The sequence below is a fragment of the Saccostrea cucullata genome, unplaced genomic scaffold (assembly GCF_032062105.1).
Source record: "Saccostrea cucullata isolate Sc308-1 unplaced genomic scaffold, CSIRO_AGI_Scuc_v1 ctg1344, whole genome shotgun sequence".
In the NCBI taxonomy this organism is placed as follows: domain Eukaryota; kingdom Metazoa; phylum Mollusca; class Bivalvia; order Ostreida; family Ostreidae; genus Saccostrea; species Saccostrea cuccullata.
In genome coordinates, this window is record NW_026940185.1 from 25,010 (window position 1) to 97,098 (window position 72,089).

Consider the following 72,089-nt stretch of genomic DNA (forward strand, 5'->3'; position numbering starts at 1 on the left):
AAATCAACTTACTTTTGATAATGGAATGAAAACCATTCAACCATTCAAAATTCAAAATATGGCAAAGTAAAAGATGCCCTAACTTGTTTGGTACATAGTTATATCCCGTATATAATTTTTCACCCTAAAATTAGAGTGTTGCGTTTTCATTGACGGTGAGTATATTAAAAATACGAGATCTCTATTTTTTATCTTGCTATTTATTTTGTATAGCACAACTACATAATTTACAAAGGTTTAAAACCCATTTCTGTAAGTAAAGAATATTTCAAACTGATGACTGCTTATTTAACGTGTTTGATTACCATGTCCTAGTTCTCACATAACATGTAACATGCTATCAATAAGTCACGTGACGGAATTTAGTATTCACTAAATTACCCGAGGAAAGTTATCACGTGGTGAATAATCGACGTGTCACAGCCCTTGGTTACAACAGAGAAATCGAGTGTAAGAAGAATTGAGTTTTTCTCTTTCTAAGCATGTTTGTCTATTAGTCTCCTTTTAACACAAAATTACTAATGCAAATATACAATTACTGTTAAAGGGAGAACAATACTAGACAAAAATGCGCTGACTATGTATAAAATCAGTATAAAAGTGGGTGTCCTCATTATCCTACGGAGATTGAAGAAATAGTGATGACCCCCGCCCTATAAAACAGATTCGTACATCGTAGAAACATACTTTTATTTAATGTAATTAAGTAAAGTTGTAGATTAGACGTTGATCGTTTCTGCAGTTGAAAAAAAAGTGTCTGTTTTCAAAGTTTTTTTTGAAATAAATTTTGCAAACAGTCATTCTTTTTAAAATTCAGAAACAGCAGCGTTTTCTAATTGCTATATCTAAATTATACTAAATGGACCTCCAACAAATAGACTGTTGACATTAACTAAGGACTGCAATGACAAAAAAAACTTTTGCCGTTACTTGATAAGCTTCGACTTGATATTTAATTATTTTCACGGTGTTTTATGAATTAATCATTTCAGTTTTAGCGAAGTTCCAGTGACTTTATTGAATACGAAAATAAAATAAAAATAATATTTTTTCTGGACGTTATTACAACTTCGAGTACCAAGTTCCAGTGACTTTATTCTATTTGTTATATAAGTAATTTTTAACATCTGTTAAACGAATTGGTTAAAGTATAAACAGTGAATTTTTAATATAATATTAGATTTTGGACTTCAAAGTTTATATAAAAACATAACAGACTTTCACCTTGGGATTCAAGAGTTTTCAGAGCAATGAAGGTATATAATAATACTTAGTCTTACACAATTTATGGCAGTTTATTAATCTTTAATTTATATCTTTGAAAATGCATAATAAGAGAGTTATTTTTGTTTGTTTAACTTTAAAAAAGATGGCTGAGAATTTCGCCAAGCATTAAAAAAAATCGCTCTGTCCTTATATGTTCGCTAACTCGGAGTTTAACTGTGCCTTCTTTTATATGTCAAATTGATCCATGTATATCACAGTGATATTGAATAAAAAAAAAAAACTATAAAGTCTGCCACATCTGTTTTATGGATTACAGTTTTAATTTTCTTCATAAATACACAACAAAATAGCTCCATTTTTTAAGAATAAGGATAAAGTTAAAATTTGTGAAATTGTATCTATGTGTCAATCAATCACGTCTAGAAACGTGTAATAACTTCGAGAAAAAATAAGATTTTTATTTTCTTTTCGTATTAAATGCTATCGCAATATGTAAGTCATAACATTATGCAGAAAATCTGAAGAAATATTAACATCAAATCTGTGTCTATGCATCTTGAAGTTAGATAACTTATAAGTTATAAGTGCCTAACCTTGAATCCTTATTTCAACAATAAGAGAAACACTGAGAATGGCAGAGAATTTGTCTGAGGACAGTATAAATTCTATCTCGAAGGGCTTATTCTAGTAAAACTACGATGTTGTCGATTAATGGTATTATGTTAAAGCTGCACATTCTCTAAACTCATTATCTTTTGTTTTAAAAGTCAATGTTCTAAAAGAAAATTTGTTTTTAAATCTTATGATGTCAAATGTGTATGATTCTATCATAAGTTTTTATAAATTCATTAATGGAACTTTCTTTGATACTATTTGGTTGAACTTTTAAATTTACTTCTTAAAGATAAGTATTTTTCGATGTACTTTGCACATTTTACATACTTGTCTTGGACGCTTTTGTCGAAATTCGGCGCAGAAAAATGACAAAACTGCATAAAGAAATCGTGTAAAAGGATAGGATTATGGAGTATTGTTTATCTTTCAACAAAGTAAATTGTATATATCGGAAAGAGAATTCTTTTACACATATGGTCTGAAACTTTGAAATTTTGCGTTGGAAGGTATTTTTCGTGTAGCTAGAATTCAGAGAGTTAACCTGAAAAAAAAATGCCATCTTTTTAACATGAAAAGCAGGAGAACAGATGAGAAATACTTCTTGGTCATAACTTTTGAACGCTAAGGGCTATTGATCTTATACTATACCTATGTAATCCTTGTGAAAAGACCCTTCATTGGATACCAAAATTTCCAAACTGATGAAAATTTTTTCCCTGGCCTAATTTCATATTTCAGAGCTGTATATCCAGTCAGTTTGCATTTAAGAAAAGTTTAATCTTTGCTAATTTGTTGCCATACGGGGGCAACAGTGTTTCACACATCTCATTTTTAAACAAACTAACTTGAAAAATATTTTTATAGATTTTAGGCCTTTATCATCTTTTTAAATTTTATTTTCTTTTTAAGTTTGGAAAGAAATGATTGCCAAATTGACGTCTAAAAATGCGGGAAGACGTTTGCACAGGGCTGTTTTGTAAATTTTTTCTGGTCAATCATAATAAAGTTTGTGTTTTTGCTAACCTTAGATATAATTCTTACTAATTTTAAAGAATAAATGGCATGTAAACAGTTTAGATTTTGAGAATTGTTAAAAATAAAGATATTTTAAGATTTTGTTCTTAAAGACGTGGACAAATTCAACATCAATTTGTTAATGTTTTGTAGGAAAGATTTCAAATATTCTCCTGGCAAATGAATGTTTTTTGTTTGCACAAGTTAAAATATAAATTTGACGTGATTTGGTGCATAGCTAAATATAATATGATAACACACTTCTTTATGTTTAAATTTGGCTGTTGAATTTTTAAAGGTATGTACTCGAAGACATGTTGTATGAAAATTAACCTGCAAAGATAAGTCTTTTATGGGTGTTTTAGTTAGTTCATGAGTTATTTAATGTATTTAAGTTAAAAAATGATCAGTTTGACAGAAAATTTGGAAAGTTGTGACCTATCTTAAATGGAAATCAGATTATACCTACCGGTACCGGACTAGCATTTACTAATACTCTGAGAATATTTGTTAGAATAAAGTTCAATTCAGCTTGCAACAAAAATCTCCGATACGTATCTCATTTGATTGGGAATGACACGGAACAAATTCAAAAGAGTACCATTACATACTCAGTTTATAACATTTTCGGCGAAAGGTATTTAAAAAACCAAATTATGGAACTTAGAATGATTATAAAAAAGTCATATTTAGAAACATTTAGTTATTAATATTACTATCTTTAATACTGAAATGATTTTATCCAGGCAAAAAATTCTTGCTTTAGTTTTGAATATTCTTGGTGTAACTGAAATCTGTGTGTCAAAGACTTGCGATGGGTATGTTACAAATGCTTGTTTCTTTCTTAAATTTTTGGTGGAAATATTAGAGATGTTTCAACATTACCTTGACAAAACCTATACAATGCAAAGACAAAGCCGAATATAATCAAAATTTTTTTTTAGTGGTTGCTGTGATGGATACAAATTAGATCCAGAAACAGGAAAATGCATCCGTAAGTTGCAAAAAAGTTGTAAAAAGAATACGGATATTGGTTTTTGTCAGATAAAGATGTGAGATATTCCGAATTCATTTCATAATGTCCATCTTTAAACCTAAAACAATATATTCAAACCCTTCTCAAGAAAGAGGAAGACATTTCAACTTAATTTGCCACAAAACATTAATATACAATGCTTTTTAGACAAAATAGGCAAATTTGAAAAAAAATGTTCTTTGTGGCATGTCATCAAAACAGTTGGTGTACGACTTTTACACTAGACTTGACAAGACAAAATTCTTACGCAAGGTCATTATTTATCATGACTCCAGAACAGCAAGGCTTATCTAGTTATATTTAAATTGAACCTTCACTGTGTTTTGCGGATTCAAGTTTGGTTAAATCATCATCTATTAAAAATCGGGGCTATAGGTTGAGAGTTCATTGTGGAATCAGAATTTCTCATGAAAGCAAATAAAGAAAATTTTGTTAAATTAATTATCCTTATTTTTATACTTATCATTAAATGATCATAGATTTTTAAAAATGTATATAGTTGTAATAAATCATTCTTCTTTTGCTACGTGAGGCTAAATAATTACTAGTACTTAAAAACAAGTAACTTCATGCTTATTCTGCATAACGGAGCTCTAGTATTATTTACATATAAAACTTAATAGATTCTAAGGTAAAAACCTTATTTATTTTCTTGATTTTTGATTAATGGGATGCCAGGGCCATCGTATAATGACGCAGTTTATGCTAGTTCAAATTTGGTGTTGTAGGGTAATATTTGTTTTAAAACTCTGAAGATTTATATCGATGTAAAGACAAAATATGACCTGTGGATCAATGACCGGTGGCATTTTCAATGTTGTAAATTGACCTGGCAATTCTCTATCGGGGTCATTTCTCGACTTTTCAACGCGCATTCCTACAGAACATGTATAAAATTTAAAAATGAGCCGTAAATGACCCTACCAGAACATTCTTAAATGTGAAAATATACATTTTTAAATGAGGTTTGAAATTATCGGATATTTTTATTCCTTTTTCAAAATAGTATTTTTTCAATGAAAAAATATTAAAATATTCAAATGTGAATACTTTCTTTACTTAAATATTTATATAATGAACAGTGGTTTCTTAAGGACGTTCGATCCTGAGATTTTGAACGTATTTTGGTCAGGTCCTTTATTTATAAAATTCTGCATCAATTTTTTAGTTCTATCATTAAATTTGAATTCTACAGTGCACATTTAACTATATTCAATGAAAAAAACGCGATTAAATTCCATTCTAGTAGAATTAAGCTAGGGACTATATTTTGTGGCGTAAGGCTTTTTAGACGAAAATGATCAGTTTTTCCATTTTGAACTTTAACAGTACTGTTAATTTTGAATTGCTGTTTTTCCATCCCGGTCGCACAAAAGGCTGTTTTTTGCAGTGAAAAGTGTTATGCTGGTTCTGAAATATCTATTATATTAATTCTGATGAATTCTATTAACATAGTGTGACAAATAGAGTAAATATATTCTGAAAATCTGGGAAAAAATTTAGCCAAATAATTTTCACGTAAAATTGACACTTTTTAGTAATACACTGTATCTGAAAATTTACATCTTATACCCCCACTTTTGATGTTCTTTTCTAAATATTCAAGATAAATTTGGCATATTCAATTTGCTTAAAATCAGAAAAAGATTAAGACTTTAAAATAATTTTCTTGCTTATTAAATTTTCAGTGCCAGAAAAATCACTTTTTATTAGTGCAGAAAGGTCAAATAATTAATTATGCGAAGCATTTTTAAACTTTTTCTTAATCACAATTTTAAGTGTCTTTTTTTGACTAAACTTAGAGTTCATTTTGTTTCATCCTTTTAATGGATAAAAATTTTGGAGGGAAAACGTCAAAAATTTAATTTTTAATTATGACTCAAATTTCAGTGCAAAAAAGGTCATATCAAATGTACTGTAGCGCCTACAGAACCGTATTGACTACCAGTTTTTGATTTGAATTTTAATCAGGCTATGTATGTAGAAACTAAAAATATACTTGGCAAAAAAAGTTTAAGACTTTCGTTAAAGAAATATATTGATAACGTCATTAATTGCAGGCCCCACTATATTGACCATCCATTTACAGATAAAGTTACCACTAGAGCTATAACGGAGTTTTAAAAATCTAAATGCTTTACCTTTGCCTAATATTTTATATACAAGTCACACATTTCGAAAATAATTATATATTAAAAATAAGTTACTAGAAGATCAAAACTTGCAGATTTAAACTTTATCTTTTTCTTGACCTTTCATAGTCATTTAATTCACTTTTTCCCTATAAACGACATTTTTTTAAAATTAACATAACATTTTCTATATCATCGATCAAGTATCGTAATAAATCGACACGTCTTGCTTTGACGGTACCTTACTCATCACTTTAAAAATTCTTCCTTAATAACGTTTATGTTTTTCGTCGAAAGGTGTAACATTACTTTCCTCATTAGTACCAATTTTGAGGATGGTAAGAATTAATATAAAATACTATTGATGAGGAAATTGTTCTGAATTATCATCTTGTGGGTTGATTGATTTTGAAAACAAGTATTAACAAGAATAGATATGGGTTACCCCATATCCAAAGATATTCGACTTTTAGATTTAATATGTTTAACAGTGTTTATAATGACGTTAATAAAAAAAACTGCACTGTCTAATTATGGAACTGTTGTAAATTTCGTGAGTCCAGAGCATTACGGTCACCCAGTCTCCTAACAGTACACATAGGCCTACATGTACCTGTGTCCGCAAGAACAACATTAGCCTTGGTCTACACACGTGCGATGGAGCTGTCAAACGCATCCAGCGAGCTCGGAGAAACACGTTTTGTTTTGCCGAGAAGTTACGATGGCAGACAAAACTTTTCTTTTCTTAATTAGATCATATGAATACGAATTCTGATTAATAAAAATTATACAATCCCTGTTGAACTATATATAGTTTGTTCTAACATTTGCATCTGCAACAACTTGTGTTTAAAATGGCCGGGTTAGGAAAATCAGGACCGGGTCGGAAAATTCTAAACCGAAAACCCTTTTTGTTTTGAAAATTACTGAAATATACTAATGTATTCGTCGCAGAAATTACTTACATTATTCAAGTTCTATATAAAATGGTATGCTGAACTTCAACACGAACCCGAATCTCCGACCCAGTTCTCGTTTTGCCACACATACCCTACAGTTTACAAAGTGTACACACGAGTAGAATCCGGCCAGGGATTGAAAATTCCGTCATTTAATAATACACACAAACAGAATGATTAATTTTTTCTTTAAGAAGAAATTGTATGATAATTAACGGACTATAAACATGTACTTAATACAATTGTTGATATAGTATTATCAATTCATCGGTGAAAAGATATGAATCGAAGAATGACCTAAATATTAATGTTGTATCTACTTATCATGATGGAAATATTTTGGTCGGACCAATTTGTGTGAGCCGCCGCTGAATACAGTAATATATCTTGCATTAATAGTATGCATTGATCGAATATATTAAAAAATCATTGAATTTATTTTTAATTTTTTTGATATCGTAAAGCTGATAAATGTATGTTGCCGAATTTGGCATTCTGAACTCAAAGTAAATTGCAACTACAATGTATAAACGTATTGAAATTAAAGGCGAGGCTACATAATTAATACCATACATATATGTAAAAAAAAAAAAAAAAGAAAGAAAGAAATTTGCGAACCATCTATTATTCTCTATTCATTACATTTGAGGTGATAAAAGAATGACTACACGTTTCCAGCAGAGAATGCGTATAAAAAAGTATTCTTTGTCTTTGTTTTAAATGGTTCATTAATACAGCTTTAAATTAGAAGACCTTGGTTATAATTCTACGTCTGAAAATCCATCAAGTACTTATTTTCACAGTTCACTTTCTAAGGATAAAATAAATAAATTAGTATCAGCAATTTATACCTTTTACATACCATAAAATAAAGAAGTTTAATTTATTCCCTACTTACACACGATTCCTTGAATATATATTTTAAAAAATCCTGAAAAACAAAGATTCATTGCAAGGTCCAAAAAGGCTCATAAGCCTATATTTTTACTTATTACATAGATATCAACTGCTTAAATTGAGAAATTTCAGGAGATTTGTGCTAAACCATACTCTAAACGTTGAGTTAATTAACGTTTTACTTTTTAACGAAGCCGAGTCTAATTATTTCTGCCCTAGGGATTTTGATAATTTTTTGATAATTAATTTTTACTGTTATATTTATTGTTTTAGGATTAAAAAATCGAATATTTACGACCCCGATTTCTTAGGGGGCCATCTCAAATGTTGTCAAACTTTACTATTGGACCCTATGGGAATTTGTTGGAAAATCGCAAAATTATGACATTTTTCCCATATTTTTTGTACTTCTGCCCAAGGGATTTCTATTTCATTCAAGTAAATGAAAGTTAATGTAAAAAGTTACCAAAGAAGATGGGCGTATAAGGCGGGCAAAATGCCTATAGCGCGACAGATTAAAAGTGAAAATTTTTTATCTCAATTATATCCAAATTTTATGTCATATTTCATCTAATATTAAAATATACCTGATGCACAATCTCTATAATTTACAAAAATCTAACAAAGACTGAAAATATCTGCCAGTGAAAAAGCATGCACAGACTAAAAAGAACAAAAACGATCATTTTTATACTTTAACAACATTTTTCAATATGAGTGGGCCTTCGCTCCATTTTTTTTAAAGATAATCCTAAAATTTTTGATAAAATTAACATTTTTGGTTTACAGAAAAAGGAGAGAAGACCCACTATACCTTAAAAGTACACTTTTATGACAAAACATTCGTATATTTCCGAGAAATACTTCAAGTCCATTAAATCAAGGGTCATATCACAAACATGATTTAAATGCCCATACACTTAACGAGCCGTGTAGCGTAGTGGTTAGCGTGTTAGTCTCAAAGCAGTCCGATACATCGATATTTTATTGACTGGGGTTCGAATCCCCTGAATGCCATGAATATTTTCATAAATGATTTTTTTAAAGAGATTTATTTTCTCTCAGAAAATGTTTTTTCCCCTCATAATTTCATAAATTTCAATAATGAGATGTAAATTCAAATACTCAATTTACATATCAAATGTGATTTCTTAATATCTAACGCTATAAGCATTCTGCCCGCCTTATCCACCCATCTCCTTGTGAAATTTCAAAAAAGTTCACCATCTCGATTGGTCTAGGTAGTAGTTACTAAGTTTATTTTTTCGAAGCCAAATACCACTAAAATTGACATTTTACGGTACAAACTCATATCTTTGCAGATGAATTATCGGTGCATACAATTTCATTCGGCAAAAATAGCAATTTTTAGATTGCTAGTATGTTTCTTTGGAAGTTATGTCAGCAGTTTCTAGCATAATGTTCATGGACGTCTTGAACATACAAACGAGTCATGCGTCATTCTTTAGCGTCATGCATTGCTAACAAAATCTGAATATGGTGACGATGTTAGAGCCATTTCAACGTTCTTTTTCCAATTATTGTCATAAAATCACATTTCCAGATCAGCAGGAGTTACAAATAATGTTAATTTTATATAAGAATTAAAATAATTTTTCAAAGGTGTACTGTCACACAAATGACTGCATCAAATTAATAAGCTGCGCAATGTGATGCGCCCTCGAATTAAACGCGGCCTCGTTAAATATTAAAAAAACGTTTATTTTCTTAAACTCATAAAATCATGTTTCAATGAAATATAGATAAACTAAACAGAATTCAAGCTCAAAAAAATATTCGAATAATGAAAATGGGAAGCAGGGTGAAAACATCACAGTTGGGATCAGGTGACATTGAGAACTAAGCAAACCCTATCGAGCGGTCACGCGCCTGAGGTCCTTGTCATGATCATATTTCAGTGTGTGAATTAGGACATATTCATATTTTTGTAAAAAAAGAATTTAATCAAAATTGGACTAATGATAAAGTATTTTTGCTGAAAAGGTCATTGTATCGACCATAGGATTTGCGAAATGCTTATTTCAAGCAAGTCTGTTGATATCCTCGTTTAATAAACTTTTCAACTCTTTTGTCAGTAGTTTTTTTTAATTGTTTGTATGTAGAGCATGCTCTTGCGATTCAACTCAGTTTGGATACTACATGTATGTTTCTTATTAAGTTTGATACTGACTTTCTTAAAAAATATATTGGGTATTCAATCTTATGAAGAACAAGTTGTTTAAAAAATTGACCAACGTGATATATGTTTCTGTAGACATGTATAATTAAGGAATGCTTTAAAGTTTTGTGTGAATTATTGGTGTGTGAATCACACAGACTTGTCACGTAGGCATATTTCATGAAGCGCGGTAGCGCTTCATGAAAAATATGCCTACGTGCAAGTCTGTGTGATTCACACACCAATAATTCACACTAAACTTAAAAACATTCCTTATACACCCCTACTAATGTGTTCGGAACCTTTTATTTTTCGGTGTTCTGCAAATTATAAAGCCCGATGAGTTCTGAGTAGCTCTGGCAGTGGCTCTGGCGAGAGTTAGCGAGACTACAGCGAGATAGGGTAAATTATTCACGGAAATGTGGCTCGGAAGTGACTAGCACGAGGAGATATAGTAAACAGAAAAGTTATGTTGCATTTCAGTTTTCACCACCCTATAATATCTGTAGAAATGTACTTAATCGATCTCTCTTACATTCATTCAAACTCAAATAAGTATTCTCTATAATACACTTTTCTGCAGTAATGAATTAAAATTTCTCTCTGGACAAAATTTTGCATGGGAACCGGGACTATATTTTTGGCGTCAGATCAGCAAATGCGGCACCAACATGACTTTGAATGACCAATCAGCTGAATGAGAATTGCATTATGGGTTACTACGAATACCACAGGAATTTTACACTTGAAAGAAAAGAAAACCATGGAAGTAAATGAAGAGCATTCCTTAAAATTCTATTCCTTTCATGCTCACAATGACAAAAAAGTCATTTGAATAAATTGTGGAAGGTTAGGTTTCTCAAAGTCATATTGCAAAAAAGCGATTTTGTGTTTTAATTCCTTTGTTGTACCATCGGTGAATACAATTGTCAGGTGGATTCCCCGGCCACGTGATCACGAGTATAGTTATGTAAACAAAGTTTTGTCCATTTAAATGCTTACTTGAAGCGCTGGTGTTCTAAAGTAGACACAAACTACATTTTATTAAACATATTTTTCTAGCTAACAACAAATCTGTCATAGTTTCTCATCTTTGTATTTTGTTCATAAGAATATTTTTTTTTTGATTTTGCACTCCATTGACACAATCCTAGATTGACCTAACACACGTGTTCGAAGTAAACATGATTTTGGCGTAAACGTTGCTATTCATTGGTCAGTTGCTCGTGGTAAGATCCTCTGTGTGCATTTATAACAATAGCCATATAAGGCAAACAAAGGTTTGTCAGTGTGGATGAAATTACACATATTTTTTACCAGCGCATCGGTCGCTAGTGAGCTCTAATTTTCGCCATAATGTATGATACATTTTATTTTAACCCCCCCCCCCCTTAGCCACCCTATTTCTGTTGAAAAATCATATAAGTCTTTCAAAAAGGTCTAGAATCACATTTTTACAGGACATGTTTTCAAAAGAAAAAGACTATAGCAATTTCCTGTTTACTGCCAATTCTATTTATAAAACCGGTTCTACCCTATAATCCTTGAATAGGTCAACCTAAACCACGTGTCTTGAATTTAAATCACAATAACATTAGTAGGGGTGTTATATTTACATTTTACATGTTTGGGAGCAACTAAAATATACTCAATATTTGAATTTCTCGCTGCCCTATATCGTTGCATTTTTCTATCGTCGCTGTAGACTCCTTGTGACGTCACGTTAACGCACGTTTCTACGTGTATATTTCTACGCGTGAGTATACACGAAAATGGTTTTCAAATCAGTTTCGCAGTTTGCTTAGTAGAAAAACACAGCAAATGTAAATATTATATTGTAAGCCCCAAGTACATTCACTTGATTTTTTTTTTAATTTCATAGTAATTTGTCACAAAAAAGACATGTATCAGACATGTATATTGTTTTTCTTCTGATTTTTCTAGTTTGAATATTTTTAAAATATCTTATATATCTTAACAATAAAATAATTTCTAAAACTATTTAAGCGTTTCATTGAATAAAAAGAGTGCAAAAAGGCCATTTTCCGTTTTTAGTCTATAGACTTTCTTTTCGCATATTTTTCTTTCATTAACTTTATATGCAAGATTTTATGCCAATTTTTCTAAAAGAAGGTTGCTTATTTCAGTAAAATGTTTCAATGAAACGCAACAAAATAAAGAAAGACATATATTTTGTATTCATGTAAGCTGTGTAATTGAAATAAGTCCCCATTTAATCTTATTATAGGCTGTGCACCTGGATATTTTGGTACCGATTGCAGTTTCGCGTGTCTCTATCCACTTTATGGATACCGATGTCAGTCTGTGTGTCTGTGCAAAGAGGAAAAGTGTAATCCAATACAAGGATGTTCAGACAGTAACTATTTTTCTTGCCTTTTTAGTATTCTAAGTCTTCTTTATGTAAGATTAATTTCCATTTTAATGCGGAACAGATTTTTTGTAAAATTCTAACGTGCTCCAATACTTGTAGTTTTGCTTCATTTTTGAAACCGTGAATCTACAAAATTTTAAATTTAGGCATGACCATCATTTAAAATTGGTATCCTATACTGCAAATTTATGAAAGTCCTTTTAGGACCTATGACCTATGATATTCAATGACAAATATAAATGTATTAATGTATTTTTTTATTGTTAATTTTGTTATATAATATTTTTTTTCACTTTTATTGACATTTTATGCATTTTTTGTTCTATGGATTTAATTTTAAATCTGACTGCAGTCAGGGTTGCAACAAAATTCCTATGTCAATTTCTATGTAGAATACCTCCATTACTTTTGGAAGAATGTTTATATTTAATTTAAATTTGATATTCTTTTTAAAATACTTTTAATCAATTTATAGTGTCAACAAATTTCTCGTCAAAAGCGCCATTATCTTCGTCGTCGGATTTTTTCCCTCGCACACAAGAGCATGAATTCTACGTTGAAGAAAGGGTCTCAATAAATAAGGGGATAACAAGCCTCACGGAAGAAAAAAGAACATCTGCCAAAAGTGTCGAGAAGGATACTTCAGGAAGTTCTATGTTTCCCTATGTCATGTCCATTTTTGTTCTGATCCTACTTTTGACTGTAACTTATACTGGAAACTGTGCGTTTAAACGTTTTTGTATTCGACAAAATGTCAACGTTCCAAGCGCCAACACACAGGCGGCACACACAGAGGAAAATACTAATTCAGTCGAACGTGATGAATCTTACGAAGTAATAGACGAGATTACCCATACTAATAACAGACAAATGAGACAAATAGTGTATAAGAGACCAGTTCTATCAGAAGATACGCAGACTCTGCGTAATGGTGATGGTTCTGAAGAAAGCACTAGTTGCAAAACCAGAAAGCAGTCTTCACAGAAACTAAAGAGATCTGCAGGCGAAGCTAAGAATCCTTATTTGACTGTTTTGAATTGAAAGATTTTACAAATTATAGTTAGTATTTAAGTAGATTACAAATGTTCAGATATCTTTCACAACTGAGCCGCACAACATTACTTGTAAGGGATAAAACCAGTTTAAAGGGAGAATTATTATTAAAAGTTAAACACAAGCAATAAAAGTTACAATTCATAAGATTGTAAAAAGTTTTTCTAGACATTTGTTAAAGGATCCTTTTCATTCAATAATTGTTATTTTTATTATTATAAGGTTAAAAAATCCATTGACCCGATCTACTAATAAAATCTTTCTGATAATATCGTATTTGGTAATATATTACATTCCGTTGTATTTTTCCTAAGCATAAGAACAAATTTGCAGCTCAACACCAGCAATTGATGGCCTCCACGTATGATTGATTGATTGTATAATGTCTAACATCCCTCTCGATTTTTTTTTTCCACTTATATAAGGATGTCACCAGTTACCGGTGAAGAGCTGCAAAATTTGTCCTAAAACCGACACGTTGGGCCAATGAGCTGGGAGGGATCTTTATTGTGTAAGCACCTATAACGACAAGAGACCTCGAATTATACGGTCTCATCCGAAGGAGAGGACTCTTCAATTCGCGACTCTTAGAGCAGACGCTCTACCACTGCGTCACGCGGTTACACTCTCCGTATGAAAAAAACAACAACAAACAAACAAAAACAATTGAATAAATGATATGAAATTTTCGAATAAGTGATGTTAACTTTTTTCATTTCTAACAATATTTTATGAATGTTTTTACATCGGAAAATAATCCCGTTTTAATTTATCTGTATTCGCAATTTATCATTTTCCTGTGAAACAAGCTAGAACCACCGTGAATGCTTTTGTTATTAAACAAATTTTGTTTAAATTTATTCCCCACGTTTTTTAAAGTACTGGATTTTAGAAATCACTATTTATTTTTTAATACATATGGAACTATTGAATTACTTGTCATTGATCATCTACAAAATTATTTTTACACAAAACGATATTGTCTTTAACAGTCTTTAACAGTGATTATCTCCATTCTTATATCGATACGTTACTGAGTATATCAAGGTGAACTTGAAATAACAAACGCTACAGAGTCTGACACATCTGTTTCATATTTGGATATTTTACTAGAAAGGACGCTAATGATTATATCTGATAACAAAGCATTATTATAAATGCTATTACTTCATATTTTCAATCATTAACTTTACTTATGCAGCAATATACTTTCATCACCTGCATACGGAGTGTATATATCTCAGTTGATTCAATACACGAGAGCATACTCTACGTATGAACAATTTCTAAAACGAAAAGCAAGTTGATGAAACAAGAATATCAGCAGTATCGTTTAGAGTCATCATTTCGTAAGTTCTATAGTCAAAACGATGACCTGTCAGCAAATACAATCTATCATTGAGTCAAATGCTGACTGACTTTTTTCATACTGATTGTTAGTCCATTATTTATTCATTGAATTTTTTTGTTATTTCCCGATCATGACAAGTAGCACACAGTGGGTGTGACCGGTCAGCAGGGGATGCTCACTCCTCAATGGCACCTGATCTCACCTCTGATGTTTCGGAGGTCCGTGTTTGCTCTTTTCCTATTTTGTATTGTTTTATGGACTTTGATATTAAATACTGTTCGTTATCTCCATATCCTCCTCAGTTGATTATCTATGCACGACAAAAATTACACTGTATAAGGTCTAAGGTATGTATATTTCTTTCATAAACAAATTTTTGAATGCAAATCAATATTTGCAAATTACTTGTTAGTGAAAAAATGAGACAATCTGATTTTAATCACAAATCACTTTTAAAATCTTAATAGAGTATATGATATGCCTTTCAATTGCTGAGAGGAATCGATGTAAATAATGAGAACAGTCCATGAGCCAGGCCATGAATTTTTCGGTATTGGTACAATCTTGGGTGAATAATTTTCATAGTTTATTTTTGAAGGATATACATCTCTACCTTTAGAAAATGTTAGCATTCAATTAATTGTGGCTTTAATGGTGCACCAATCGTTTATATACATCAACCGAACTTGTTCGTTCTCTCAGCTGTGTCTTTGAATGAAGGTTGGTTTTTCAACACGCAATTACTATCTAATTTCGAATGATATTTTCTTGAAAATTCTTTTGAATGCAGACCATGCTATAATGCTGTTCAATTATGATTCAATATTGGCTCTGTAATGAGCCGTCTAAATAATATAGGAATATAATTCTACCATAAAAGTGGAATATGCGAATTTGAAATTTTAATCAGCTGAAAGAAATTATTACTGTGACAATTTTCACATCAGATGCATATTGCATGGTCATTTTATTTAATGTTTTATTTAATCTCAAGCTGAACCATGGTGATAATTGACACTTGTATGTTCATCTAAGTTGAACGTGTAATTTGTTATATATTTTTGACATCAAAATTAAGTAACATATGTTCACAGTCATTTGTTTCAATATATATGTTCTTTGGGGGCAGTGTCTCACGACCTGCAATGACCTGTCGCCCCTTCCCTCCACTAGTCCGAGTAGAGAGAACCCGTATCCTCTTAAGGGGGATCCGTCTAGGAGAGCACTCTCTACACAAAGTGCTGATGCGTCTCAAACCCCTGTCGATTGATTGAGGGATTGCCTACCTATATAACGCATGTAAAGACTGTGCACTGCGGACTCTGCGGAGGAAACCGTCATGGTTCAAATGAGAAGGCGGACACAGTAAACACCGTGGAATGCTTGGAGCAAGGCGCACGTAGCACAACTTGGTCATCCGCTGTATCTGTCTCCATCTCCAGACGTCCTGTCACTGGATCTAGATGATTGTTGGCGAGAGAGTGAGGTCGGCGACGCGCAACCCTTCTTCATTTTAATCAAACTCATCATACAGGTCATTGATGATCTTCCATCCCTTCTATCATCCACCCAAAGCCCTGTGGCGACAGGCGAGGAAAGAAGGTGACAGGTGAGAGTTCACTGGAAGTCGCTAGTCGCAGACCTGCACACAGGCGGCACAGGGCATAGTGTCGCTCTTCACCGACCGGAGCACTGTTGGAGTTCGACAGCCAACTTTGCGATTGAGCAGCCCTCTTTAGGAACGCACTGCTCACATCCTTGGCAAGAGGAGCGTATAAGAAAATGTATCCCAATCAGTGCCTGCTCTACCCTTCTCCAGCAAGTTAACCGCGGTTGGAGGGGACCCTACACATGCGGGCGAAATAACAAAGAGAACAAGGGGAAAACAAGGATCATCCCACTGTATCTTGGATCGTGGAACATTCGAACGCTTCTCGACAAAGTAATTACTGACATACCCTACAGACGCACAGCACTGATCGCATGCGAACTCACGAGATATAACATTAGCATCACGGCTCTCAGTGAAACCAGGATGGATGGAGAAGGTGAACTGTGTGAACGGCGCTGGCTACACCTTCTTAAGGAGAGGACGAGGAGCTAAGGAGAGACGAGAAGCTGGCGAAGGCTTTGCTAAAAATGCACTTGCTGGCAAGCTAGTCAGCGTACCCAAAGGATTGAACGACTGCCTGATGATGATAAGACCCAATCACTTGAGGAAAGTTCGCCACTATTGTCAGCGCATATGTTCCTACCCTGACTGACCCAGAGGATGCTAAAACAAGTTCACCGTGCTGGATGACAACGACAGGGAGGCAGCATGGAACACACTTCGCAATATAGTGTACAATACAGTCTTCGAGTGTCTTGGACCCTCCACAAAAAACACAAAGACTGTTTTGATGAGAACCGTGCTGAGATCACACAGCTTCCAGAGGACAAACATCGCGCTTACATGTACAAGGCTCATATAGATGATCCCACCTCCACATCCTAAAAAGATGCTCTGAGGAACGCTCGCAGCACAGTACAGGAAAAGCTTCAGGATATGCAAGACTCCTGGCTGAATGCCAAAGCTGACGAGACCCAACGCTACGCCGAGAATCATGACAGGAAGAACTTTTACTATGAACTGGGGGAAGTCTACGAGCCAACTCAATCAGGCTCATCCCCTCTCCTCAGTGATGATGGGCTAACACCGATCACAGAGAAGTAAAAGATACTCGACAGGTGGTCGGAGCATTTCAATGGCGTTCTGAAACGCCCCTCTACTATCAACGACGAAGCCATCAACCGACTGCCCAAGTAGGCCAAGTTCCTATCAACCAGTCACTGGACGCTGTTCCCATGTTAGATGAGATCAAAAAAAGCAATTAGTCTGCTGTCAACTGGCAAACAAGTGGCGGATACTCCATACCAGCTGAAATTTACAAAGAAGATGGCGTGGCTCTAGTCGAAAAACTTTTTCATCTGCTTATGCGAGGATCGGCCTCACCAGTCACCTCCGAACCCACTGTCCAGGTCAACCCCCCCCCCCCCTTCACGAAGATGAAACAGTGGTCATCGTCGTCACCGACGGACGAACTACTAAACTAGTATATGTGCGTACTTATCTTTTTCTTTAAATAAATTTATGAGGTACACGTAAATGTTAAATAAAAGTTATAAAAATATGCAATTTTCGTTAGAATCACGGCTAGTAACTCAGTTAATGATCTATTAATATGTTCATCATATCTCTGAAGAATTCTGGTAGAACTTTCTATCACGGTTGGCATCTGTGTAACAAATACTTAGCAGGTTGCAAATATATTTAGCTCAAAATACCTAATTTGAGCAAAAGCGGGAAAAACTGTGTCTCCAGCATTAAAGCCACAACGGATTTAATGCTATCATACATTTTCTCACTTGTTAGGGGTATTCCTTACCAAATATCACTATAAAGTTTATTCACCCAAAATGGTACCGACCACCCCCAGTGGCTCGTACTTGTTGCCGGATGTTGATGACAGTAGATGTGAGTTAACTGCGCTTTTTAAGCATGTCAATTTCTAGTGTTTTCTAAGCAATCCTCAAATGTCCGCAGTGATCAGTGTTTCAATAATTCAGCAATTATAGTGAAAAATTTAAAGTAGTTACAAAAATACAAAAATGCTCTCTGTGAGGAAAGTATTGAAAAAAAGTTAATTGTACACTATTTTGAATCCCACCAACATTAAATTTTCTTTTAAAAATAAGTACATTTACGATAATTTTTCTTGAATTTCATTGTATAATAATAAATATTTAACATTATTGAACATTAAAAAGATAACATTATGCTTTCTTCTTCGTAAAAATGGTAATTAATGTTGAATAAAAAGGATTTGCAGCTCTTTTGAAGGGATTTCCCATTCATTTTGAATCTGTTACTGTAGGTAGAGTGCAGACCATCTCCTTATTTTGGTAAACCTTTTTTCATAATTTGCTCATGTGCTCAACAATACAAGAGACTCTACAATGCCAAAATGGATGCAACCTATACATGTTTATCAATTTTATGAAAGGAAACTCAGGCATGGTTGTTTGATTTTTTTTTCTGAAACTTGAGTTACCTTTCCTTGGCATAAATATATTCTATTTTACAAACTTCACGTATCTATGCATCTATTTAAAGTTTTTACCATAAATGCAGCCTGGAAATTAGGTCATTTTATAATGCTTAGTGATTCATTCATTGAGAAAGGTTTGTGACGAACCTGATACTCGACTATTTACTGTAAGAAAACTTCTATTGTCAGCGCAAGACTGATATCTTATCTTGTGCAATGGATTTAAAGAATAGTAGTGTTTATCAAGAGGTCAAGATCGATATCCGGTTGAATCATGGCAAGTTGTGTTACACTAAAAACCCATTCTAGGCGAGGAAGAAAAGTTATTGTTTTATTTTAAAAGAAATCTTCTATAAGAATGTGTTACAATCTGTGAACACCTTTGCTTGAAAATACAAGTTGGATTTATGCCAGAATGAGATACGTGTAAGTCTGAATATTCAGAAGACTATATATAGAGTTTGCAACAGTGAATACTACATCTGCTCCAAAATAAAGATATGGATCAGAAATTAAAAGTAAGATAATTTGCATTTTATATTGTCAACTATTTCGAGTTTCCTCTGACTTTAACTCAGGCATAGGGTAAAGGTAAGAGTGAAATGTGAAAATTCAGCGACACCAGCTGAGATATCACGATTCAGGATAGTTTTTAAAACTCTATTCCGTGGAGATTTTACTTCTTAGTCACATGAAAACTTTAAAGAAATACAATTAAACTAAAGTAAAGTCTGCTTGAAGTTTCTTCTTTACGGCAGTTAATATTACTGTAAGGTGTAAAGATTTCATCATGTAAAGGTTTGATCATTTGCTCGGCCAAAATAATACCAGGAGGCATTCGTATATCTTGTAAATCTAAATTTAAGATCCTTAGAAAGAATTTCAAATTAAATTATTCGACTTTATAAAAAATGTAAGAGTCTAATAAACTAAAGGTTCTGAAAATAGCATTTGGATGTTCAGTAAATTTGTTTGAAAAAAAATATCCTTTATTATCTTGAAGAAAATCATAGAGAGGAGTGCAATTTAGTTTAAGTCAGACCAAAGGAAAAATAAAATGAGGTTGCATTCTCTTTTGTTTGATTTGTAAATATCCTATGATTTGGTCCCCTCTGCGTTGGAAAGAAATGTATAAATTTTATTCTTTTTTCTTTTTTGATGAAGATCAATTTTGAAAAGAAAATTTCATAATTTAAATGCATATGTAGAGGATCTTGAATCATAGATAACGGTCATTTCTGTACACTCAAACACCCATTTTATAATTATTATATGATTTAGTATTCCATATTTTCTCACTGCAGTCTTTATGCACCGTTATGTTATCAACTTGTGCTGTTTTGCATAAGAAGATGGGTGGATAAGCGGGCGAAGTGCCTATAGTGCGACAGATAAGAAGTGAAAATTTTAATCTCAATTAAATCCAAATTTTATTTTATATTTCATCTAGTATTAAAGTATTCTTTATGAAAATCTCTACAATTAATAAAAATATCACAAAATCAGAAAATATTTGCCTTTGAAAAAGCTAACACACACTAAAAAGTACAAAAACGATCATTTTCTCGTACTTAAACAAAATTTTCATTGTGAGTGGGTCTTCGCTCCATTTTTTTTAAAGATGTTCCTAAAAGTTTGCAATAAAATACACATTTTTTGGTTTACAAAAAACATGGAGCGAAGACCCACTATACCTTAAAAGAACACTTTTATGACACAACTTTCGCATCTTTTCGAGAAATACTTCAAGTCCATTAAGTCGCCATTCATATCACAGACATAATTTAAATGCCCCAAATCACCATAACTGATGTAGCAAAGTGGTTTACGCGTTAGTCTCAAAGCAGTATGCTATTGATACGTTGGATTTTTATTGCTAGGGTTCGAATCCCACGAATACTATCTATTAATTTTATGAAAGAAAATTTTTCTGTGAGATTTTTTTTCTCACAGAAAAGTTTTTTTTCTCATAATTTCGAAAAATTCAATAATTAGAAGTTGATTGAAATACTTAATTCAAATACAGAATATGATTTCTTAATATCGGACGCTATAGGCATTCTGCCCGCCTTGTTCACCCATGTTCAAAGTTTGGTAATATACCTATTTTATGTACCCTTGGACAAGTGTACTCACCAACAAAGTTCTCTCAATCAATTTTTAAAAAAATGCCCTTCATAATAAATGCTCAAAAATAATGGTTTTGTCATCGACGAAATTTATTTTTTCTTAAGATGAGTGATAAATGATACATTCTAATAGATATCTGGAATGTGAATCTTATAATGTATATTTTGTCGACTATTGTATGTACATATGCTAAATGTCTTGGGGGCGTTATGAATAAATCATATTGTTATGAAAACTTTCATTTCGATATAAACATGTATTAGATAAGGAGTATTGCCTCCTATACATAATTGCTCATGACTTATTAAATAGCAATCGTAAACACTGTTAAGAAGAAAATATATGGAGATAACAAATAGTATTCAAGCTCAGAAGTCCATAACACAATACAGAACAGGAGTAGATCTAACATGAACCCCCAATTCATCAGAGGGGAATCTACAATTTATATACAAGTGAGTCGTCAGATTTTCTGTTTTCCGTTCAGTTTTTTTGCAACACCTTTAATATGTTTTACTGTATCGATTGCTTTTGATTGCAATGTATATCACAAGAATTATACTCACATTCCTTTTTCTGTTTTTCTTAAATTCATTATCATCATCAATGACTTGACAACATCATTTGTGTTGTGTTAAAATTATCGATCATATGACTAGCTGACCCTGACATTGGTTAACTTAAGCGCCCTGAGAAACCAGCGACGAGAACCAGTCTATTATTACCGTCTTCCTTGGAAGACGGTATTGTATAGTTGAAGTTTTTTTTACAGTCTTCGGACAATGCACTTCCTCTCTTTTGTGATTGGTAGAAATTGCATGATGAAATAATTTTCATTGGTTGAAATGCTGTTCAAGGCGAGGGAGATTACTTTCTGGTGTTCTAATTTTCGTACGACTTAACAATTTTACGAGATTTTCAATCTTAAAAAAATGACAAAACGAACAACAAAATCAGCAGTAATTATTTCTTAATAACGTGGTATTTTTTTATGACAATAAATAAAAAGGTCTCTTTCATTTCATTATTATAAACAGAATTTGATTTTTATTGCTTGCAGGCTTAACAATTTGTTATTATTCTTTTCCCCTTTCTTGTTAGAAGAAGGGAATGGAATCAGCTGAGGTTTGCCGAAAGCTCTCGGCCGGTCAAAGTTTACGGAGATGACCGAGCGACACAGGACTAATGAAATACAAAATCAAGAAATTCAAAAGAATTATACGGCCTGATAGGTGTAGATCAGTTTATTGTTTAAGATTGTTGCTAAAGACGGTAAGCTTCTTTTTAAAAAAAAGCTCTACTTGTCTGTACCTAATCGCTGAAGATTAGGAGGACAATAACAAAGTCGTTCTATAAAAAATCGGATCATAACGAAGTCGGACAATAACAAACTCGTACAAATGTGAAGGGTGTTAAGAAAGTTCGTTCTGTTCGTAAATTTAGAAAAAAAAAATGATAAAAGCAATATTTCTATCAAAAATTAATTTTGGTAAACTAGAGGATATGTCTCATCCAATCAACAGTTATCCTTCCCTATGTGCACTCTCTAGTGTTACTATAGAGTCCTGCAAACATTGCATCTATTACGTCATCAAATAAAAATGACGAGTTCTGTGAAAAAGCAGACGTCATGTACAAGTGTAGATACTGTAAACGAACGAGCTCAAGCTTTGGCTTTATTAGATGCAGGATTAAGTGTTAAGGATGTGGCTAAACAACTGTGTAAAAGTGAGCGATGGGTAACAAAGTGGAGACGAAGACGAGAGCAAAACAAACAGCTAACCGATCAACCGAGATCTGGCCGACCATCGAAGATAGCAGGCGTAGTAAAGAGAAAAGTGGAGAACGTTAAATACAAAAGAGGGAAATCAACAAGAAAATGTAGCAAGGAACTCCAGAACTCAGGCTTTAATGTGAGTCATGTTACAGTATTTAATTATTTGCGAAAGGTAAAAAAAAATGGAAGGCATTTAAGCGGTCACAAAATCAACTACTAACAAAAGTACAACGACAGAAAAGATTGAAATTTGCTCGTGATCACAAGCATTTGACGGTTAAAGACTGGGAGAATTACATCTTTAGTGACGAGTCTACAAAATATTTGTTTCATGTTCCGAATCGACAGGACGACATTGTGTGGGGGTCCCAGCCAGATGAGGTACCCGACGTAAGCTGCGTCAAGTCAAGCGCCAAAATCATGATATGGGGTGCAATGGGAGTTCATGGTTTGTCCAAGTTACATAACGTTCCAGTCGGCGAAACTATAAATGCAAATTATTATGTGAATAAAATTCTTCAAAAAGAACTTAAACCTGCACTGAATCGACAGAAAAACAATGGCAGGATTGATGAACAAAAGTTGGTTCAATATCCAGAACACGCTACGCTTGTTCAAGATGGGGCGACACCTCACACTGCCCTCGTAACTCAGAATTGGTGTAAAAATAATTTACCAAACTTTATTTCCAAAGAAGAATGGCCTGGCAATTCCCCGGACCTAAACTGCATAGAAAATCTCTGGAGTATCCTGGACAGTGAGGCCTACAAGGATCCGCGCCCAACGTCTTTGATCCAATTACGTCGCCGCCTTCAACATGCATGGAGGGAAATACCTCAGAAACATTTGATTTCATTAATTCATTCAATGCCAAATAGAATTAAAAATGTACTGAAAAACAAAGGTGGACTGTCTGGTTATTGAAAATGAAAAAAAAATACACATGAGTTGTTTTTTGATAAATTTAGGCCTATTGCAAATCACGGAACAAACTGTCTTAACACCCTTTACATATACGTATTTATTAAATAACAAATCAAAGATGATCAAACAAGTATATTTTGAATTCAGTTTAATATATTTAATAGATCCAATAATAGGTTACCCTCTTCAAACATGTTTTAAGCAGAATTAACCATGTGATTGTCAAAACATCTTTAAAAAAACATGAACCGCATGCATCCCACTGCGAGATATTGGGATTGGGATTTGAAATTATGAACAATTGGAAAACTTCAGCTTAATTTTTGTAAACTTATACTTAATAAAAGACATCTTCTCCAAATAATATGGTCATTGGTCTATGGTGAGCTTTCTAGATATCCGCCAAATATAAATATTTAATGAGAATAATAATGATTCTGGAGACAAATTGTGTCATATTTTATAATTTTTATACTGCTCATCAATGGACAGGACTGTTAATTGAAGTTTTTAATAGATTGAGCGTTTACAAAGTATTTCATTAGAATAAGGTTTGAATTTTTACTGGATGACGCAAAATGTTAAAAATTAGAAAAATGGTTGTCGAATGTAATAAAGCAAGTGTTAATTAACCAATCCCGACAAAAAATGTGATAGATCATGTAAAAGTAAAATCTATAAATTGTTTACTAATAGTACTTCTACATCTAGATATCATTTAATATTAATGGGTATCAACGAATATTACATTAGCAAAATTCAGAACTATTAACTATACATTATGTATACCAATAGAGCAATGTACATTTAAATCCAAGTCTCTGTTCTTTGTGTAATAATGATACTGGAGTCAAATATCATTATATATAAATACCATTATATTATGTCATGTCCAGCTTTAGATGACTTTAAAAAATTATATATTACATCAACATACTGGTATTCAAATCTATCAAGTGGTTTTTTTTTTTAAGTTTTCTTTTTTATTTTCCTTTCAAAACAGTACCCGTTATCAATTGTGAATTCATTAATATAGAGTTACACATTCAGGTTTATGTATGTTATACACATCGTAATGCTTTTTAAGTTCTTACAATGATGTAATTCAAAGATCAAAAATCAATTTATTAAACTGCAAAAAATTATTATTTATACTTGAGAAAGTTGGTTTTCTTGGTTTATGATACTTTAGTTTCTCATTTCTTTATTTTTCTCACGCATAATGTACATAAAATATTTCGAAATAATGAACAGAATTTAAGATCAGAAATTCATTATAGCAATACTTAATAGGAGCAGAGAAAACATGGACCTCCAAAACATCAGAGGTTGGATCAGGTACCATGAAAGAGTGAGCATCCCCTGTCGACCGGTCTCACCCGCCATGCCTGCGTCAATTCAGTGTACCGAAAAATCCGTCGTTAATTCAGAGTAAAAAATTGACTAACAATTAGAATGAAAAATGTCAGTCAGCATTTGACTTAATGATAAACTGTGTTGCAAGGTCGTTGTATTGACCATAGACATTACCAAAAATATAAAGAAACCAAAGATGTTAAACGAGATTGCTTATATTTTTATTGTCAATAATGTACCTCGCTTCAGTAATTGTTAAGACACAGAGCATGCTCTTGTGTACCCAATCACTTGAGATATATATAAACTCCGTGTGCAGGTGATGAAGGTATATTGCTGCATGAGTAAGGGATTTTTTACGATAGAAAATTGAATATTTTTCATTTTTGTAATATCCTCTTTATACTGTTGTTACAGTTTATGAGAATAACTTTTGAACTGGACGATGCACAATAACTTTAATTACGAGCATATTAACTATTAATAAAGTTTTTTAATTTTCCATGGAATTTAGGTTTCCATCTAAAATGCAATCAATTTGACCATGGATTCCATCAGTGACCAGTGCGTTGCGTGGACGAGAAAAGTATCTGCAAGACAACATGCACTGCTATGTGATGGCTGCAATCGCTGGAAGCACAGGATATGTGATATAGGTAATTGAAATACGTTATATTGTGAAATATTCTATTTTATATTCGAAAGTAAAACAAATACATTGAGAATGATACATAGTGAAATCTGTATCACACATATCAACCTTAGACTCCAATATCAGCCCGAGGACCGAAGGCTATATGGCTGATATTGGTCGAGGGTTGATATGAATTGTGATATATATTCTGCCATGTATTGTTTTTTTTTTAATATATATTTAAAAATAGTTAGCATTGTGATGTTTAAGGCTCCTTGCATGTAAAAGATTCGAGGTTCTCCGTATGAAAAATACAGAGATGTTCCTAAAGGGTATAATAGTGGGTGAAATAAAGGGTGCTGATACAGGATGTGTAACACAGGGCAAGTTTTATTACATCCACCAAACCCAATTGTTCCAGTTAATTGATATGTCCAAAAGTTTCATTATCCAGTGGATAAAATTAAGTTTTCAATCACATTTGGACATTAAATGAGACAGAATATAATAAACACATGCTAACCTATGGATCGGTGTAAATGTGGTGTCATGTGTTCTTAAGGAATTTTTCTTAAATGTAAAATATGAATAATTTTTTTTTATATATAATAACCCAAATATGTGTGTAATAATTTATTGGTAAGTATTAAATATGTCGCATTTAAGTTTGTAAATAAAGTATTGAAATTAAACTTTTCTTTTAGGAATATCCCAGCGAGAGTACCTTTACATAATAATATCTGAAATAATTATTTATTTCAGATGCAGCACCTGTAAGATGCATGAGGAAGAAAAAAACATTTGGTACTTTCATTTAAATATCAGGTGTGAAATATTTTAACATTAAACTAAGAAGCTCAGATGTAATTTTTTTTTTAATTTAACTAAGTTTGAATTGAATATTTCTTTCAACTTAAAATTTCTTTTACATGTACTTCATTTTAATTGTTTTTTTATATTGTTTTGCAGAGGTCCAAAGATTTAACTTACACTGAGTCTCTGGATGCAAAACCTCAATATGGCTTGTTTGATGTTTCAGTGTTGACAACGGGGTGTCCGAATGAAACATACACCGTAGATACTTCAGAAAGAATGATAAAGTACATCATGTACATGTAGTAAATTAGTGAAGAATAATTGTATTTTTGTCTATATTTTTGTTTTTCTCTATATCTTACAAAAAGAGAAAGCATGTGTAATAATTAAAAATAAACACTAATTTTTTTAAAAAATCTTTATAATGCAAAAATTATTATCATTGATAATCATTGAATTTAAAAGTAAATCATGATTTCCTACATATGCTGAGTAATCAAATTTGAAAATCGCTGCACAGGGCCAATCAGTTGATCAGCCAGCCAATCTGGACCAGTCAGCATCAGGGGACCTGACCGCTAGCTTTGATGTGACAAAATCCAAGTAGCAGACCAGTCAGAAGACATGGAAGACTATGTATATCTTAAATGTTGGAAATGATTTTTTTAAAGCTAAGACAAATAATCATTTTTCTGAGCAAATTACTGAAAATTGATGACATTATTATTAATGTAAAATATTAGTAGTTGTGAAAAAATATTAATTTATCTTTCTTTTGTTTATAGACTTTTGTTTCTTTTGTTGTCTGCTAGAGCCAAATCTCTATGACACAATATTTGGAGGATTAATTGTTAATTTGTGAACATTTATTTTATTACATCTATTGTCCAACGTTGATTACATATAAAAACAATTATTAATTTCTTCAAATAACGCATCAATTTTATACATATAAGGTACATATGGCAATTCATTTGATGAAAAAAATGCTGATGAAATTCAGACGATAAAGGTTCCAGTCTACCATGCTCTGTTGAATGTGATGTACCATTCGAAGTATTTCAGAGGAGGGAATTTATTCTATTTTTTTTCCATCCAGAAGCATTCATGAAAAAACATTTGTATAACTCTTCAGATTAAAGCTTTTTTAAGGGAACAGTATGTGCAATAGTGATTGATGAAGTCCACATGATTTCCGAAAGGTACATTTTTCAAATATACACAGCAAAGTGTTCCATGCATGTTAAATTTTGCTATACTAGGTCTTGCATAAAAATATTTTAATATATTTTTTTCTCTTTTGACTTATCATAAAAGTAACATATCAAAACAAAATGGCATTCATCTTCTATTTTGTTCGATGTACAATATTATGCGTTTTCGTTCAATTGACGGGTAAGTCCGAAATAACTTATCGATTTTGATATTTAACATGCCAGGAATCACAACATGATGAGATACATGTCTCAAATGACACTGATATTTACAGAGACGCTTTTCACATCTTATCCTTTTTTAAAATGCATTATTTAAACTGCATTTTACTTAAGGAAAGGAAACTGAACATTTTGTCTTGAAAACATAAATAGGCAATCAAGTGTCACTAGTTATGAAGTTAATACACCAAACTCCTTTTAACTCGTGATTCTACCATTCTTCAGATATTTCTTCTGGTGTCATGTATGGATTTTATATTCTGCCTAAGAAAGAAAATAGTCTTAGAAAAAATGTATAATGATTACCTTTAAAAAAATTATATATGTACTTTTTAATCGATCAAAAAAAATAATTTAATGATTATTTATATCTACGAATGGTAAAAAATCGATAAAATATAATTTAGGCAAATAATTACATCATTTATTGAAGTTTTGTGAAGAAAATCTTTTTTTTTTAACAAAAACCTAATTTTACTCACTTTCTTTATTAATGTTGTCTATCTCTGGTATACTGGAAAGTAACTTGGAATACTTGGAAATATCCTCTGATGAAACATCATTTGCATTCGACTCTGATTTAGATCTGATACGTCTTCTACCATGAACATTTCTGAGTTCAATAGGTAAATCAGACTGTTTCCTATCCTTTAAGGAAATTAATTTTTGTTTTAATTTCATTTTTTTTTATTACATGAACATCTAACTTTTATTAAAAATTAAGATTCATTTCAAAGAAAAAAATGTACGTTACTTTTCTCTTGTTGTCAGATGTATTATTACACATTTGTTGTTCACGAATAACTGGCTTGTCAACTAGAAATCAGAAAAAAACATATTATTCTTTTTTGTATACAGTATCTACGGAAGGCCATTAAGGACCTCTCAGTATTAAATTCAATTTTTAGTTTTATCCGTCGTAGCGTAGCCTGCAAATATGTCATTTGTATTTCTAAACATTGTCAGCTTCTTCTCTTGACTGAACTAACATCAACCATTTTTGTCATGTAGCGTAAATGGATGAAGGGGTATAAAAAAAGTGAATTTCGTCCTTCCTGCACCCGAGGTTCTATGAATGAGCTAAAAAGCATTAAAACTATTGATGTGTTTAAATATCTCCCTCTTTACTACTGTACAACAAGCAGGTAAGCTAGACAGGGTTGTAATTAGTATTGAACCATCTATCATAAATTTTGAAAATTGTGGTCCATAAATAAGGTTTTTGTGCAAAAATGGTACTCTCTCTGGTTATTAAAATATAAAAGTATATTTATTTAAATAAATATCTCTTCCCCCTAGGCCACTGCCCATATAACAGGTGCACAGTAATGAAGATCAGTGCCCTGGGTCGTCGTTTTGTGGGGTATGGAATTCAAATGAAACAATTTTGAATAAAGTTATATATTATATATGGATTTTACATAAATGTACATACATGGCCTTAAGAAGCATTTTGGGGCGCAATTTCAGATGGGAGGGGACACAAGCGATGAAAAATGCATTGAAATGAATAAAGTGAAAAAACATAAATTATGTACATTTAGGTTTTCTATCATGAATTTATTGGCAAATTATTTTTTTTTTTGCAGAGGTAGGTTGGGATGGGGGGGGGGGTGTCATCGTTCCTTCTGACCTAATATTGTCCAAAGGATTGTTCTATCACTAAAAACCGTTTATCTTTAAAAATTCTTAGGTTTTTAGCCAAAATATATACTTTCAACAGTTTCACTTTAGACTAAAGACATGTATCTAGTTGTCTTAAGATTTTGATAGATGTTAAGATTATCACTAGATATGACAGTTTTGTGAAACAGCTATGGTGCAATCTTAAGATAATTTTCGGTCTTAAGACAGACCTTAGTTATAAGATAGCTTTAAGAAACTGGCCCCTGTATTTTAACAATTTGACAATTCCTTGCATAGCTAGAATTTATTTGAAATGTTCTAAAAGGCATCATAATTTTTTCCCTATGAATTAAATTTGATATTATGATACATTTTTAAAACCTTAACATTTATTTCCATCAATCTATTGATTCAGTATTACATGCATTTATGATAATTGCACACATTAAATTAGAATATTTTTAATAAAAGTATAGAATGAAAAGGCATATCCTTACATTCACTTGAATTAAAAATGATAACTATTTCCTTCCTCACTAATATTACCATTTATTCCTGAAGAAATAGATTCAGAAGCACCAGACTCTGCATTGTGAATCTGATTTACAATTCCAACTAAAGATGTTTGATAATCTTTTCTTCTGAGATTCTTAACAAAAGAAAGACAACAATGACACAATGCTGTAAATGTATTACATTTAGCGTGTACGATATTTGGCCGAAATTCAATTTTTAACAAGTTAGCGTAGATTTGATTTAGCGCTGTCCGAAGTTGCTATTTATAAGAGTTAATGTACAAAACATTTAGCGATGTACTTGAATTAGCGGACTCTGCTTTCCGCAAAAATCGCTAAAAAGATTACACCGCTACATGTAATACGTTTACAGTATATTGTTAACTATAATATTTAAATGTATACTTCATCTGTAAATCAAATACATGTACATCAATCAGTATTTCTGTAATTGTTTTAAGAACTCGTTATAAAGGGAGATAATTTATTGTTGAATTAATAATAGAATTCTTCACGCTTATAAACTATTTTTATTTTTTTTCATTTGCTGGAATACAAGATTTTTTGAAATAAGTTTTATTTTTGGGCTGTCAAACTTCTACAGTGCTTAAGACATGAAAGATCTTGAAATAAAGCAATAACTGTTGAATTACGAACTCCTACCTTTCTTTCTAAAAGTGGAGTACTTTCTTGTTGCTCATCCACGTTGATATCTGTATATATGACATGTCTCTTAGAATTACACATACAAGAATCACACTACAAAAATTCAGCCATTCATTAAAATAATGAAAATATCATACCTTGTGGTTGAACGTTTGATGAGTATCCAATGTGAGAATAATATTTCTTATCACTTTCTGATACACATCGGCATCTTTCAAATTTTACCCTTCTCACCCATTCCTCCTAAAATAAATACATTTATGGAATTGTTATGTGAGCCAAAATCTTTAAGAAAGCTACAATTGTTTGAAAAAAATTCTCTCAATGTTTAAAACAAAAACAATTTTTTTTACTTCATTGCCTTGGATATTTTTAAATGAGATCAATAGAAAAATATCAAGAATAATGTTACAATCTGTCTGCTCCAGAGTCACGAAATAATAGGGATTAATCCGTACGTCGTGGGTTTGAATCCCACTGTGCGACGTAGAGACCAGTTTTTAATATGGGACCATATTTACAGATGTTTCGTATCGTAGTAGGTGCTGGCATGTAAGAGATCCCATATTACTCAATGGTCGTAAGTGCCGAATATAGGGCTACATTTGCAGCACGCTACCTATATGCGGTGGCGTCTCTGTATGAGTGAAAATTTCTCGAGAGTAAGGTTACACAACATACAATATGACAATATCAAAATTGTTTAAGGTATAATGCAAGAGTATTTAAAGTAATATATGATTGATTGTATATTGTTTAACGTCCCTCACGAGAATTTTTCACTCATATGGAGACGCCACCACCTTTCGATGGAGAGCTACAAATTTTGTCCTATACTCGGCACTCAGAGCAATTGAGCAGGGAGGGATCTTTTTCGTGCCTGCACCTACTGTGACACGGGACCTTGGTTTATAAGGTCTCATCCGAAGGACCGACCACCAGGTCCCACAGTGGAACCCGTGACGTAAGGATCGACTCCTTACTTAGCAACTCTAGAGCAGACGCTCTAACCACTGCGCCACGCGGGCGACTTACAGTAACATACGTTTTAGTTTTATGTTATGTTTTGGTTTTTGCTGTTGTTGTTGTGGTTTTTTAAAGATAATTTTCCACATACTGTTCTTTACCTATGAAGGGAGAAAAGAAAATTTTCAAGAGCTGATGAAAAATACATTTTTTTTGAAAAATAGAATAACTTGCAATCCATCGTTAACTTCCTTTGCTTTTGTAGTTATATACCCTTGTAAACTCTATGTCTATAATGTCTCTCGGTTGATTCTATATACAAGAGGATGCTCAATGTAAATGTACGAACACAATTTCTAAATCAAAGCAAGCTTTTGACAAACAAGTTGTTGAAACTATCAACAGTTGTGTTTAAAGTCATCATTTTGAAAATACAGTGTACTATGGTCAATAACCTTTTCAGCAAGTCCAATAACCGCCAAGACTAATGTAGATTGACATTTTTCCTACCAATGATTAGACTATTAAAGATATTTGCAAACTGAATCGTCTACGTATTTTTCTGTTTGTCTGAGCATGACAAGATGCAAACGGAGGATGTGACGGTCGGCATGGAATGTTTATCATTTCTGGCACTTGACCCCACATCTGTTATTTTAGAAATCAATATTTGATCTGCTCCCTGTCTGTATTATCTCAATGGAATTTTGAACTTGATTACTGTTAATTATCGCCATTATACATTACAAAATGCTGCATAATAACATTTTTAAATAATTATCATTATATTTTACATGTTTTAAGCAATAGAATGTAAGCAGTGATTGAAAGACAAACACTTGAAGAATATTAAACATAAAAGAACTTTATCAAAACCTACAATGTATGTTACACAACATAAAAGAACTTTATCAAAACCTACATTGTATGTTACACAGTTAACGTACCTTGAACATTCTTAGGTCAGTGTTTTCTCTGTGTTTTGCCATCGGATGTTCTACAATTGTCAAACTGCCAAATTCATACTTCATTGAGTAAAAAATTGACTTATTTTCGAATGACGTTTTCTCAAGTTAGTGATTCAATTAAGCATATTTTAATGAACATTGAAAGAAATTAAAGAATTAGTATTGTATATCGCCTTTCATTGATAAGAAGAGACACAGAAGTGCATTTTAAAGCACAAAAGATATTTTGATATCAACTGCATCCGCATTACAAATCTTGTATTTTGTCCTCACATTGCGTCATATGTACATCCAATCTCCATATACTGATAACATTCAAAATAAATTCTGGATACTAATTTTATTACATCTCTGAAAAGTTTATTCGATACGGAAGAGTACGTTCTACTCTTATGACAATTTCTAAAACGAGGTAAGTTATTGACAAACAACTTAATGAAACAAGAACATCAACAGTCTCTATTAAAGAAATCATTTCGTGTGTTCATTGGTCGATACAATGGTCTTGTCAGTAAATACAATCCACTATTAAGTCAAATGTTGACTGACTTTTTCATACTAATTCTTAGGCCATTATTTAGACACTGATTTGTCGACGGGTTTTTACGTCACCGATTTCCGAAAGACAGAGAGAAAGGGTACCTTCTTCAAATACGTCTGCCTCTTCCTCGCTTGAGTTTCTACTTTCTTCTTCAAATACGTCTGCCTCTTCATCGCTTGAGTTTCTACTTTCTTCTTCGTTGTCAAAAACCACTAGAAATCATTTTGAAAAGTTTTTGAGTATTTTTTATGGATTATGTTCGGAGTTAATCTTTTGTTCTAATCCAAGGGATTGAAAAAGATTAAATAAGCCATGTGCTATTAACATCAAGAAAACTGTTTTTTCCCTATATTTTTAAATATACATTGTATTCCGGTGAAAATAGTGTACTCACTGACCTGTGTCAGAATCTCTCCTGTCTTCTAATAAACTGGAATAGCGGATTCCATCTGTTAAAAATGATAAAATCATGAGACAACTTTCCTTTATTTAGATTTTTAAAAAAATCTATAGATGTGCATCTATTGCTTAAGATTATTTGAAAAAAATTCAATAATACATTACCATCGTCATTCGTTACGTCGCCATTAATCACCGTGTAAGCATCTGCATATACATAAATTATACATGTTATACTGATATTATATTTTTAAGACATTTTCTAAAGAGGAGGCTCAAGGTTTATAATTGTCACCTGAGAATAATACAACTCTGTAAAGGATTCTCATAAGTATTTAAGCTGATTTGTTTGGTATTTGTTCTTATACTGAATTTGACGACGGAAAGTTCCATTTACCTGATCAAGAAACAGGATTCACGGCGGGCATGCCCAGTCAATAGGGAATGCTAAGTACCTGATTCCATCTCTGGAATTTCCAAGTTAGTGTTTTTATGCTCTCTTCACAAATTTTGTATTTTTCATAATTTTTTTTATAGCTCAGTTTTTTGTCTTCACCTTTTACATATTTCTTGTATTTAGTTAAAAATCATGAATGAGAACTAATAACTTTACTTATTTGCTAGTGCTTATAGACTCCCATGCAATGTAACTTCCTCAATGCAGACTTTAATTCAAACAACACTGCTTCAAAATTTAGCCTTTAGTGTATATGTATGTAGTATTAAATTGTTTAGAACTATACGACCGACAAAGGATAGACAAGGACAGATGATGGACGAAAACAGAAAGCAATGTCACGTGATTGACTCAGATTATCTAACCTGTGAAATTTAGAAATTATAGAAATAGCATTGTATTTTCTTTTAAAGATTATTTTGGAGCATAAGTACCTTTCCGTTTGTAATGCCTGTAGCCAATCAATGCCAAAACAGAAACAGCAACTAAAATTATTCCTACGCTGATGGGTATCCTGCAAGACAAAAACTGTTATCGTAAATCAGTATCATTTTGAAATTAGGAATCCATATGAAAAATCACAGGTGCTTGAGGACAGGACCCCCCCCCCCCCCCCATCAATACAGACCCCCAGGCCTATTAGACTTTTTTCACATAAATTATATATGGAGGACATATTTGTGATATAATCTATCCTATCAATTCAGAAAATTTGCTTAAACTTACATTTTATAAAAATATCTACCCTCTCTATATAGATTTTTATATAGAGAATGTAGGGTAGATTCAATAGAACGTTTGTTTTAGGTATTTTTTCGATTTGCTGGTATAGATCTCATCACAAATGTGGCAATGAAAGATTTTTTATAAGAAAAAAATCGAAAAAGCCCAGGGGTCTATATCGAAGGGGGGGTGTCCTGTCCTCAAGCACCTGTGTGAAAAATGTATCGCATTTTATATGATAACCGAAGTTTTATACAATGGAACATAACCATATGTAGTAGTAGTCCTTTTTTGTGACAATCTCTTCAGTTGCGGAATCTGGTGTGGTACTTCCTGTAGATGTCTCTGTGTTGACAAAACCAGTAGAAAATTCCTGATACTCTTTTTTTATAGAAATATTTTCAACATCTCTAATCACTCGATCATAACACTCGGGGACTGCTCGGAAAGAAAATGCCAAAAGTATAATTGAAAATATCCAAATATATGAAAAAGCGGAGACATGTATCTTCAGTTTTAAGCAAAGATGAGTAAATGATCCAAATTAAGGAGGTCTAAACACTTGATGGGAATGAAAAACAAGTTTTTTTTATATCTTATAAAGAAAATATGTAAGACAACGAAAACAGGTACATGTACATAATCCAGATCGGCAGGGCAATTATTTAATTCAACTTCAGTAATACACCAGTTACCTATACATACATGTACATGTATTTAATATTGAAAATATTAAATAAAATTCCATCATTCTAAAGGTTGGTTTGAATGATCAGCTTAAAAACTGATTGTTAAAAAGTCTTACATTCATACGATTTATTGGAATCATAAACAACTGGACAACTTCTACAGAATCCTTTTTCGTGTTGACTGCCTTGAATAACACCACCTCCTTTGTTAAATTCTGTACACAGCCACACTGAAACATTGCAAATTATATTTCTAGAAGTAAAGATGTACGCACTTTAAGAAAGAGTGTTTATTCGCGAGCCGGGTAATGTATTTTTTATGCAACGGCTCCGACATTAATTTCCGTACTAACAACCAAAGAAAAACATTGTATTGTTTTTAAAATCGATATTTTATTTCACAATGAAATGTTTAAAAAACGAATCATGCATTGTGTAGTTTGTTGGGTATGCCATTATGCAAAATACCCCACGTTTTCAACCCCAGCATACCCAACAAACAAGACAGAGATTCCTTAACTATTTGTCTGGAGTTAATATTCAGTAAAACATACTTACACACAATTTGTTTGATCGGTGCGCAAACCTCATATGTACCGTTAAAAAATCTGTTCACAACACAATGGTATTCAAAAGTAGGGCATTCATTCGGTATCAGGTGACAGGCCTTCCTCAGAGTAGCTATATCATTCTCTATTTGAGTAACTGGACAGTTTTCCACTAACTCCGCTGTTTTTATAACATCGTTGTGACATTGAGAGTCATTCACTCCCTGAATCTAAACAAATTGTATTTCTCTTGACATTTTGTCTTTTTTTTTTTATATAAAAAGGAGTTGAACTGTAATCATTATATATATATATTAAGACAGGATTTTTATGCCCCCTTAAACTAAGTTTCGGGGGTATATAGCTTTTGTCGTGTCCGTCCGTCTGTCTAGCTGTCTGTCTCTCTGTTTGTCCGAAAAAAACTTTAACCTTGCCCATAATGTTTGGTTTAGTAGAGCTATGATTTTCATAGTTCACATGTGTATTCCTTGTGACAAGACCTTTCTTTGGGTACCACTAAATTTGACCTTTTGACCTTGACCTTGGAGTTTGACCCACTCTTTTACACAAAAATTCAAAACTTTTACTTTGGCTATATCTTTTGAACAGTAAATACCATGACATTTATACTTAAGATTTATATTCTTTGTAAAAAGTCCTTTCGTTGGATACCAACAACCATGGCCTTTTGACCTTGACCTTGGAGATTTCTGTCCTTGCGAAAAAAACTTGAACCTTGGTCATAACTTTTGAATGGTAATGGATAGGGCTTATATACTTCACATATGTAATCCTTGTGAGAAGACCCAGAACCAAGAACTTTGACCCTTCAACCTTTGAGTTTGACCTACTTTAAAAAAGCATACCTTGACCATAACTATAAAAGGGTTACGGCTAGTGCTTTCATACTTCACATATTTCATCCTTGTGACAAGACCTTTCTTTGGAAACCACCAAATTTCACCCTTTGACCTTGATCTTGGAGTTTGACCTACTTTTCAAAATTGGTAACCTTAACCATAACTTTTAAAGGGTTAAGGCTAGGGCTTTCGTACTTCACAAATGTATTTTTGTGGCAAAACCTTTCATTAGATACCAATATCCCTGACCTTGACCTTGGAAATGTCCTACTTATGAAAAAACTTTAGATTTTGTCATAACTTTTGAATGCCAAGGGCTAGTAATATCATACTTCACATATGTAATCCTTGTGACAAGACCTTTCATTTGATATCAAGAATTTTGACCCTTTGGCTTTGACCTTGGAGTTAGACTTACTTTTTAAAATCGGTAAGCTTGGCTATAACTTTTGAAGGGTTAGGGCTAGGGCTTCCACACTTCACATATGTATTCTTTTTGGCAAGACCTTTCATTTTATACTAATTGCTTTGTCCTTGGAGATTTCCGTGCTTATGAAAAAAACATAAACCTTGGCCTACTTTCATTTTTCAAATTTTTTTTCTAGTGAGAATACCCTACTTTGGATACCAATATATTAAGTTTGCATACATGTATAAGAAAAGTTTAATCTTCGCTATGTTGCATACGGGGACATCAGTGTTTAACATACACTTCTTGGTTTTTTTTTTAATCTAAGACTAATTAAAGCTTTGATAACTAACCTGCTTCAAAATAAATCCGGCGAATACATAAATAGGAACTTGTTCAACAATCTTCATCAGGCTTCGCCTAGAATCAATCAAATTATTAATAAATCCAGAGTGGAAATGCAAAAAATTAAGTTAGGCTGATTTATATTTCAGTTATTGTATTTACTTAAGACTTTAACAGGGGGCAATACATGTATATATTCAAAAGACACATACTTCCTGATACTTACATGTACTTAAACATGCAATGCCTGTTGTGTGCGCTGAATTAATTTTTATCATTTTTGTGTGATTGACTCATTATATGGTGTGAATTTGTCAATATGTGAAGTGCATATTTAATTAGATCGTGTACTTTCAAAAGCCGGCCATTACGCCTTGTTCATCTTTTTCAAAAGTCTTCATGTGTGGTGCAAACATCTTTACGTGATGTACAATTTCTACCATGGTGGAACTTTTTCCGTTTACATATATAATTAGAAAAAAATCCCATCAATCGGAAATTTAATTTAAGGACTAAGCATTATTATTTCCAAACACAACTTTTTAACTATTGAACACGTCGGTTGACCCCCACATCACATCACTTAATGATAACAGCACATTAAGACAAATGCACATCACATTATAAAAAAAATATTACAAACTGAAAAATGCACATCACATAATAATAAAAGCATATCTTAAATTAAATTTTGCCATTACAAGACATGTATAGTCAAGGCGTTCAATACATAGGCATTATGTTTAAATTAGTATAATTTATGCTGGAATTGTTATACATTATAGAGATTTTGTTAGAATGGTAAACTTTAATATTTATGTATTTAAAAAAAATATATTAAAGCCATTAAACTGATCGCACTATATCTCAAAACAGAACTCATATATAGACTTCTATATATGTAAAAAGAGTATGAAATGTATCAAGAATAGAATTTTGTCCTTTGAAATTAACTTACGAATTTGATGAAACAGAAAATATAAACTTTCCCTTTATGATAAATCCGTACAACTAATTTATTTATTTATAGTGACATGTGTACATTAATTATTTAGTTTACAAACTGTATAAAAAAAAATCAATTAACACCTGGTATCTGAGGTCTATAGGCTTGCACAATTTTTCTTAGTAAGACTAAAAATGAAACATTTTGAAATAACGAACAGTATTCAAGATCAAAAGTCTATAAAACAATAAAAATATGAGCAGAGCAAGCGCGGACCTCAGAAACATCAGAGGTGGGATTAGGTGCCATGGAGGAGTGAGCATCCCCTGCCGACCGGTCACACCCGTGTGCTCCTTGTCATGATCGGAAAATAACGGAAAAATCCGTCGTCAATTCAGTGTATAATCAATGGTCTAACAATTAGTATGTAAAACGTCAGTCAGCATTTGACTCAATGATAAAATTGTATTATTTTGCTAAGAATGTCAATGTATCGACCATAGACCTTACGAAATGATGACTTTAAACGAGACTGCTGATTTTCTTTTTCATCAACTTGTCTTTCAATAATTTATCTCGTTAATGAAATTGTTCATACATAGAGCATACTCTTGCGTATCAAATCAACTGAGATACATAAACTCCGTGTGCAGGTGATGAAGGTATATTGCTGCATAAGTAAGGGAAGTTGACGATGAAAAAATTAAATCATCAGAATTATCATAGGTCCGTGTAACACTTAACAATTAAAATTTCTAAAACGATTTAGAGTTTTAGAATGTTAACATACTAGTTCAAATATCTAACTTTCAAAAACTCAAACTGATTTGGTATAATGAAATTTAACATTTTAGTTCAAAAATCTAAATTTCCAAATTTCCAAATAGGTTTTAGAATTTTGATATTTAAGATTTTTACCTTAAATTTTCAAAATTCAAATTACCAAAAAAGATTTATGGAATTTAAACGTTTGAGTTTTTAGTCTACCATTTGTTCAGAAAGTTTACACTTAACAATCTAAAGTTCGGTAATATTTTTCGTCTTTCGATTATTTGAAATTAGCTTCAAGCTTCTAAAATCCAACTTTGAAACGTTTAAGATTTTTAGAAATTTGGAATTTTGGTTCAAATGTTCAAATTTCTAATAACTTAACACTTTGAGTTTTTAGAATTTTACTTTAAATATCCAAAATTTAAACCAGGTATAGAATTTCATATTTTGGATATTTGAAGTAAACTTCTAAAAACTCAAAATGTACAAACGTGTTTTGGTTATTTAAAAGTTGAGTCTTTAAATCAAAATTCTAAATTTCTAAAAATCTAAAGCGTTTGAAAGTTGGAAGTTTGAAGTAAATTCTAAATAATCAAAAGACGAAAATGTTATCGAATTTTAGATTGTTAAGCGTAAACTTTCTGAACAAACGGTAGATTAAAAGCTCAAAAGTTTAAAATACAAAATGTGTTTTTGGAAATTTGAATTTTGAATATTTAAGGTAAAAATCTTAAAACTCAAAATGTTAAACCTGTTTGGAAAATTGAAATTTTAGATTTTTGAACTGAAATATTAAAATTCAATATACCAAATCAGTTTGAGTTTTTGAAAGTTAGATATTTGAACTAGTATATTAACATTCTTAAACTCTAAATCGTTTTAGAAATTTGAATTGTTAAGTGTTACACGGACCATCATAGAGCTTAGTTGTTAGATTACCATTAACGTCTTTTTCAAGTAAAAATTCCAGATGTGAAACAGGTGTGTTAGACTCTATATCGGTATATATGGTGTCTTAACTCAAGCTCACCAGGATATATCGTATCGACATTGTGAATATCTTTTTAGACCAGAAACAAGTATTTTACTCATGCCCTAATTAAATTTGCAATGTGATCGGACAATACATGTATGTACATAATAAAGACATTTTCTCTTTGAAACTTGAATTACTTTAATCATATTAAAATCAAAGGGTTGTATACGTGCATTCGGAAAACCCTGTTTAGAAAATTTATAATTAGAACAGGTATTTCCAAATTTATAAATAGATTCATTTTTTCCTTCAATTTACAAATAATTATATAGGTGATAAAAGGTGTAAATTATAAACATAATACATGAAGAAAATAACTTACACGTACATAAAATCTAACGTCAGGTACAACTTTATTTCCCCTTTTATCGGTGAGCAGAGGTACACATAAATATGGGAATGGTCGATATATAGATTTAGGCCTAAGGAGCGGCAATGCAAACTTTATAAAAGCATTTAATTTAAAAAATTTAAAGTACAGTTTCCTCCATTTTGCAAATTAAATCATATAATCTTAAGAGTAAAATCTTCTTTATAACATATACTGTTTACAAGTTTGAAAAATAAATAATTAATTATGCTTTAATTATAGACAGATCTTACCTAGCTGTGCACGATGTTATCTCGTTCAACCAGACGCTCGGCTATCTCCGTAAGTCGAGTGTCTGGTGACTATGCACGATGTAACAGAGACAATCCGGGAAAATATATTTCGGTACAAGTCGTGTTTTATTCAATTCACTACAAATATATAAATGAATTTATATATATATATATATATATAAATACATACATATATTTTTATAAACATAGAATATATATAAATTCACTTCGCCAATTATACAAAGTGACAAATATGAGATAGACAAAATAATGTACATGTGTATATCTTAAAATTGCTAATCATTTTTTCATTTTCTTTTCCGTGTTAAAGCACTTTCTTAAGGGGCCCAGACCCTCTGCTATAAATTTGACTTTAGAAACTTTAAAATTTGTAATATTGATTTTCATACTCAACGGTAACATTAGAGTCACATGGAAAATAGTTTGAAGTAAAGAGCGCTGCTTATTTTTTCAGAAATGATATCATGACATGAAGAAATTGAACACGGAGAACGAAAAAGAGTAACAATTTATTATCAACATTAAATTTAAGATATGAGGTGCATATAAAAATAATACTTAGTATCATACCTATTAAAATTCTTTTTGAAAACATCATGAAGCGATGCTTCCTGAGTCAGAAAATCACAATGTTGCATGTGGTTGTAAGAAAAAAATACATCTGTAAGGAGGAGTTATCTTTCTTCTAAATATTTCTTCGTGTGTAAAAAATGATATAATAACAAAAAATGCAGTATGAGGTACTTGAAACATTTAACCAGTTTTAAAATGGTCCTTAAAAAGAAACAACTAATTCAATTTATAAGTCTTTTGAAGTTGGATTTAAATGTTTTATTGTTAAATATGATAAAACAATTTCAAAGAAATTGGCAAAAGAAATAAAAAGCAATGTTTTCATCAGATATTAGATTTCATCAAATTGACTACTCAGAGGTCTCAATAAGGAAACTCTGAGTAAGAAAACTGTGAGTAGTATTCATATTTTGTACTTTGAAAGTTATCTGTCTTATCAGAGGGTCGGTACCCCTTAAGAAACAACATATCCTTCTAGCAGTTGTAATATCTGTAGGATTTACTCTTCCTCCAATGGGATTATCATTTATTAATACATGTTTATGTGTTTACATTAAAAAATCTTTATAATTGCATACTTTGGACAGTAAAGAACAAAATGTTTTTGGGTCCAAAAAATAATTTGCATGAATAGCATAGACGTTTTTCTCTAGGAATAGGGGTTTACTGTATCTACAGCGGATGGACGCTATTCCTAATTTTGTTTAAAGTCATGTTCCGTTAGGTGGCGTTATTGGTCACAGAAAATACAAGTTAAGCGGCAGATTCAAGTTAGATTCAAATTGATGCGGAAGCAGAGAAAACAAACGACTGTCATTTGATAATTAGCAGGTATTGATATATTTTAAGAGATAATTATATTTATAAAGCTTTAGACGTTACTGAATAAGCTTTTTCTGGCTTAAATACAATGATCCAGCGCATTGAAGTGGTAAAATTTACCGTTTGGATGAAACGTTCTGAGTCATGTTTTGAACGTCATGACACGCCCATATTTTTAGAAACGAGAAAGAAATATTCGTCGTAATGTTTTAAGACACCCCACTCTTAGCGACAAGCAACATGAGTTTCACTGAAATGGAGCTTTAAAAAGTTTAGAAGGGAGAGTTAGAGACTCCCGCTTCTGTAAAACACAAATTGCAACGAATATTTGCATATTTTTGAATTGATCATGTCTGTTGAAGTTACCAGAACACATGTTGCGGTCAAACACGTGTTTATTCGGTGTTCATTTAGACTGAAATTTTGATTGGCTATTATATCTATGGAAAACTTGTTCTACAGGTATTCGAATAAATAAGTTGACCGTTTTATCTATTTCTAAAGAAATGGGCGTGTCATCCTATGACAAACAACGTTCTAAACATAGCTCAAAACGTTCCACTCGAACAGAAAATTTTACCACTTCAATCCGCTTCATTGTATTATTTATTACCAAGAAAGCTACCGAGGGAGACAGTAACTTACTAGTTTAAAGCCAGAAAAAACTTGAAAAACTTGAAAGAAAAAGCAGAAAGAACTGTAAGAACCGGTTATCATAAGAGTTTACTGTGTAAGAGTCAAAATAAGCCAGCATCATTTTGATTCATTGTATATAATTTATTAAAGCTAGATAATTACGTAGTCTCAACATTTATCTGTAAATATTGCTTAAAAATATGTTTGTATATTTTGAAACTTCCAGGTCCTCAGAAAGTTAACTGAGGGAATTCAGCCACCTAATCTATTTGTTATTATTAGGTTTCATTCTACAAGTTTTTAGTAGCATAGGTGGGATTATACAATGAGGCGCATTGAAGTGGTAAAATTTTCCGTTTGGATGAAACGTTCTGAGTCATGTTTTGAACGTCAATTATAACGAAATGACACGCCCATATTTTTAGAAACGAGAAAGAAATATTACAGACTCGGGGTTTGCAACCTCACATGCTGTAGATGATGTTGATTAAGTGGATCTAACTATAGCTAGAAGGAAATCTGTGAGATTCGGTGATCGTGTTGACAATGCTACACATGTGTAAGGAATCAAAGAAAGATGAATTCGACCAAAGCCCCTACTTGAAAAAGAATTGGCAGAAGACGACCTGACGAAAACTTGACGACCCAGTTTTCAATGTTACTTTTAGGATGAAGCCAATAGCCTCGTTTCTTAACACAGAAGTCCAGTATGTTTCCAGTAGGCATGATCAAACCCAACAATCTATACTAGCTAGGAGCCGTCAACATTTTCAACACAAAAAACCGGCAACGTACGATGCTACCACGTCATGGCTTGATTATGAAACACATATTGAAACATGAACAAAGCTAGGTAATTGGGACGATATTGAAAAACATATTGAAACATGCATAAAGCTAGGTAATTGGGACGAAACCGAGAAGGAATTGTACTTGTCTGTTTCCCTAAAGGCCCTTTCACAATTGGCGCACGAGCACTTTACAACACTTTGCGATCGGAAAATTTTAGCTTCGCACGAGCTCTCGCCGAGCTCTCGCCGAGCTCTCGCATACGTTGCACGATGTTTCGCATTCGTTGCATGCGTTTTAGTGGTCGCATCAAGTCTCCTCAAAATAGTCGACATGCACACTATTCAGACGCGACCAAATGCGATCCACATTTACCGCAATTCAACGCACGAATATTAGTACGACCGTCTTGCAACGTTTTGTGTACTCGCAAGAGTGATGCACGATTTTTAAAGGTCGTAAAATGAATCGCAACTGTATATGCGTGTGTTGTGCTACCATGAGACTGTTGCTCAACGTGTCTCATGTAATCTTGCAACGTTTTGCTATGCACGATTTATCAGCTTCAATGTCCCATGCTTTGCAACTAGTATATGTAAACCCTGAAGAAGCATCTCTGTTTCAGACCACAATTGACCATGGATACTGCTTCACCAATACAAGCTCAGGCGGATTATGAACAGGGCTCGGCTGCTGCGGCAGGTCCTGAGCCTCCTCCTCCTGGGCCTTTTTCTACGGTTTACCTTGGCTTTACCTGTAGCTTTTGTTATCTTTTTGAAACACATCTCTTGCATTCAACTGACGAGGGTCGGAAACGGGTAGAAAATATATATTCCTTTTCTCACTCCACTCGCACGATCATTCGTACCATGAAACGCATGATTGCACGATCGCCTTACGTCCAGTCGCTTTGGTGCACGTGTAATCGTTCGATCATCTGATCACTCGTGCGATCCTTTCGCATTATCTTACAACACTCGCTTTCATTGTACAACAGTGACATATAGACGCAAGATTTATCGTAAGATTTAATGCACAACGGTCGCTTTAGATCGTGCGAATTTCGTACGAATACTTTTTCATATGCGATTATTTCAGCAACAGTATACGATCCAAATCAAAGTTTTTCGGTTGCACGAATATTTTGTAGCTTCTGCTCGTGCGCCAATTGTGAAAGGCCCTTAAGAGACAGTGCTTAAGATATTCTTAGAAATTTGTCGGATGGTAAAGAAATAAGTTACAAAGAGCTGATATCTGTATTAAGGACATATTTGCTCCACCAGACCAAGTAGATTTATATAGAGCTCAACTGAGAGAGCAGAAAAAGAGAGCGACAAGGAATTTTAATGAGGCTGTAAGAAGTGTAATCAAACAAGACTGAACAAAGATTAGATGGCGTGAATTCATCTTTGAGAGCTATTGAACATGACACACCTACGTTGTAGGGACGAATTAACAATAGAATTGAAAGATGTCAGTTTTACCATATTGGATCTTTAGAAGTTGATAACGTCCATCGTTGAGGAGCTCAAAGAACTTAAACAAAATCTTGATGATCTACAAAAAGACAACTGGACAAAGAAACCTGGATGGCAACAGGGGTCATCTCAAAAAGGAATGTCGCTCAAAACAAAATCGTGAGAATACTAATGCAAACTATCCAGTGCAGAGAGAAACAAAATATTAAGGATTCAGACACATGCAACAGGGTCCTCTAAAGAAAAAGTAGGGATTACTGGGCATGCTGCAGGTATTTTTGTTAAAGCATCTATTGTTGATTGAAACAGGAGCTACGCTGTCTCTTTTGGCTAAACAAACACTTGAAACATATGTAAATGATAGACTTCTCCAAAGCAACAGCTCATTAAAAACTTTAGAGAAAGTCAGCCAGCCAGTGCAAATAGCAAAGAATAGAAAATTGAACTACGCTACTATCAAGGACGCCTAGCCTTTTCCGAGGATAGATGAGTCCAAGGATCATCTTTCAAGATCCTGTTGGCTTTTGACCCTTGATCCCTCATCGGGATATTGGCAAAATGAAATAGATCCCATTGATAGACCAAAGACTTGTGTATTGCAAAGAAGGGTTTATATCAGTTCAAGTTAATGACGTTTGGACTGTGCTATGCTCCGGCGACTTTTAAATGACTCATGGAGATAGTCCTGTGTGGTCTCCAATGGGATATAGTCTTATATATCTCGATGACATTATTTTGTTAGCAAAATCTTTTATATTAAACAGTGGCTAGTGCAGTGGCTAGAGCGTCTGCTCTAGAGTCGAGAAGTAAGGAGTCAATCCTTACGTCGCGGGTACGAATCCCACTGTGGGACGTGGAGACCGGTCCTTCGGATGAGACCGTATAAACCGAGGTCCCGTGTCGCAGTAGGTGCTGGCACGAAAAAGATCCCTCCCTGCTCAAAGGCACTGAGTGCCGAGCATAGGACAAAAAATTTGCAGCTCTCCACCGGCAAGTGATGGCGTCTCCATATGAGTGAAAATTCTCGAGAGGGACGTTAAACAATATACAATCAATCAATCAATATATTAAACGATTTTATATATTATAACAATAAGTATAACTGAAAATGTATTATCATGCAAGTATATAAATTGAAAAACTAGCATTAATCAAGAGAATAATTGTGAACTTAAATTTGAATTAGCTAATTATAAGACCTCGTTAAGTTCTTTTTATGTTACGGTTTTTAAAGACATACTTAAAGAAGTACTTTGACAGGTCCTAGGATTTTGCCCCAAACATACTTATGACCCTACTTAAGTCGGACACCTAGCAAACTTTATGTTACGACCCCCTGGTCATTTTTGACATAAAATATTTAGATTTATTTGTATATACTATATCAAATTAATTTTATACATAACATATGTTAGTATATAATCATAATGACCTTTGGCTCCAGTGTAAATAAACTTTTGAACAATACTTTGTGTAATTAATTGTTATAAAATATAGGTCGTTCTAAGTTTAAGAACTTGTGTCCAATCCTTTTGTTGTAACATCTAAACAATAAAATATGTTCAAACCAAAAGACACTTGTGATTCCCAATTTTCAATTCAAATGGAAAATTTAAAATTTCAATGCGCTTCATAGTATCTTTCGTACAACAGAGACTACAATGCTGAGAAATCGAAAGTAGAGCTAGAACATACACATGATACTAGAGCTGTTAAAAATAAACATTAATCAAAACTGAATATTAAACATTGAGAGAGATAAATTATATTTTCATTGAAATAGTTAATTATATTTCCTGCTTTTACAAAAGTAATTGAATTAAATAATATATTACTCATACAAAGTGTTCTAGAAACAGTTAATGCATATAATTATAGCTAGTCGTCAACAGGACGGAAATCCCATTCCAAGTTATAAACATTATACACATTTAATAATATCTTTAAGAGTTTTCAGCTTCAATATGTTGACAATTTTTAATGCAATAATTGTATTAGTGCTGTGTTCTGTTGATGTTTATACACAACGACAATGTACCGGGTATGATTTTTGCATTCCTGAAATTTAAGAAAAATTTATCGTCATTAATTTTTTATAATATCTGTTTGAATACTTTCCTTTCAGAGACAGAGGCATTGAGTGTTGTGAAGGATATATGTGGAATAATAACACAGGCAACTGTATTAGTAAATGTGAACAGATTTTAAAAAGAATTCAAGAATATGGGGTCTTTTTTATAAAAATTCAAACTTATAGGATGATAGAGTGAGACCCAATATCTGTAGAACTTGCGTATAACACTTAAAATTTCTTTGATTTACCTCTATATCGTTTTAAAATAGCAAGAACAATATAGTTCCATAGGAATATGATAAAACTTAAAAGAATTTTCCGACTCCACATTAATTATAGAAACATAAGCTGGTTTTCTTTTTTCAAGTTCAATATCGGTGAAAATTTAAATGCAAAAAACATATAGCATGTTATCTGATACACTTTATCTCTAATTATTTTTTGGCTCAGATATACTATATATAGCTTAAATTATATCTACTATCAAAAAAATTCATAAATCAATGAATATATTTACATTGATGATAATTTTATCCTCCTTTTATATAATTGAAAAAAAAAATAATTTGAGAAAAAATTATTTAATACCGGCTATTCATCAAATGCTTTTTTAATTCAACCATTAATTCTTTAGGAAAGTTTTAAGCATCTTCCAGAGTAGAGTAAAACACATAATTAAATGAAAAAAAATGAAATAAATTCCAAACAATGTTTAATTTCGATGCATTTTATATGTTATAAAATAATAGAGCATACGGAACTTAATAGATTTAAATAAGGTATGGTTGTAAATATCAAGTATGGAATGTTCATTTTTTAATCAGATGACAAATCTGTTTGTATCGATTGCTTCTATTTCATTACCACTATCAAATTTTACATAATCTTATAAATATTTAAATCTAAACTGATAATTATATTCATAGTACACAAAATTGTTTCCAAAATATATACATTTGTGTATCAACCATCATAAATACTTTCATATCACCTTAACAAAATAGGCTATATAAGTTCTCGAACACCCGATCTACTCATACATATTTAGGCTATCTTGTTTACGCCCCTCGTGTTCATACATGGGAAACAAAATTTAACTTAATGAAAAGGAAAAGGAAATATCAAACATGTTCAATGGATGCATGTAATTTAAATTGCAATTTAACATCGTTTAATTGAATCGAAATTTTAACCTAATAGTGTTATATGTTTTGTACGTGTGCGAGAGAGAGAGAGAGAAGGAAGATTAAATGCATAGCAGTAGATATTATAATCTTTTAATCCACAAATATTTCTTTATATTTAAAGAGTGTCAAACTGGATATCTTGGAAAATCCTGCAGTTTCAAATGTCCATATCCTTCATTTGGGGAGAGTTGCCAAGGAAGATGTGAATGCAAAGAAACATCTTGTGACTTTGCAAAAGGCTGTTCTTCAGGTAAAATCATAGTAGTCATATTATAATTGTCAACATGCCAATGTAATTTGGGGAATGTTTACTCTATAATTTTTTTCTTTGAAATATGAAAATAAAGCAAAAAATTATTTATATTTTAAGAAAATTTTCGATTTTTGAAGGAAAAAAGGAAAAACCCATGACATTATATAAACTTACGTACCTGTTTTCTTGACATTCAAATTAAATAAGAATAATAATCGCATTAGTAATTTTCTCATACGAAAATTGAATGCTTTTCTGAAAATTTTCAACTGTTTTCCAAATATATTGAGCTGAACGTAAATCGACGTCATCGAGTTGACCATATGTTGAATACGAATAATTTGCCAATTCATGCAAGAAAAGAATTTACCCTTGCTGAACATGCCGACCTTGTGAAATCGTGAAGAGTTGACGATTATAACATGTATAATTATTGACTACTCAGCGTTAGAACTGTTGGATTTGGAAAAAAGCATTATTTTAAAATGTATTTGCAATAATTCTTTTTATTTTTTAAATGTTGTGAACAGAAGACACCTGTGAAATTTATCATGTAAAGTTCGCAATTCATAGAGTAAAAACTCGTAATAGAAAAAACTCTTAATGCGGGTTATAAATACTTGTATCATTTCAAATATAGATAACTAACTTCATATTTAATTTGCAGATGTTTATAATGAAGAAAATATCCAAATTTACATATCAACTAATAACAAAATAGCTCTATGGAAAACTGTTACATTTTCATCTGAGATAAATGCTGTTGCAACGGATAAAGGTGAAAAACAAAAGGAGGAATCAACGAAAGAGCTACTCTTTATTTTAGTGTGCGTTAACTCGGTAGTAGTGCTAGCTGCTGTCATTTACATCTTTAAATTTATTGTAAAAAGAGCTCAGACAACGAGAGACAGTCATCATGTATCAAAATCGTTTAAAGATAATGGATGTGTTTACGAGACAGCAGATGATACAGAAAGAAACGTAGCTTATCACGTTATTCCTGATCAGCACTATCGTACTGTTACAGTAAACATCAGTTCTCCTGATCAGGTACAAGGGGATCAAGGTTCTCCTGATAAAAGGAGTTTCGAAGAAAATATGTCAGTGTTAAATTCTGAGGACACAGGTGGTTACCTAATACCTTCCACAATATCGTTGGCGTAACTGTATTTGAAAGGTTTTTCCTTCACAGAGTCGGTGCATTGTGGACTTTAATATGTTATTTTATTGCAACTTTACAATAACAGTTTACGCTTATCAATTTATAACTGATATACAACACACCCCCCCCCCCCCCGTAGTATCATTCAAGTACTTTATTACTATTAAGGGCTGAATTGTAAATTTACCTGTGAATTTATTTTCTTTTGCACAATAAAAACTAAAATAATTGAAACAGTCTTCAAATCTAAGTTTTAGATTTTTTATTTATTTTTGATTTTCGTTTACAATGTTTGTTGCGTATATTTTAGTCAAATTTTCATTGTATTTATACTGAATGATATATCTTTTCTGATAAATCTTTGTAAAATATAAATTATCAATTCTTAATTTACTTTTCTTAACATAACATCTTAACACCACTTGATTCAGATCAGTTGTTGAATACAGAGCCAGCGTCTCTTAATCATTTCCATTCATGTTCATATACTATTGCTGTATGTTTTGTGTAATTAAAATATATCAGGTTCACCTACTCTGTCATAACAATATGCACTCATATTATTGTTATCTTAAATGTCTTAATTTATTTTGATTGATGTTGTTCACTGAAATTGTTAGGCATTTTTTTCACACTGAATTATCTACATTTTCTCGGCTATGACAAATGATCGCACGGCAAGTGTGAGTAGGTCAACTGTTATGGCATGCTTACACCTCAATTGCACCTCATCCTATCTCTGATGTTCCAAAAGTCGTGGTTTGCAGCAGCATCAATTAAGTGTTTACATTGATATAAGAAGCTGATATTTCGATATCAATAAAAAGTAATCCTCATCTATACACAAAATGTTGATTATAGTTCGGGGCATTTGTCCTGAAAATGTTGCAAAAGAGCTTAATTATTGCTTTTACAGTCCTTTTATTGGGTCACAATCATCTGCAGTTGATATTCATTCTAGGAAACTCCACTTTTTTTCTAAACATATCTAATTACTGATGTTGTGCAAAGCTTTGAATACTTTTTTTACTCATGAATTATTCCTTCCTTTCACAAACTTATCTCAAGGAAAGCATGCATCCATGGTGTCTTTTAGGGTGGGTGTGTCTCTGCACCCTATCCATCCTTTATAATGACTGTTCTGTCATTATTTGTTGCGTACGTGCACTGTAACTTCACTAGGGTTACGTGTATCTCGTTTCCTTTATATATCGTTTGTACCGAGATTATCACGGATAAACTCTGATGTCTCTTGCTGCAAAAACGTTTTCAAATGCTTTTGTGATATTTTTACCAGTTATTCCTATCACAGATACTTTGAGAGAGTTTGCCGGCAGTTTAGAAAGTCTATTGCGAACAAAGAGTAGAACTGTGAGAATGCGTCCGGCTTCCCTATTAGCTCTTTCAAATAGTATTCTTTACACTGTTATTATACAGTCATTGTTAGTTTTGTTTTTCTTCAGGAGTTTTTATTTCCATGGATACTACAAGGTAATTAATCAAGCAAGATTTATTCTAATTCATAATTATATAAGTACAATTCTGTAAGCAAAATCTTCAATGTCAAATTATTCTAAAATATCTTGTATTAAATTGTAAAACGTCAATATCTAAAGCACTACTAGTATATAATGGATTTAAAGGCAAATGTTGGGTACAAAAAGATTTTTTTTTATTGTGCAGAAAAATAACTATTGTTAATTAACACATGAATACATTTTACTTTTTATAATGATAAAATTGTTCTGTAGAATGCTATTGATGGAGGGCGATAAACATCCTTATAACAATATTTTAGTTTGATAAAATATTACCACTTACCATTCCGCACGGAATCTTTACAATTTTTGGAAACCATCTCTTGGCTTTGTTTGTTCGCTTTTTCAACCTATGAATCAATGGTAAAATTGAGAAGATTTAAAAAAAAAAAAAGGCAGTGACTGTTAAAATATAAAATATCGTAAATTAATTAATAATTCAATATATCTTCAAATCAAAAGAGACCATTACATCATTTTAAAAAATGGAAATATTTTTACCCTGTGATTGTAGTTTATTTTCTCCCGATCATTACCAAATAGGAGTAAGGATTCCTTTTCAGTTTTTTCTATGAAAAATAATATTTAAGTTAAAATATAATTATTATTTTCTCTTCATACATATACTTTGATATTTCGAAATCAGCACTACTAAAACAAGTAGTTGACATAATACATACTGTACATTTTTTTCAGCTTTTTCGATACATTATTATGCTTCCCAAAACAGTCAAAGCGATGAAGCCCGAAAGCGTCCATGGCAAAACCCTTAGCAAGAGAAATACATTTGTGTTTCAACAGTCAAATAAAAGGCATTAAAATTGATTATAATGAGTCTTAGAAATACTACCAAGGTGTTCCTTGCACCTCAACGCCATTGGAAGAAATTCGAGTTGCACCGAAATTTAATGGAGTAAAGAAAATCAAGTTTTGTTCTTTTGGAGTTGTATGCCCTTTTATTTTGTTTTGAATTGCTGTATCAAAGCATTCTGAAACTAAAATAAAAAAATTCATTATTTAATCATCATGTTATTATTTTTCAAAATAACATTTTCACTTTCCCATGCACTAACACCTCCCTGTTTCTTGAAACCAAAACATTCCTTAATGTCTTTATTGTATAAAGAAAGGAATTGATCTCGTTTTTTACCTACATTTGTATGTTAGATTTGAGGGATATGTAATCGGACATTCCTCGCACTCTCCTTTAGTATGTTTGCTTCCTTGTATAGGTCTTGTTCTTCCTCTATTCAATTCTGCGCATACCCGACCTGAAAATTATATGTAGGATAATATATTTACATTACACCAAATTAAATATATAATAAATGTATTAACTTTATCCGCAAACTCGTTATATACTGGAGTACTTTTAAAAATATGATACGTCTCTGAGACCAAGTCCCTCGTAGTTTGTACTAATACATGTATGATAGGGAAAATTAATAGAATCTGAACCTTTTTAGAGAATATCAATATAAACAATTAAGCATCCTTTTGTTTTCCCAACTTATACCAAGTTTTGTTACAATCAAATCAAAGTTGAGTAGTCATTATTCTAACTCTAACCCTTGCAGCCTAACTCTAACTCTAACCCTAACCGTAACTCTTGTAGCTTAACCCTAACTCTAACCTTAACCTTAACTCTTAAGTTTTCCCTAACCTTAACTCTAACCCTAACCGTAACTCTTGTAGCTTAAACCCTAACTCTTCAATTAACCCTTACCCTAACTCTAACCTTAACCGTAACTCTTGTAGATTAACCTTAATTTATAAGTTAACCTTAACTCTAACCCTAACTGTAGCTCTTGTAGCTTAATCCTAACTCTTCAATTAACCCTAACTCTAACCCTATCCGTAACTCCTGTAGCTTAATTCTAACTCTTAAGTTATCCCTAACCCTAACTCTTGTAACTTAACCCTAACTCTTGAATTAACCCTAACGCTAACTCTAACCTTAACCGTTACCCTTTTCATTTAACTCTAACTCTTAAGTTAACCCTAACCCTAACTCTTAGGTTAACTCTAACCCTAACCGTAGCTCTTGTAGCTTAACCCTTAAATTAACCCTAACGCTAACTCTAATCTTAACTGTAACTCTTTCGGCTTAACCCCAACTCTTAAGTTAACCCTACCACTAACTCTAACCCTAACCGTAACTCTTGATAGTCCCAACTCTTACGTTAACCCTAACCTTAACTCTAAACTTAACCGTTACTCTTTTAGCTTAACTCTAACTCTTAAGTTAACCCTACCACTACCTCTAACCCTAACCGTAACTCTTGTAGCTTAATCCTAACTATTAAGTTAACCGTAACTCTTACCCTAACCGTACCTCTTGTAGCTTAACCCTAACTTTTAAGCTAACCCTAACCCTAACTCTAATTCTAACCGTAACTCTTGTAGCTTAACCCTAAATCTTTAAGTAACCCTAATCCTACTCTAACCTTAATGTAACTCTTGTATCTTACCCCTATCTCAACATATATCAAGTTATGTTACAATCAAATCAAAGCTGAAACAGCAAGAGTATTATTTTCAATTATTTCTTTTTTTTAGTAGCGTCGCCGGCATGGAACAGTGCTAAGAGCGTCTGCTGCAGAGTCGCGAAGTAAGCTACTGTAGATCACTAAATTTTCGCGACACCTTATTTTCGCGAGATGGTCATTGACTCTTTATTAGCGAGACATAATTTTCACGAATTGTTGTTTTTCCTCTATATAATCGTAAGGAATACTTTTAAACGCGAGAATGAAATTTTCGCGACCTCATTGTCTCGCGTAAATACGCGAAAATAAAGTTCTCGCGAATAAAATGTGATTTACAGTATTTCATACAGTTTCTTGTACTTAGAAAAAATCAATTATGCTTAACAACAAGATAAACATATATGATAAATTGATAATTAACTAATCAAAGTTACCTATAATTATAGAGACAGGTGCGCATATTTCTACAAGCTTGTCCATTAAGGGGTTGACAACACAGTGATAGTGAAGATCACATCCTTCTTTCACTTTTTCACAGTTCCGTATTTCTTTTCTCCTCTCATATTCCGTTTTGTTCCGAGGACAGTCAGCCACGACCCTCTTTGTCGATTTTGTGATGTGAGCACAGTCATTCTTCGCCTGGTAATGTTAAAGAGGTTCTTTTTAATTTGTAGGTCACTTTGAAACAGTTCAAAATAAATTAATGTAATGTTTGAGTTAGTTGCTTAAAATTACAGTCTCTCTGAAAGCTCTTGTTTAAAAAAAAATATGTAAGCGTAGATTATACCTTTCCTTGCAGTGGAGACAAAAGAATTGATACAATCAATGAAAATGTAATGATAGGCTCCATTTTTTCAATGAAAAATCATCTATGTCTACAAAAAAAATCAATAAATTATATATTTTGAAAAAGAGAAATACATGAAGTAAATAACGAGTTTAAATGAATTGGTCGCGGTTAAGTGATGAAATCCTGTGAAGGCTGGTGGTCTTTAAGTAGATATAATCAGTGGACTTTTGCGAGGAGTGCTGCTCTTACAGTTGACGACTTACTTCTAAAATATAAATATTTAGCTTTTTATTTAATTCAACTTTAATAACGGATTATTTCAATGTCAAAGTTGTCCTCGAAGAAAACAACAACCACCCTACCCTCAACTCCCGGTCTTCACATTTTAGTGCCTCTAACGCCATACCTATGATCACTAGAAAGCTATTAAGGTTTTCTTACATGATACAGGTTTAAATGTCAAAGTAAAACGTCAACTGTAAAAGTCAGCGCTTCTCGCAAAAGTCCACTACCAACCCACTTTTTTGTTAAGTGAAAATTTTAATTCTTTTATCTCTTGTATATTTTTGAGACGGACGTTTGAATATAAATATTGCGCGAGAGAGGAGATGCAAATCAAATTCTGCTCCTAACTAGACAGACTAGATTTTGAACAAAGTATTTCTTCGCGTTATTTTGCCTATAATTAGATGTCAGTACACACTATAAAAAACATGCCCTATCGATAAAAAATCTAAATTCAACGCGCTTCTGCGAGCATCTTACAAGGAGCTATTTTAAACTTGCTATAAATAGCCAAAGTTTTTTTCCAAAACTAACAATAGATATCTATTCAAATGTAAATTAGAAGATAACTTGAAATAGCATTCGCAAAATTGGTAGTTTTTTCCCACGTACATATCTTTTACAGTGACTTACTACTGAGAAGATGGCGGTTGTAAATAAATTTTAAAACAGGGAATTTTAAAGCAATAAACTCGATTTTGAGTTATTTGTCATAAATTCAACAATACAAGATAGAAAGTAAAATACCTACCTTTACTTAAAAATTCCACTGTGCATGTCTTTCCTTGTAGACTGAATAAAGACTTTCGATGGATTTTCTTTTTTGTAATTGGATTTGATGGTGTAAATAAGATTAGAAAAGAAACAATGTCTAATGATTTGAATCTAAAACATGCAGTCAGTCACTTGCGTAAAATGGGTCTATTTAACAAAAAATATTCTATTTAAAAGGCATTTTTAACACGTGATGATATTTACGTCAAATGACAGCTTTTAGGTTCTATTTCTATTGAATAAGATTTTTTATTCATTGTCATAAACCCAGCTTTTTAAACAACACAACACAAGGTGATCTAGTTCTAACTGTAATAGTAACCGTTACAGATGTTACTGCTTCATTGTGGTACCCCGTTTCCTATAAGCATCAATAAACTGTGAAATAACTTTCTCTTATTTAATAATCAAAAGTACATGTTCCGTATCACATCATTAATATTGCCATAGGAATACGTGTATTTACTAATCGGATTTTAGTGGACATTATATATAATGCTTGTGTTCCATCCATGCATGAACTTTTGAGCAGATTTTAGTCTAAACGATTTTTTCTACAATTATGCATCATATTTCAGTACTTACATTAAATTTGAATTCAACGACGCAAATTAAACTATATTAAATAATAAAAAACAAAACAAAAAAAAAACACCAAATAAATAGGATTAAACTAGGCACTTTATTTTGTTGCGGAAGGTTATTGAGAAGAAAATATTTTTTTTTCTTTATGAAGTATTTAAATTACGAGACTATTTAGCTTAAATTTCTATTTTCTTTGCTGGATGCACATACGAGGGCTGTTCAATTAATAATGTCCTTAGTGCTCGGAAAGATACAAAATACGCCTTTCACTGATTAAGTCTTAATGATTTAACTTAAATATTCTCTCTAAATTAAAACATATGTCCGTAACATTTTTATCCAATTTCTGATTGTTTTTAGAACTCATTTTTGAGTATTGCCCTTCGTATACTGGAATATGGAAGATCCTATGATTTCCTGGACTTGTTTCTTCTTTCTGAAAGGTGGTTTTTCAAGGTTGGAAAATGAACCAAGTCAAAGGGAGACAAATCTGGCGAATATTGTTGGTATGACAATACATGAACTTTCTGTTTATCCCCAAAACACCTTTACTCTTCAGGGAGTGGGGGTTCGGATACTGTCATGAAGAAATTTAATGTAGTGGATTCCTGATATTAGTTTATATTTCTTGCATAAACTTTGCTCTCTAGACTCCTCCAGAAATTGTACAGCCTCCCCGAATAAGAATTTTAACAACAAGACCACTAACATTTAAGAAAATGGCATTTAAAACTGTCTATAAAACTTGCAATTCTTTGCTCTTTTCAGACCTTTGCTGTTTTGTTTAAAATGCATCTTATTGTTATTTTGTTTTGGGAGTTTTAAGCAATGAATTCAAGTTTCATTATCTGTTTGAATTTCAGACAAACGTGGATAACTACAATTTCTGATTTTTTAAAAATAATTGTTAGGATATTCTTACACGCTGTCGTTTTCACTACTTTTTCAAAACATAAGGTGACCATTGAGTACCTAGCTTTTTTACAGTCTAATGTTTCTTTAAAATAGTGTGAACTAACCCCAAATTGATGTCTATCAAATTTGCTGTGTATCTTAGAGTCAATCAAACATCTTAAGTAATGATTTGTTGAATTTTGGCAAACAGAACATTGTTTGTTTTAAGTCCTTGTCGCAAAGGACGGTATCCATATTTGATGCCTATTATATGATTATTGTTCATTGAAATCAACCTGCTCATATGGAAATTTCACAAATTTCAGTGAATATTTCTTTGGAATTCTTAACATGTTTTACAGCAGCTTTAATGAAGCGTTTAATTTCACTCTTGTTTACTGATTCTTTACCATTCAATTTTAATGCAGTGTCTCGAATAGCCCTTGTTTTCTAGTTTCTCACAATGACAATATGAGATGAAAAATGGTCACATAAACTGAAATAAAATTATTAAAGACTCAATCATGAGAGAAAGTCAAGCTTCATGTCATATGATATCTGTGTTGTATGTCACAGAGTTCAGGACATTTTTATTGAACAGCCCTCGTAGAGCTATTTATTACAGTAAGAAAGATATGGAGATAACAAACAGTATTCAATCTCGAAGTCCATAAAACAATACAAAATAAGAGCAGAGCAAACACGGACCTCCGAAACACCAGATGTGGGATCAGGTGCCATGGAGGACTGAGCATCCCCTGCTGACCGGTCACACCCGCCTTGTGCTCCTTGTCATGATCAGGAAATATCCAAAAATCCGTTGTCAATTCAGTGTATAAATTATGGACTAGCAATTGGTATGAAAAACGTCATTCAGCATTTGACTCAATGATACATTGTATTTGCTGACAAAGTCATTGTATCGACCATAGAACTTACGAAATGGTGACTTTAAACGAGACTGTTGAAATTCTTGTTTCATCAACTTGCTTGTCAATAATTTACCTCGTTTTAGAAATTGTTCATACGTAGAGCATGGTCTTACGTATCGAATCAACTGAGATATATACACTCCGTATGCAGGTGATGAAGGTGTATTGCTGCATAAGTAAGGGAAGTTGCGGATAGATAAGTTAAAGTCATCACGTTTATCAAAGCTTGGTTGATAGGTTACCATTAACGTCTTTTTCAAGTAAAATATCCAAGTATAATATGCTTTATGCTGGTTCTGGAATATCTAGCATTTTTTATGACTTCTATCAACATACTGTTACAAATGTAGTATATTCTGAAAGTCCAAGGAATAAATGAGCCAAATTTAAATTTAAAGAAATTAACACCTTTGTTTTAGTAATCTGTAAATATTTACTGAATATATAACATAACTTTGATCAGCCTGCTTAAATTCAGCAAAAGTTTAATACCTTAAAATAATGTTCTTGTTTGTTAGATTTTTTATGCCAGGAAAATGAAATTTTGTAAATGTAACAATTAAGGTCAATTTATTGGTTATGCGACGCTATTTGAGACCTTTGTCACAATTTATAAAGTACATGTTTTCGGATGTAGTGATAGAATTGCTTGTCTCAAAATTTATTTGGATAAAAAATATTGAAGAGAAAACATCGAACATGTGATTTATGATTAAGAATCAATATCAGTTCAAAAAGGTCACAAATGTAGCGCCAAAAGAAGTACATTGGTCCCAATTTTTGTTTAGATTTTCATTTGAGCAGTTTGTGTGTATATACTACATAAATTTACTTGACAAAATTTTTTTAGACTCAAAATATCAGGATCCAACCTCCAAAAGTTTGACATGACTGCTAAAATATAATTATCTAGTGTATGACGATGTAGATATTTATCTCGTAATATATATGTTATATCACAAAAGGAAAATGTGTTTCGTACCAGGAATGTTCAATACTTTTAAAGTTATATTTCCTTCCAAATAAATTTGACTCACACTTACATAATTATAATAATGGAATAATGGAATTTTAGCACATTTTCCAATATATATTATCTAAGAAATAAAAACAGTATTTTAAATCGGTTTTTAATATGATCGTGTTTTCGCTATATACGTGTACTCTTCTGGCTTGTTTTGAAAATACTAGAGCACAAGAAAAATGCATTGGGTAAGATTAAAGAAAAATAGCCTATTAATTTTAATCTTCTACAATTGTTTAATAACATTATTCTTGAAAAATATTAAAATCTATAATTTACCAGCCTAACATTCTTATTTTAATTAGTGAAAATGGTACTGTATGTTGCGAAGGCTATAAATGGAATAGAGAGAAAACAACTTGTGTTAGTAAGTACAAAGTACATATCAAATTTATCGAACTCTAAATTTTAAAGAAATTTCTTTTTAATAGCTAAAGGAAAGCAAATGCTTGTTCTTTATACCGGGCATATCTAGTACCTATGTAAATTCTTAATTGATATATAATTGTTTTGTTTGTTGTTTGATCCCTCTCGAGAATTTTTCAATCACATTTATACACCACCACTCGCAGATGGGTGCCGCAAATGTAGACCTCAATTTTATTGAAATTAGATCGTTGTTCTGTTTCAACTAGATCGTTTTATTAAGACCTAATTGAAGTAGATGAAGATCGTATTTTAATAAGTTCGAGTATAGAACTATACACTTATAGGGCTATTGAATAGTGAGGAATCTTTTAATCAGTACAACTTTTCCAGTCCCTTTTGCTGATGTTAGGCTGATGAGATTTTTTCGATGTCATTAGAGGGTGCTTACTTTTCCATGGCACCTAATCCCACCTCTTTTTTTACGAGGCCCAAGTTTTTCTCTGCTCCCGATTTAAATTGTTGACTACTATTCGATATAATTATATTTTATGCAAAAGACTATTTCAAAACAGGTCTATTAAATGCAAAATACATGTATATCTTGTCAGAAGTTTTCTACATTTAACCTTATATTTGAGTATTCTGAGGATATTCAATATTAATTTTAGTTGTTTTTTTTTTTTGTTTTTTGTTGTTTTTTTTTTTTTTTTTTTTTTTTTTTCCTTGAATTGATTTTATGTGTCAGGTCCAAAGGTAAACCCAGATATTAATGAAAAAGAAATGTTTAATTACATACCACTGTTGCTGCAACGTTTTACACGTTAAAATGTATAGATCAAACTTTTGTAGAATGTAACATTGGATACTTAGGATCGGAATGCGAAATGCAGTGTCCTTATCCTTCATACGGAGATGCTTGTCAAAAACTCTGCGATTGTGAAGAAATGAAATGTCACTTCATTAATGGTTGTAGCGTCGAAGGTAAAATCTAAATATCCTAATATGAACTTAGTCATATATGAAAATTATGAATGGTAAATAAATCAAATAGTTATATATGTTTCTTAGAGACAACCACTTCAACAATGATAATTCGACAATTCGTTACTCTTGTCAAAGAACGAAGAGACGAATCAACAAAAACCTTACTTATTGGTTTGTTTGGAATAAACTCTATAGTGGTGATAGCCGCAGCTATTTACATCATAAAATGCCTGCTGAAGAAGATGAGACTTCAAAAGAGCAGCCAGACGACAATTGTACCACGTGATGTAGAAGAGACTGCGTACGAAACTGAAGAAAGGAATGCTGTGTATCAGGAAGTTACGGATCGACAATACACGATACCAGTGGTTGTAGAACAGATTGATGAAGCTGGCAGTGAAGGAGCACAGCTGCCAAAATCGCAAACGGAAGGGAAGAGTGTGAACTCTAATGAATCTGATGGATATTTAATACCATTAGAACACTTTGAAACGCCGTGAATTGACGTATTTCCGATATGAGAGGTGCACGTCACTGATCTTTTAAAAAATGTTTCACAATTAGCTGCTTTATACAATGTTTTATAATCAAAGAATAGCGGTAAAATTTTATATACACTGTAATGATCGGTCCGTGTAAATTTACTTTTGCCTTCAAATTTTCTTCAAACTTTTTATTTGATTGTGTGCAATAAAATTTTGAGTTAAAAATCATTTTAAAATACGATATAATGTAAAATAAAACTCATTAAAAGATACCTACTTCTTATATAGAATATTTGCTTAAAATCAATGAAACATATGGAGATAACGAACAGTATTCAATAGGGGCAGAATAAACACGGACTTCCAAACATCACATGTGGGTTAAGGTATCATGGAGAAGTGAGCATCCTCTGGCGACCGGTCACACCCGCCGTGTGTTCCTTGTCATGATTAGGAAATTACGGAAAAATTCGTCGTTAAGTCAGTGTGTAAATAATGGACTAACAATTAGTATGAAAAATGTCAATCAGCATTTGACTCAATGATAAATTATTTTTGCTGACAAGGTCATTGTATCGACCATAGAACTTACGAAATGATGACTTTAAATGAGACCGCTAATATTCTTAATTTTTATCAACTTGTTCGACTTTAATTTACATGTTTTAGAAATTGTTCATACATAGAGCATACTCTTGCGTATCGAATCAATTGAGATATATAAACTCCGTATGCAGGTGATGAAGGTACCCGGGTATATTGCTGCATAAGTAAGGGAATTTGACGATAGAAAAGTTAGTCACTTTGTTTATCATAGAGCTTGGTTGTTAGATTGTCATTAACGTCTTTTTCAAATAAAATATCCAAATATGAAACAGATGTGTCAGACTCTGTGGTATCTTTTATATCAAGCTCACCAAGATATACCGTATCGACATAGGAATGGAAATTACCTTTGTTAATTGACAATACGTCGTCGATATATACGTAAATGTCGAGTTGAATGCCACAGCAAGTGTTTTTTTCGCGCACAAGATTTTGCACAATGAATACACAAATGGGTCTGCTAATAATAGGCGCAATTGGTACCCATGGGAATTCAATTCCAATAGATTGTTGGAAGATGTGGTCTCCAAAAACAACATAGATATTGTCAATCAGAAACTCAAGCATCTTTTTAATATCAACTTCAGAGTACTTGTGTGTACAATCAGATTTTTTTCTGCAAAATAATTATGCACATGACCAGTGACACCGTACATGTACGTAAATTTACGAGTTCCCTTTTTATTGCAAAATCAGCTGTCAATGATATCGAAAAGCCTGAACTTTAATTTATCGTAGGGAGTGGTTGTGTATAAAGTTGAAAAGTCGTAAATTTGTAAGCTGTTGAATTTGGTAAAATCTTGTGATTTCAAATTGTCCAAAAGTTCCTTTGAATTTTTAAGTACATGTATCCATATCTCATTCACACCTCTTCTTGAATATATTGTTGCACAGTACTATTGAAGTTTCTCCTTCACTACTGTTAATATCTTAGTGAGGAGTAAAGAAAGAGGCTTTGTTGAATATTTAATGGAACCCGCTATTATAATATATCTTTGATTGTAAGGATTCGTATGAAGTTTCGGAATCCAATATATGTATATGGTAGTTCAAATTCATATTGGTTCTTTGGGATATTAAAAATATTCAAAACTGACATATGATTTTGACGAATTTCTTCCTTAGAAAGGTAACTATGAGTATAAGTATATGAAAGTGTAAAAGAACATCATAGAAGATCAAATCTTATCATTTTCACATCATTATATTTTGATGAGTTTACCCTAACAAAAATACTATAGTGAACATAGCTAACTATACTGAGTATAGGTTACAATTATAGTTAACTAAAGCATAGAATTAAAAACTCTAGATCTTTGATTTTACTATGGTAAAAACTTTGAAACTTTGGTTTTCTATAGTAAAAACGTTGGAACTTTGACTTACTATAGTGAAATTTTTTAAACTTTGATTTAATATATTCAAAAATTTATACTTTGACTTACTGTAAGAAAACCTGCTTGATTATGTTTTTGATTTCCAGTCTTGACATCTTGTGATATTTCATCATCAAAATTTTTTAAAGTTTTGGAATTTTTTTCTATGAACTTAACCTGTCCCTTTAAAAACAAATGCAAAAGAAATCACATGTATTTAAATGTATTAAATGCAGAGGTAGTGTAAGTTTTTCAAGGAGAATTAGTAAAATTGTATGCTATGAAATAAAACTTGCGTTATTTTGAACCAAAATGCCTGCTCCTGTTCCATCAACTTCATGTATTTTTTTTTTTATTTTTAAAAGTCAATATTGCATATTGTAATATGTAAAATTTGTAAATTTGAAATAAGAACAACACATAAAGCTCCCACCTTACCCCATCTCCACCTCCTTAAAATGATGAAAATAACGATTTTTTAATACGTACATTGATAAACTTTTGTTAATATTTTGAAACTTTGATAGATAAAAAAAATAAAACTTTGTAAATTTGATTTACTATTGTAAAAACTCTTTAACTTTGATTTGATATCGTTAACTATAGTTTACTTTAGTATTCTTGTTAGGGTAATACATGTACTAATATTGAGCTAATGATCATTCAGTATCCTAACAACTGTTCAATGTTAGTTCAGATATTTTATCATCGCATACTAGTCAAAGAAATATGGCAATTAAATTTATGTCAACAATGTAATCGGAAATGAACAAATTGAGCAATAAGGAAACTTTTTAAAAATATATATATAAGCTCATTTTGATGTAATTTTAAATATTTGGTTGTTTGCACATCATTGAAATATTTTTATGTTTATTTATAAAAGTACTTCAAAGAACGTTTTTATATCTTTTTTAAAGCACTAATCTAATAAGTTTGAATTCAGGCCACTTGAAATTAATCCCCACACTCTCAGTATTCACACCGTCACTAGTATTACACAGTTACATGTACATGTACTTTTCACCAATAATCATATTTTTAAATTCTTCGAAAATGAAATAGCTATATGTGGATTTTAATTTTGATTCTAGCTTTTCCTGGTGTATTATAATAATAATTATAATAGTATTTCTGCTTACACTGGCCATAATTTATATCTAGTAGATAAATATTATAATTTAACTTTTCCATTATTCCTACTCAGTATTATAGTCTCCTTTCTATTTTATCAATAAAAATGGAAATAATTAAAAGAATAGTGAGAAATGGACCTCTAAAACTTCAGAGGTGTCATTAAAATGGAAACAACTAAAAACTGTTGATTTTCTTGTTCCATCAACTTGCATGTTAGAGCTTTTCCGTTTTGGAAATTGTACCTACGTTTTTTAAATTCGTACGCACAAACATCCTCTTGCGTATGGAATCAACTTGGAGATCAAAAAATCCAAACACAGCCGATAAAGGTTTATTACCATATAAGTAAGGGAAGATTTTTTTTTTTTAATTTCACGTTCACTGGGATATATCAAGTCGACATAAGAATGAAAATACTCCAGTATTGTAAATTGACAATAGGAAGTGGATGAAACATATGGAGATAACAAACAGTATTCCAGATCAAAAGTCAAAAAACAATACAAAATGGGTGTAGAGCAAACGCGGTCCTCCAAAACGTCAGATGTGGAATCAGGTGCCATGGAGGAGTGAGCATCCTCTGCTGACCTGTCACACACATGATCGGGAAGTAACGGGAAAATCTGTCAATTCTGTTTATAAATAACGGAGTTAACAATTAGTATGAAAAACGTCAGTCAGCATCTGACTCAATGATAAATTGTATTTGCTGACAAGGTCATTGTATCGACCATAGAACTTACGAAATGATCATTTTAAACGAGACCGCTGATATTCTTTTTTCATCAACTTGTTCGACTATAGTTTACCTAGTTTTAGAAATTGTTCATTTGTGGAGCATGCTCTTGCGTATCGAGTCAATTGAGATATATAAACTCCATACGCAGGTGATGAAGGTATATTGCTGCATAAGGAAGTTGACGACAGAAAAGGTCATTTTATCGACCATAGAACTTACTTCCCATCTTGCAGAGTGTGGGATATGACTGATTTTTTTGACATGTGAACAAGCTAAAATTTTGGGAACGGTACATTTCCAGTTAAATGTGACAGAGACCAGCAAGCACACTCCCTTATTTTTTTCCTGACCATTTTATCAACCATTTTTTTAAACAATACTATTCATGGTTTAATTCTTTAAAGAGTCTTTGTTTCCTTCAATTTTAAAACAAAAATTCAAGTAAATGTGTGTTCTTTTTTTTATTGTAAGTTTGTAACAAATAAATTTTATATAAATCAGAGAAAAGAAAAATAAAACCACGTAAAGTAAAGGAAAAAACCAAACAATATCCCCAAAATCACAATAACAAATTCAAGTAAGCTATCATATTTGCAAATGTAATATAACTAGTACATTTAAATGAAACAGAAGGGAAAAAAACAAAAAAGTATTTAATTTACAAAAACAGATCAACTAAACCCTGCTAATTTTTGTGACCTTTTTCAAATAAACAATTTGAGATATCTATGCTAAGATACAAATTGAAGAAAAAATGGTTGGGACTTCCATCTTGCTTTGATATATCAATGGAATTCAATTATTGAAGTTTGAGACACAGCAGTTCAACTCTACATATAATAGTGCATTAATACAATTAATTATGCTGGCAAACAAAAATGGCAAGAATTTCTGAAGCTTTTTCACTTCATTTAGTTTGACTAGATGTTATAAATTTTCCTTTTTAATGCCTAAGTTTACATTCATTCATACCAAACATGCAGAAATTATACTATTATTTACACACCATTTCTCCACACTTGATAAAAATTTCATTTCAATATTCTTCGGATATTTGGATCTTTACAAGGAATGAATTTAATACTTCCTATGTAATTATACCCCCAACTTGAAAAGCGGGAGGGTACATGTATATAGTGATCTGGATGTCTGTCCGTCTGTTATGCTTTGGGGTACCCATCTCTTATCTGCAACTCCTCTTTTACCACTGAATGAATTTAATGAGACTTTTAAGAATCTTTGTTATAAATACAATGCCACTGTGCAGCTCCTTTTTTAGTTTTTGTATCACTTGAGTAGCTATTAAATTCATTCCTATACATATTTCATTTTTTTTTTAATTATGTGTAATAACATTTTAAATGTTATACGTCAAGCGGATTGGAACATTGATACATTTTTGACATGTCACTGTGACGTAGAAAACTTAGGTTATATGATATGAATTTTCCTATCCAATGAAATCAGAATACATGTTCATGTATATGGTGAGTTAAGGCCCGAGTATCACATGCTACCTAACAATACAATACATATCACGATATGGACATGTGATACAAATGTATCATGATACAGCTGTAAACAATTAAAATAACTGATCTTTTTTCATATTCTTGCTTGCTAACCTCCAAATTCATAGAAAATATAAAAAAAACATCTTGAGACCCCTAACCAGTTACTTATAGTCTTAGCATTATATTATTTTTTGTTGCTACCTTGTTCTCAATCAGTCTGAAACATTAACATTTCTTAGTTTGCATGTAGGATTTTCAAATAAGACAATGAAAATTAACTTTAACTTTATCACAATACATATATGGCAATACTATATGCGTATCGTGATACTTTGTGATCAATATGATCGATGTATTGCCGTATTGTTACACCTCTAATGATGATGAGAAAAACCAAGTTTCATTACAAAAAGCCACTGATTTTATGAAAAAGAAAAAAAAACCATAACGCAAGTCAGAAAAGATGTACACTGTATACAGTTAAAAAAAAAAAAACAACAGCACAGAAATAAGCATATCAAAACATACATGGGACCAAAAAATATAAATCAATCTAAATTCAGGAAAAACATGATCTGTTTGTAAAACACTGATGCTCCCGTATGGCAGTTAATCCCAAGCTACAAAATTTTGAAATGCCAGTCAAACTCTCGAGTCACAGTGAAGAGGTTGAAAAATTGGTTCAAAAAAGAAAGTTCTTGTCATAAGGAATACGCATATGAAATACGAAAGCCCTAGCACCAGTCATTCAAAAGCTTTTGTTTTTTTAAAAGTACCGCAGGTCAATTTCAAGATCAAGAGCCTCACTGCCATAAACATGTAAATATTGCTACCCCAAAAAATATCTTGTCACAAGGAAGACACATTATATAAGAAAGCCAAAGCAAAAGTGAGGGCAAGAATATTTTATTCAAAGAAATGTCAAACTTCAAGGTCAATATTAAGAGATCAAAAAGCGTCTTGTCAGGAAAACACATGTAAAAAATGAACCTCCCTACACTGACAAATCCAAAGAATTATGGCAATGGTAAAAGTTTCTGCTGACAGACAGACAGACAGGCCATAAACTATATACCCCTAAATCATCGAGTACAAGGGCATAAAAACTTGGGAGATGGTAAAAAAGAGGTAATTAAACAGTCACTAGCTGAATATTATTATGATATTTTAGATTTCATAATACTTTGTGAACACGGAATGTCCGATTACTGAACACAAGTTTGAAGTATTTTGTATATGCTGGAGATTCATATCGTATTTCATCACAGAATCTAGGAATGTTGCTTTTGACTAATCCTGGCTCTGCCTTACCATGATCTGGGATCTAAAATTAAACAGAAACTCCACAATATTTATGATAAATACAAAAGAATTTTTCTAACTGTACTCAAATTATATTTTGCCAACTTTTTACAATTAAAGGAAAAAACCATTCCCATTATTTAAAACAGTTTATCAAGTAGTAAAATTGAATTGTAAATGAATTTGAAAAGAAACTTGGTATTTCCAAAGTCCATATTATCATTGTTCAATATTACCTTACAATGTTCATGGAAACAAGAGCTTGGATACACTATAAAAAAGACTTACTACTCCGTTATCAATATCTACAATATCAGGTGTCCGACACCCCTTAGAAGGTGCTAAACAAATACTGTCCTCTAAGATGATATAACTTGATTTGTACTTCTTTAAAATGTCATGGACATCTTTAGGTGTTCTTCTCCCATATATCTGGTAAAGCTGTAAAGAGAATATATTTTTAATTGAAATAACATTTTCATAAGTGAAACAAAATAATTATATTTACTTTCTGGCTACCAATTTGTGACAACAACTGACCTCTTTGGTTTTAAATCTGAGATATTTGTCCTCGTAATGTGGATGGTTTGTGATTGGTCGGCCTGTACACAGCTTGACCCCGGCTAACAGCTGCATACTGCCAGTAAATGCGGCACCTTTTGGCACATTGGACCTGTTACAGTTCAAGAGAGATAACTCTATATTTTCTCATATAGAAATGCTGTATGCAGGGTTATTTTTGTTACGTTATTTTTGCCATGTCAGACTTGCAAACAATTGACCTGATTTTAAATTTCCCCAACCTCAGTTTGATTCTATTCAAGAAGATATACTGTGCTATTGAATTTCACCTATTTTAATTTGCCCTCGTAAAAGATCCGATTTTTTTTCTACTCCTCATACTTACTTGATCCACTCCATAAGTTCAACAGTATCTGGATCCCAAAACTCTTTTAATTCTTCTAACTCTTTCAATAGAGGTGAAAGCGCCTAAGTGATACATTATCATATAAATGACATTTCTTAACATGAACTAAATAAGTCCAAAAGAAAATAATAAAACAATTACATCTATGTGTCTTTTCATCACTTTTTTTTTAAGAATTCCATGAAAAAAATTTGTTAAACCAATGTTTACTTACTATTGCCAATAAAATTGTTAAAGTCAACAGAGTCATGAAGTGCCTGACTATTTGAACCTGTAATATAAATGAGATCAATTGAAACACATTTGTAAAATGATCAGAAAGATATGACTATGATAGATACATTGACATTTTATCCAATTATTTTGTGATTTCATCAGTATCATTATTATACTAGGCCAGCAGTAGAGTCTTACTATAATGCCCTGTGTTTTGAGGGGAGACAGTAGTGTCCTCCAGACTTTATAGTCACTGATTCCCACACTCCCTAGGATACACATGTAGGGAGTCCACAAGTACTTCATACGTAGCGTAGACATTCCCAGCATCCCAAAGAACACCGCTAATACTGTAACACACACATATAAGTCATAAACAAGATCTACATGTAAATTCTTCATTTCCAGTAATGTCAACATGTAAAATCTTCAATGAAAGTGTCATTCTTAAAGCACCATCCTAACCAAAAGTGAGCTAATGAAGATACATGTACGATTACTTTTTACTGACTTGATGTTAAAAGTCAGCAATAACAAATGTTTGTCTTTACCTGCATGGTAGGCTAATTCTGGACGACAGCTCAGAAGATGGGTTTTTTTGGCACTTGTGTGATCTTTGACATTAGTGTCATGTACATGGTTACTACAAAATCCATATATGCATGTTAACAATGTGTCCATGGAACAAAAAAGTGTGAGAAAAGCTAGAACAAATATATTTTTAGCTTTAGAGAAATTAAATATGTATTAATTAATGTTGAATATATACATGTATGGTCAATACTGGTATATTGTTTATGTTCGTATCTGGGTATATGAGAACAATGTATAAATTCTTAGCAATTGTACAAAACAATGCAGCAGGTTTTTTAAACATGATATACCAATTTACCCCACTTTTTTTTTTTTTTAAAAACATTGACCCTCATGTACCTACCTCCAGTTCTGCAGAACTGCTATAAATAAAATAATTAACATTCCTAGATGTGTGACAACATATAAAGGGAAGACAACTCCTTGTGTGAGTCTCTCAAATGTGTCAAACTGAAGGAATCCAAAGGCATCAATACATAGGTACAAGAGGGCATCAAAATCCCTGAAAACACAACAAAAATATATCAAACTGGAGGAGGCAAAAGGTATCAATACATAGGAACAACAGGACATCAAAATCCCTGAAAACACAAAAAAATTATATCAAACTGAAGGAACCCAAAGGCATCTACATAGGTACAACAGGGCATCAAAATCCCTGAAAACACATGAAAATTTATCTCATTCGCTCTCCTTTGCACATGTAATTTCAAGACATCCCATACGTTTTCAATAACATTATTATTAAAACCCCCCTGAGGGAGGGCTAGGAAGTTTAAAGATACAGTACATGTATTTGCCCTTTCTACATCAAGCTTGCAAGTACATGTACATTAAAAATCAGAGCCTAAAAATCTCAACAACAAAAATAAGTCAGAGAGAATTTTTTCCCCATAATATATTACAATTTCCATCTAATCGTTCCATAGAATTCTATTTATAATGTATTCTTTCGGTGATATAGTACATGTATACTTGATTAAAATTACATTTTACAAATGATTTATTACATTAATATTTTGCCTCTCACCTTGCATGACCTACATTAAATTTAGACATGATGAATTTGTAGATATGATCATCTGCATCAATCCCAAGTATTAACTGGAATGAGATAAAATAAAAATAATGCTCATTGCAATGAATAATAAATATATATCAGGTACTTCAAAAATTCACAAGTTCACAAACTGCATGTAAACTTATGCTATTTATACATGGTGTACCTTGAATAAATTCTGTAATATTATCATGGAGACCAGAACTGTTATAGAATAACCAAACACTTTAATGATTCGACTAGGAACACTGCACGGCTTCATCTCATCTCCCTGAAGATACAAGAAAAATTCCACAGAATGAGTCAGAGTGTAAATACAGTATTCAAAACATGCAAGAGTCCTTAGAATTACTGGATATTTAGTGCATTTCAGTTACCAAAAAATTGGCTTTCCTTTGTTCATTTACCTTGAGTTGAATAAGAAGAAGGGCAGAGGGAATAAAACTCATGACTAAAGACCCTAGGATCATTTTGTTGAAGAACTGCAGGAAGCACGTGAGTAGTAAAGAGGAACCCTGGGCAATAAACAGCATCTGAGTCTGAAATATACAAGGTCACAGTCCTATATTTCTCTTATTAGTCATCTACAGAATTAGCTCTGCTGAAAATCTGACATATTTTACAGATGTTTCAAAAATAAATTTTCAAGATATGACCATCTTAACCCCTCCCCCCAACCCTGGTATCTAAGGACCATAATTTTTGTAGATACTATATTAGCTGCTCGTCCATCAGTTTACATAAGAAATATCTATGATTATATAAAGGCCAATTGTCTCAATATATGTTGTATTTGCAATATATGACACATTAAAGCTCTTGTTGGGGCCTAGCTAACTCTGAATTTCACAATTTTAATAAAGATCAGCTGTGCATTTTAATCCTTAATGCAGATCGTTTGTCACTAGGTTTCCATGATCATTCAGATAATGAACAGTTTCAGAAACATAACAAAGTCTACCATAAATCACATTTAAATAACCTTTCTGGAAGGCACCATGTCTAGGACCCAGGTTCCAAATAAAGCGAAGGCCTGGAGTAGCAGAACAAACTGGTTAAACTGCCAGCAGAGGGAGAAACACAGCGTGGAGAGAAAGATAATCACCACAGACAGCTTCTGGAAGTAAATTACAGGTAATATTGAGAACATTACAAATCTATTTATAAACACAATTTTTATGACCCTTTTATTGAGGAATTGAGGGTACATTGTATATAGCTTTGGTCCTATCCATCTGACTCTCTTTTTGTCCACTAAAAATTTAGCCTTGCTCATTAATTTTGATTAATTGGAGCTATGGCTTTCATACTTCATATACACAAGTGCACTCCCTGTAAGAAGACCTTCTTTGGGTATATGTACTAAAAAAATTTGACCTCTTGACC

At 32.2% G+C, this 72,089-nt stretch overlaps 4 protein-coding genes across 4 annotated transcripts in view; 1 reads left to right on the forward strand and 3 right to left on the reverse strand.

The window, feature by feature from the left end:
* Window positions 1–28,493: 28,493 nt before the first annotated feature.
* Window positions 28,494–33,509, reverse strand: LOC134254923 (uncharacterized). The gene is made up of 7 exons (XM_062737447.1): window positions 33,403–33,509; window positions 32,740–32,789; window positions 30,964–31,069; window positions 30,824–30,873; window positions 30,192–30,294; window positions 28,774–28,835; window positions 28,494–28,667 (listed from the first exon to the last, which is right to left on the reverse strand). The coding sequence occupies exons 2-7, from the start codon at window positions 32,779–32,781 to the stop codon at window positions 28,494–28,496; spliced, it is 537 nt and encodes a 178-aa protein (XP_062593431.1). The 5' UTR covers window positions 32,782–32,789; window positions 33,403–33,509.
* Window positions 33,510–35,130: 1,621 nt separating this feature from the next.
* LOC134254924 (uncharacterized) lies at window positions 35,131–37,803 on the reverse strand. Its single transcript, XM_062737448.1, has 4 exons — window positions 37,740–37,803; window positions 36,128–36,347; window positions 35,686–35,799; window positions 35,131–35,318 (listed from the first exon to the last, which is right to left on the reverse strand). The coding sequence occupies exons 1-4, from the start codon at window positions 37,794–37,796 to the stop codon at window positions 35,131–35,133; spliced, it is 579 nt and encodes a 192-aa protein (XP_062593432.1). The 5' UTR covers window positions 37,797–37,803.
* A 9,550-nt stretch (window positions 37,804–47,353) lies between these two features.
* Window positions 47,354–50,148, forward strand: LOC134254927 (multiple epidermal growth factor-like domains protein 10). Its single transcript, XM_062737450.1, has 4 exons — window positions 47,354–47,447; window positions 47,532–47,593; window positions 48,789–48,917; window positions 49,588–50,148. Exons 1-4 carry the CDS (start codon window positions 47,371–47,373, stop codon window positions 50,082–50,084), a joined length of 765 nt encoding a protein of 254 aa, XP_062593434.1. The 5' UTR covers window positions 47,354–47,370; the 3' UTR covers window positions 50,085–50,148.
* A 15,447-nt stretch (window positions 50,149–65,595) lies between these two features.
* LOC134254926 (probable C-mannosyltransferase DPY19L3) overlaps window positions 65,596–72,089 on the reverse strand; it is a gene marked incomplete at its 5' end in the record, with an annotated part of 7,134 nt that continues 640 nt past the window's right edge. The window contains 12 exons of the mRNA XM_062737449.1: window positions 65,596–67,927; window positions 68,194–68,346; window positions 68,446–68,578; window positions 68,813–68,895; window positions 69,048–69,104; window positions 69,248–69,399; window positions 69,601–69,692; window positions 69,987–70,145; window positions 70,674–70,747; window positions 70,870–70,974; window positions 71,111–71,242; window positions 71,686–71,820. Of these exons, the coding sequence (XP_062593433.1) occupies window positions 67,778–67,927; window positions 68,194–68,346; window positions 68,446–68,578; window positions 68,813–68,895; window positions 69,048–69,104; window positions 69,248–69,399; window positions 69,601–69,692; window positions 69,987–70,145; window positions 70,674–70,747; window positions 70,870–70,974; window positions 71,111–71,242; window positions 71,686–71,820 (1,425 nt within the window). The remainder of the gene's footprint in view (window positions 67,928–68,193; window positions 68,347–68,445; window positions 68,579–68,812; window positions 68,896–69,047; window positions 69,105–69,247; window positions 69,400–69,600; window positions 69,693–69,986; window positions 70,146–70,673; window positions 70,748–70,869; window positions 70,975–71,110; window positions 71,243–71,685; window positions 71,821–72,089) is intronic.

Coding starts and splice junctions, on each gene's coding strand:
- LOC134254923 (XM_062737447.1), bottom strand. CDS start 32,781: ATGGCAAAACACAGAGAAAACACTGACCTAAGAATGTTCAAG. Junction 30,874..30,963: donor ATCAAACGTTCAACCACAAG/GTATGATATTTT, acceptor TCATATATACAG/ATATCAACGTGGATGAGCAA. Junction 28,836..30,191: donor TATTTCTTCAGGAATAAATG/GTAATATTAGTG, acceptor TCTGATTTCTAG/TTGACAAGCCAGTTATTCGT.
- LOC134254924 (XM_062737448.1), bottom strand. CDS start 37,796: ATGAAGATTGTTGAACAAGTTCCTATTTATGTATTCGCCGGATTTATT. Junction 36,348..37,739: donor CCGGATTTATTTTGAAGCAG/GTTAGTTATCAA, acceptor CAATTTGTTTAG/ATTCAGGGAGTGAATGACTC. Junction 35,800..36,127: donor ACCGATCAAACAAATTGTGT/GTAAGTATGTTT, acceptor GCAATGTTTCAG/TGTGGCTGTGTACAGAATTT.
- LOC134254927 (XM_062737450.1), top strand. CDS start 47,371: ATGTTGACAATTTTTAATGCAATAATTGTATTAGTGCTGTGTTCTGTT. Junction 47,448..47,531: donor ACACAACGACAATGTACCGG/GTATGATTTTTG, acceptor CTTTCCTTTCAG/AGACAGAGGCATTGAGTGTT. Junction 48,918..49,587: donor TGCAAAAGGCTGTTCTTCAG/GTAAAATCATAG, acceptor TTTAATTTGCAG/ATGTTTATAATGAAGAAAAT.